Genomic DNA, 70,445 nt, shown 5'->3' on the forward strand with positions numbered 1-70,445 from the left:
TTTCTGTTTTCATAAATTACAGTGATAACATGTAAATTTCTCCATTCTGTGTCTCGAACATAAGCCCTTTTGTGCTTCCTTATCCAGAACTGTGAACCCATTAGAGATACTTTGAAATAAATTGTAAGTAAACTTTAAAGCTGGAGGCAATAAATCCAGTTGCATTTAAGCTAATATAATCATGTGGCCCTGAAAATGAGCATTGCCTAATATTGGCTGCAACAGAAATGTAGCCAAGTTGTGTTTTTTTTTTTTCTTTCCTTAAGAAAAAAAAGGCAACATTAACTGTTTCACAAAAAGTTATTTGTTTCCTGCTGAAGCCCAGGCTGCGGCTTTGGGGGATTAGGGATACATTTCACCTATAGGTTACATGAGCTTTTGTTATTTGTTTTCATACAAAATAAACCGCAGAGCTCTTGCTAATGTACAATGGTGCCGAGTTTTGGTGGGAATATTTCAAAAGTAGTGTGTGTTTTCCCTTGATCATTCCCCGAGCTCCCAGGGACACCATCCAATAGTGGCGGATTCCCTTAGGAAAATATGTTTCATTTATAAACTTCTCCCCCCAACCCCGCCCCGTAATGAAAACAGTTTAGGCTTAGCACAGTGTTCCAGCCCAATGATGGGCCAAACCGCGTGGAAACCGGGCGGGAAGGGTGTCACTGGCAGGCTCCACCCTTAGGGCAATATTGAAGCCTTGGAGTGCTTCCGATTGAGCCCGCAACACATAAAGATACATAAAGTTGCAATGAGCAGAGCCTAATAGCTTTTTTAGACTCCAGAGAGATACAAAAAGACACAAATATAGATAAATGATCAAAAAGGAATAATTGCTCCAACAGCCCTTTCCCTTGCAGTGTTTAACATACATTCCTTTTGCTCCCGGTGCACGTGGTTCTAGAATGTAAAAAGTAATTGCATTTTCCATCCTTCTTCCCTCTTCAATGTGCAAGCACCTCTAGAAGCCTCCTTGTAGAATATTATGTAGGTTTCTCTGCTTCATTTAGCCCCTTTTCTCTTAGGAAAACACATTATGACTTTGTACAAGCCTTGATCGATTTCTTAAGAGGCCTTATCTGATTGCTTTTATATTCTATTGATTTTTCTGAATTAAGTTTTATGGCCCTCAATTATTTTCGTGTATGATTGTTCACATCTACGTATGGTGCGCCATATAATTACACAGTGGCATGATTATGTTCTAGTTGATAATCCCATTTTAATATACGGCACTTTCCCTTTTTATGGAGATTATCTTCCATATGCAGACCGATCTGTTGAATCCCGTGCAACAAAGATAAACCCAAATCACAGAAGCACTTGCTCACTGTAGAGGCCACTATCACGCATTTGTGACATCTTGACAGAAGCGTTTATTGCAAAGTGTTGTGATCATCAGCTTCATTAGGAGAGCGTTTAACAATCATAGGAGATGATTTTTATAAACCTGCTGTTCTGCTGACTGGGGGATACCACTATCACAGCACAATTAAGTTTCAAATGGGTTTTGAACGCTGATGGCTAATATAATTCAGCCCTAGCAGTCGACTGTTGCATTATACAATCATTTATCATTCGAGGGGAAATCCTGACAGAGCTCAAAAGTCGAGCCCGCGACGAAGCTGTCTCCCTCCACGTGGTCTTTGGGAGCCAAGCGAGTCCCCTTCAGGTGGCGTCTGAAGAAGTTAAGACAAAAGCAATCGGCGGAAGAGAAGTTTAATCAATGTATTAAACACGGCGCGTGCTGGAAGATATTTTTCTTATATAGTACATGTCTATCAAAGCTGTCATAAGTGACACTACAAATGTCGGAATGCTTTACGGCCAATAGATGGCTGCTATTGTTCTAGGCATTTGGAACCTTTTATGAATATAAATGGATGGGGAGAGGCATCGCAGGATCTGTTTGCCCTCCTAAAATAATTTATATTCCGCACAGTGCATGGCTGACTGATTTCCTCCCAACATTACAAAGTGCTTGTGTTATTTCATATTGCTGAAATTTGTATTATTATTTTCTACATAAGAGAAGTCTTTTGATCTGCATTTATTAAGGAGAAAGAGAGGCCCAAGCTTAACCCAATCTGACACAAACGCTGCGATATGTTCATTTTCTTCCACTACAAATTCAATACATTCATATTCAGAATCCTTTATCTAATAGTGCTTATTAGATTGTTTTGGCTACAGCTGCGAAGCAATATATCACTGAAAAATAATAGGTATGTCTTTTTCAGACGATGATGTGATTTGCTTTAGCCACGCTAGCATGAAAATCTGTGCCATTTATTAATAAAAGACCATGTTAGATGAACTAACCTGCCTGACAGTGCTGAGAACAAAAGAGCTAATTTCTCTTTTGTTTGTTAGAGCACTCCGGTGCTATCGCAGGGTGACGAAGGGTCAGAGAGCGCCGGAGCTCAGCTCTGCTTCCTGCTTAATGATTTGTTTTACAGCATCTAATAAATTTTCAAACATGCATCAACATATTACTGATAAGGAATCTGGAAATGCAAACACAGACGATTTCCAGTTTAAGACGTGATCAAATTTTTATCATTGAGTCAATAGACCGGTCCTGTTTTAATTTTTAATAAGCAGGGCTCCGAGGTGTGGTGTGCAGAGGCTCTCGCGTGCGGCTCAGGGCCTCTGCAGGTCCTCGCGCCATCAGTCTGCTGCGGAACATTCGCTAGTTAACGGCTGTGCGAGTTCGCCGATCGTTGGCCGGGTACCCAGGGAGCCGTGTGCACGTCGATTGGCGATGCTGGTGCTTCGCAGGAGAGAAGTCAGAGGCCTGATTTCCTTCCTGGTGAGTAGAGAGAAGGCTTATAAAAGAGCCATTTTTCTCGACCTGGGATGTCCCAGGGACGTCCCACAGGCACGTCTGTCCTGGAAGCTCAGGGCACAGGCGGTGGAGCGGAGGCCTCCTGGTGGGGCGAGCCCAGGACCGGGGCCCCAGGTCCCCTCTTTAAGTTATTTTTCCTTCACCGCTACTAATTGAGCGCTTTTCTGATGGGCTGTCTCAGCTGCACGCAAGGCAGGGATTTGGGGAGGGCTGCGCCGGGGAGAGGAGCCCTCCGTTCTCCAGGCCACGCCGTCACGTGGCAGGAAGTGTCGTGCGGTGCTCTGGAAAACTCCACCGTGAAATATGTCATTTCCCAAATCTCAGAAACAGAGACGGGAGGGCTGAGGAAGAAATTCTTTTCTGGATTAGGCTTGGAAACCAGATCCAATGCATCCTTGGCTTTTACGGCCGTGAGTCGCCAAAGCTTTCCAGAGGCCAATGAAAACAAACGGAGACCTCCAGTAAAAGCTGTGTCGAATGGTGTTAATATTAAATACACTCGGGCGCATACCGATAATGAAATACCAAGTCAGGGAAAGAGTTGCTTAAATATATATCCCTTCTATGAGCAACAGCTGTACCGTTTCTTTAAAAAAACAACCTGGATGCAATGCTTGGAGGAGAGACTAAGGTGCCGGATCTCGCTCCCGGGGGATGAGGAGTGGCCAGTGACCTGAGGAGCTCCCACCCCCGCTACGAGCTTGCCTGCGCATGGTACAGGGAACAGGAGCTTCTCTCCTGTCATCAAATATTTGGCTCCCTTCTTCTCACATCCAGGACTGAAGGTGAGTGGATCGAGGCTGTTCCGCCCCCTGCTCCATTCCTGGAGAGGTGATGGCTGAGGACTTTGCCTCGAGGAGGAGTCGGAGCCACAGCTGAAGAGGTCGGCACAGAGCGAGGAGCAGCGAGGTGGGCTCCTCAAGTGTCTTGAGGGCAAGTGAGTTTGTCTTCAACAGTGGATAATTCTTCGACCTGGTCACACGTGGGGTGCCACCTCGACAGGCGGGTCTCATCACCCATTTCCAAGGGTTTGTGGCATTTGGGAGGAGGGCTGGGTTGCAGCCAGGGTGCAGGGCTGCTCAGAACAGCCTGGCAGGGGAGGGCGGTGCTGGGGCCTGGCAGTACTGGTGAGGGCAAGCCCATTGCCTCCCTCCTCTGACGCATTTTACAGCCATTCTGTGCCGAGTCTGCTTGGGCCATGTGGGCCGCAAGATAAGTTAGGGGATTTCTGGCTGTTGGCTGCTTGTTCCGCAAGGCTCCCTGGAGAGTCAAGGAGGCGAACACCCTGGAATCAGCACCTTGAGTCTCCACCATGGTGGAGACACACCTGCCCCGGCCTGCCGCAGCCTGCCTTCTCCTGGAGTCGTTAGCGGGGGAGTAGCCCCTGCGTCCATCCTCTGGGGGCTGGTCTGGGAGCGCAGCAGAGCCCTAGGAGACTCGGGGCCCTGGGGAGGGTTCACATCTCCTGGCTTCCCGCAGAGGCTCGCTGAGGGCCCGTGTGGGAGCCAGGAGCTGTAGTGATCAACAGCTGCAATCAATGGAATGTGTATTTGGCTGTCATTTACGGTGGAGAATGTTCTCTTACTGGGTTGACTCTTTGCAAACACACGTGTTGAGGCTCTGTTGAATTAATCTATGAGTGTGTGTGCGTGGTTTCCTTTTAGAGACATTGTATTGGTAAAACATCAATATTTTTCTATTGTTAAATTACTATAGCTGCCGGCGCCGCGGCTCACTAGGCTAATCCTCCACCTAGCGGCACCGGGCACACCGGGTTCTAATCCCAGTCGGGGCGCCGGATTCTGTCCTGGTTGCCCCTCTTCCAGGCCAGCTCTCTGCTGTGGCCCGGGAAGGCAGTGGAGGATGGCCCAAGTGCTTGGGCCCTGCACCCCCATGGGAGACCAGGAGAGGCGCCTGGCTCCTGCCTTCGGATTGGCATGGTGGGCCGGCCGCAGCATGCCAGCCATGGTGGCCATTGGAGGGTGAACCAACGGCAAAAGGAAGACCTTTCTCTCTGTCTCTCTCTCTCTCACTATCCACTCTACCTGTCAAAAAAAGATTATTATAGCTTATTATAACAATCAGTGTTCATGTCAAGACCACAAATTATTGGGATTTAAAAATACAGCTCTAACATCCTCTTTGAAACTAAGCATTGAATTATAGTCATTTGTCTTGTAAGCCAACCAGCTTCTAAGTGATGGAATTCTTACTTTTTTCATTTAAAAGTGAAAGGATAAATCTTAGGAAGCAAAAATTCACTAGTGTTTTAAACATAGAATAGTGTTTTTTGCAGGGAATGATAAACAGTTAAAACGAAGCATTCCATGTGAACATACTCGAAAGAGGCATAAAACTTAGAGAAATGGGAAAAGGTTGGGGATGATGCCAAATAAATCCTGGCCATCAGCGTTTACAGAGCTGCAAAACTCGTGGTTTTAAATAGAATGGGCTAGTAGGAAACATACCTGGGAGAGTATGACAATCTTTCCTAAGTAGTAAATATGCTTCTTTGCTCATTCCACGTGCTGAGTAGCCGTGCTTCCCTGGGTGGGTGCGCCACACTTCCTGTGTTTATGCGACACCTTGAGACCCCCGTCCACACTTGGTCTGTCATAAATAACGCTGCAGTAGACATCTGGGTGTTATTTCTGCACACGGTTACTTCCTGAAGACAAATTCCAACACGGAAAGTAGTTAGCTAAGATACAAGCATTTGCAGGTCTTGGGTGTATTTTCACACGCCTCTCAGGTCATGGAGATTGACATGCCGCCCAAGATGGGGGGAAGTTGGCGGTCTGTATCCCTGCTCCTCCCCAGCCTTCTTCCGCTTGCTTGGCCTTGGGAGATTCTCAGAACAAGTTACAGTATTGTTACAGTATCGGTGTTTTTATGTCTTCGTGATGGAATCGTTTTGTGAATAGTCCCATCACCTGTATGCTTATCTGGCCTTAGTGTTTATTCCAGCACTTTATATACATTTATTATAGAAAGCTTTGGTGCTATATTTTTATCCACCTTTTCTTATGCTGAAGAACACCTTTCAACACACTTTTCTCTAAGTTTTCTAAGTGAAAAGCTTTCCTTGGCTTGCACATTGAAGAAAGTTTCCCCGTTGATTTTATCCAAATGTTTAAGGCTTGTTTTTAAAAATATCTATATGTGTCCTGGACATAAGTTCTTTATCAAGTACAGAACTTGCAAATATTTTTTCTCAGCCATTGGCTTGGCTTTTAACTTTGCTAATGGCATCTCTAGAGAAGTGCAAGTTTGGGACATTGGTTATACGTCTATTTGCCAGAATTTTGTCTTATTTTCCTTTTGTGTTCCACAAAGTGTGGTAGATTTTGCATTTAGATATATGACCCATTCTGAGCTAATTTTTCATATTGCTTTAAGTCGGAGCCAGCAATTCTCCTCTTTCTCATGTGACTGTTTCCACACCACTGGTTGAAAAGTCTATTCTTTTTTCAATTGAAGTATCTTTTCCCCTTTGTTAAAAGGTGGCCATATATATAAGGGATCTTTAACAACTTCATGGAAAATATATATTATTAAAAACTGTGCATGAATCGCAAATTTCTTGTACCGCTCCATTTCCATGAACTTGTTGAAGTGTGCTTGTGTGTGGGTCTCTGTACTCCTCATTTCTTCCACTGTGCCTGTTCCTGTCCTTGTGTCAACATTTCAATGATATCTTTATTATAGCTTTGTAGACACTGCAGTGCCAGATAGTGTAATTCCTCCTTTTCTTCCTTGTTAAAACTTATTTAGCTATTCTAGCTCTCTTGTATTTTCATATAAAATTCAGAATCAGTTTGTCAATTTGGACAAAAAAAGACATGCTGAGTTTAGATTGATACTGCCTTGATTTATAAATTAAATAGGAGGAAATTAACTTTTAATAACAATGAGACTTCTAATCCATGAACATGGTCTATCTTTCCATTTATCTATGTTTTCTTTATCTCACCAGCAAGGCATAGTTTTCTACAAATAGGTCATGTCCATGTTTGTTTAAAATTTTCCATAAGTATTTATTTCAGATGCTATTATGAATACAATTTTAAGATTTACATTTAAATTTTTTAAAAAAATTTATTTGATAGATAGAGCTAGACAGTGAGAGAGAGAGACAGAGAGAAAGGTCTTCCATCTGCTGGTTCACTCTCCAGATGGCCACAATGGCCGGAGCTGCACCGATCTAGAGCCAGGAGCCTGGAGCTTCCTCTGGGTCTCCCACATGGGTGCAGGGGCCCAGGGACTTGGGCCATCTTCTACTGCTTTCCCAGGCCATAGCAGAGAGCTGGATCGGAAGTGGAGCAGCTGGGTCCCAAACTGGCGCCCATATGGTATGGTATGCCAGCACCGCAGGTGGTGGCTTTACCCGCTACAGCGCAGCTCCCCACCCCCGCATTTTGTAAGTTTTCCTATCTACTTGTTTCTATAACATTTTATACTTTCTCCTTTTCACTATGCTCTCTCTCTCTCTCTCACTCACACTCACACTTTCTTTCTCTTCCCTCCCTCATCAGACTGGCTAGGACTCCAGTGCAAGGCTTACTGTAGGCGGTGAGGACGAACACCTTTGCTGTACTCGCAGTCTTAGAGGGGAAGTAATTACATCTTTCATCATCAGAGGTTACGTGAATAGCAGGGCTTTCATAGGTGTCAGTGCCTTTCTGTTGAACAGATTTTAATTTCATGCTTTTTTTTTCTTGTTCTGGTGTCTGTATAACAGATATTTTCCTACCTTAAAGTCATACAGACGGGGTCAGTGTTGTGGTTCAATAGGTTAAACTACTGCCTGTGCTGTGGAATCCCATATGAACGCTCCAATTCTGATCCAGCTTCCTGCTAACATGCCTGCGAAAGCCGGAGAAGGTGAGCCAAGAGCTTGGGTCCCTGTCCCCTGTGTGGGAGACTAGAAAGAACTCCCAGCTCTGGCTCTGCCCCTGTTCTTGGGACCATTTGCAGGAGTGAACCAGCAGATGGAAGATTTCTATCTGTCTCTCCCCCTTTCATAATTCTGCCTTTCAAATAAGTAAATCCTTAAAAATAAGGGGAAAAATCCACAAAGACAGTCTTCTATGCTGTCTCCTGGAGGTTTTCTTGTTTTACCTTTTGTGTTAAGATCTGGAGATCTGGAAGTGATATTTTCCCCTGTGGTGTGAGGGATGCGATGAGATGCTACTTTTTCCCATATAGATAAACACGTGTAATGTGTTGCATAGCACACTCTTCCTGTTCTGTCTCAGCATTGTCTCTGTCGTAAAGCCAGGGACCACACCTAAGAGTGCCCCTCTACACTCCCAATTCTATTCACTGCCCTGTTTGTCAGTCCACGTGCCAGATCCACTCCACCAGAAGTAAGACTGCTTAAAAAGTCTTGCAGGTGAGAAACCATTGACCGATTTGGTTTTTCTTCTGTAAGATCGCATTGTCTCTCCTTGGCCTTCCGTCATTCCAAACAAATATTAAAATAAGCTTCTTGGTTTCCACACAAGATGAGTTAGGATTTTGATTGAGATAACATCAAATCTCTAGATCAATTCAGGAAAAACTGACAACCTTATAACACCGAACAGCCTAAGTGTGGGGAGCAGCCTGGACTGGACTGAGTTACTGGAATTAAGACTTATTCTATGCATCTGCTCTCCCACAATATGGCGCTGGGAGAGAAGTAAACAGCTTCCGCACAGCTGCCTCCAGTTCAACCAATAAACTGTAGGACTTGCTCCTGATTGGAGGAGAGCAGCGTACTCGGCGTGTGGGCAGCCGAGTTGGGATTGGCGGAGGAGGACTATAAAGGAGGAGAGAGACGGCATGCACCGGGAACATCTATGGGGAACATCTATGGGGAACATCTAGCTGAAGGAACACCCGTGCAGCCCCCGAGCGAGCCGGCCGGCGGTGTGCCGCTCCCCTGCGGAAGTGGGGAATGTGGCCAGGGGGAACTGCCCTTCCACGGAGGTGGAAGGGATAGTAGCCAACCCGGGAAGAACCAGCAGCAAACCCGGGGAGGGCCGAGCAGACGAAAGAACAGCGCAGGGTCCTGTGTCGTTCCTCCATGAAGAGGGGGAGCGACATAATGGTGCCGTGACTCGGATAGGAAACCTAGGACGGATAGCAAACTTAGGAGGGAAGAAACGGGAAGAACTGGGAAAATACCGGAGAGAGAGACTAGCAAAGAGCCTAGGTGCCGGAAGAAGCTATTGAAAGCCTAGGCATAGACTCAGATACGGACTACGGGGGGAAGCTGGGAGAAATCTCTAAGGTCAAAAGAGAAAGTGAAAGCTAGAACAAACAGACTCGGATGCGGACTGTGGGGAGAGGCCAGGAGAAATGAGGGAGGAGTATTGTTGGAGGAAAGTTTGGGGAAACATACCGGGTAGAGAAAAATGTTAGGGAAATTGAAGCCGCGGGGGGCAGGCCAAGGCGGACACGAAAGCCACTTTGGGATTCTCAAGTTAGCCCGGGAATAGGGGGCGAAAAGTTGAAACCAGAAGCTGAAACGTGAGCCTGGTTGGGATCCGTCTGATTAGCCCGGGGAGCAAAGGACGGGAAGCCAAACCGTGGGGCGGAGACGTATGCTGGGTTGAATTCGCCAGGCTAGCCCGGGGAACTTAGATTGAATGCTAGTGGCGGACACGTAAGCTACGCTGTGTGACTCGCGGAGGCTGCCGTGCGCAGAGAGAGCGTGCGGGGCACAAGTAGATAGGGAACGGGGCTGGCGCGAGGCCGTGGTTCAGACGCAAAAGGGTTAAGTGCGAGACTGCGGAGTGTGCGCGCAAAGCGGGCTGAAGCGGCTCAGCCGGAAAGCCGCGGAGAAATAGCCTTGGGGCGGAGCCTGCCGGCAGGGCGAGGCACCAGGAAGCTGCAGGGATAAGAGAAATAGAAGTTTAGAAGCAAAGTGAGAGAAATAGGAATGCTGGAAGATAGAAGTAAAATGGGAGAAATAGGAATGCCCGGAGATAGAGAAATAGAGAAATAGAAAGGCCTCCCCTCAACCTGGCAACGAGAAAGCTTGGATTCGGTCTGCCTGATTAAGTGAGGCGATGAGCACCTGCGGGCAGCTAGCAGCTTATGCGCCGCAGGTCACCGAAGACAGGCACGAATTAACATCAGTAAGGCTTCCCCACAATACAACAATGAGAAAGCTTGGATTCGGTCTGCCTAATTAAGGCGGTAAGCACCAGCAAGCAGCTCGACCAGAGTATGAGCTGCAGGTCACCGAAGATAGGCACGAACCAACACTAATAAGTCTCCCCCACAATACGGCAATGAGAAGGCTTGGATTCGGTTTGCCTGATAGGGCTTGTAAGCCCCTGCAGGCTCGACCAGAGCATGCGCTGCAGGGCACCGAACACAGGCACGCATCAGCGCCTAAAAACCTCCTCACAACATGGCGAAGAGAGGACCCGGATTCGGTTTGCCTGATTGATAGGACTTGTAAGAGCCTGTGGCAACTCTAGCAAGTAGAGCAGAGTGTGTGCCACGGGGCACCGAAGACAGGCGCGTATCAACACCAAAAAATAAAAAGAAAGGGGGATCTGTGGGGAGCAGCCCGGACTGGACTGAGTTACTGGAATTAAGACTTATTCTATGCATCTGCTCTCCCACAATATGGCGCTGGGAGAGAAGTAAACAGCTTCCGCACAGCTGCCTCCAGTTCAACCAATAAACTGTAGGACTTGCTCCTGATTGGAGGAGAGCAGCGTACTCGGCGTGTGGGCAGCCGAGTTGGGATTGGCGGAGGAGGACTATAAAGGAGGAGAGAGACGGCATGCACCGGGAACATCTATGGGGAACATCTATGGGGAACATCTAGCTGAAGGAACACCCGTGCAGCCCCCGAGCGAGCCGGCCGGCGGTGTGCCGCTCCCCTGCGGAAGTGGGGAATGTGGCCAGGGGGAACTGCCCTTCCACGGAGGTGGAAGGGATAGTAGCCAACCCGAGAAGAACCAGCAGCAAACCCGGGGAGGGCCGAGCAGACGAAAGAACAGCGCAGGGTCCTGTGTCGTTCCTCCACGAAGAGGGGGAGCGACACCTAAGTTATAATTCAAACCTTCAAACCTTTTGTTACATTTTTGGTTTAATGTTCTTATTTATATGAATGCCTTTGTAAACTGGAACTCAGTTTTTTTCTAAGAATATTGAAGTGTGTTTGATTTTATTAGTTGAAGCATGTGAAATCGCCAGTTTTCAATTCCACAATGGGGATTTCATGTGATTCGATCTGTGGCATTGGCCTTGCCCAGTCCAGTATTTTTTTTTTTAGAAAGCTTTTATTTAATAAACACAGATTTCATAGGTACAGCTTTAGGAATATAGTGGTTCTTACCCCCATACACGCCCTCCCAGTCCCACTCCTGTCCCACCTCCTACTCCCTCTCCCATTCCATTCTTCATTAAGATTCATTTTAATTATCTTTATATATAGAGGATCAACTCTATACTAAGTAAAGATCTTAACAATTGGTACCCACACAGACACACAAAGTATAAAGTAAAGTTTGAAGACAAGTTTTACTGTTAATTCTCACAGTACAGCACATTAAGGACAGAGATCCTACATGGGGAGCAAGTGCACAGTGACTCCTGTTGCTGATTTAACGATCGACACTCTTATTTATGACGTCAGAGATCACCCAGTCCAATATTAATACTAATATTTTGTCTATATATTCTTTTGTATTAATTAAGTGTAAAAATGTGGCATGTGAAATCATACAAGTTGTATCTTTCTAATTCTTTTTGTTTTTCATGGATCATTGCTCTGATAAAGACTTTAGCAAAACATTGAATAGAAGTTGGCACTGTCTTTGTTTATGGTCACCGAGGAAAAGCTGTGTGACTCGGGTATTTTTAGTTACACTCCGGTACTAGCACTGTGTACTGATGGCGGATGTTCCAAGTTTGGTGTTGTGGGCTTTTACAGGTTGCACCTGTGCCCTCCCCACGTGGCCACCCCTCCCCTGCTCCCTCCGTGCTTCCTGGCTCCCGTCACACATCTGCATCTTGGGTTCCAGATCCCGAGTCTTGCAACTGCTTTGGAGCCCTGGTTTACAGCATGGTTCTTGCCATTCTGCATTCCCAGCCACAGTGCAGGGCAGTGTTAGTCACTCCATATGCGAACGCTTCCTCTTTGAGGCTTTCTAACAGTCATGTGGTCCTGTCTCACTGTGATCTGCGTGTGCGTTTCTCATGACTGACACTCTTGAGCATTTCATTCTATGTTTATTTTACAGCTTACAACGTCTTTGGTGAAGCCTTCTCACTTTAGCTTATTTTTTAAATGTTTTATCCTATTTATTTGAAAGGCAAAGTTATATATCTATATCTATATCTGTCTATCTAGAGAGAGAGAGAGAGAGAGAGAGAGAGAATTCCATCTGCTGGTTCACTCCCCAGATGGCCACAATAGCCAGGGCTGGACCAGACCAAGCCAGGAGCCAGGGGCCAGGAGCTTCTTCTGGGTCTCCCATGTGGGTACAGGGAATCAAGTACTCGGGCATCTTCTGCTGCTTTCCCAGTTGCATCAGCAGGGAGCTGGATTGGAAGTGGAGCAGCTGGGACTTGAACCAGCACTCATTTGAAGTGTCAGCATTGCAGGTGATGGCTTTTACTCACTATGCCATAACACCACCCCCAAGTTTGGCATTATTTTAAACTGACTTTTTATTTTACTTATTGTTTAATTTTGAGAAGTTTTCAACATATTTTAGACACAAATCCTTAGATAAGTGATTTGCAAATATGTCTTCCTTCTCAGTGGCTTCTCTCATTGTCTCATGGCAGGCTTTTGACAATCTAACACTCTTTAATAAATTTTGTTTTTATTTATTTGAAAAGCACAGAGACAAAGATAGAATAGAGATAGAGGGAGGGCAAGAGCAAGAGAGCGAGTGAGCGAGAGCTGTCTCCCATCTGTTGGTTTCCTTCCCAAATGCCCACGATGGCCAGGGCTGGGTCTGGCTGGAGCCAGGAGCCGGGAGCCAGGAGCCATTTCTCCCACGTGGGTGGCAGGAAGCCAGTACTTGATCATCACCTGCTGCCCTGAGAGCGCAGGAAACTGGAATCAGCGTGGAGCTGGAACCTGAACCCAGAGACTCCAATATGAGATGCAGGTGTCCCAAGTGGTATCTTAGCTGCTGCATCAATGCCCACCCCTCATTCTAATTTTTGAATATGGAAAGACAAAGCATCTAGAATGGCCAAGCCATTTTTTAAAAGGAAAAAAACCAAGTGGGAGAACTTGATTTCAAGATGTATTGTAATCAAGACAGCTTAGCTTTGACAGGAGAGTAAACACCCGGAACAATAGAACAGTGAGACAATTTAACACTGACATAATATCTGCCAATAACGCTGCTGGGGTTTTGACTGGCATTGCATTGCTTTATGGGTGAAATCGGGGAGAACTGACAGCTGTGCAGTGGTGAGGCTGTCAGTCTTCGAGCACGCGATATCTTTCCACTGGGTTGTGTCCTCTCTGATGTGTCCGATCAGTATTTTGCAGCATTCAATAGAGAACACGCAGAGATTTTGTTAGATTTAGACCCACGTACTTAATTTTTCTGGTGCTTCTTAAAGTGGCATTTAAGAATTCAATATCCAATTGTCCGTTGCTAGCTACAGAAACGAAGATGATTTTTGTGTGTTGACTCAATGTCCTACAGGCTTGAAACTCGTCCACTATTTCTAACTTTTGTAGATTCTCTGGGATTTTCCATGTGGACAGGCATGTCGCTGCTGACCAGAGGTAATTCATTGCTTTTCACCCAATCTCTGCTCCCTTCTCTGGCCTGCTTGCCCTCCGCCTTCCATGGAGACGTCGAACGGGAGCACGTCCACTTTTTCTCCGCTAAGGGACGGCGTCGTGTTTCTGTGTTGGCTGTGGGTCCTTTTATCCTCGATTTAATCCACTGGTCACTGTTTGTTAGTTTAAGGAAGCTCTCTTCTGCTCCCCGTTTGCTGGAGGCGTCTACCAGGAACGTGTGTTGGATTTTCTCCGTGGGATGATCCCATGGCGCATTGAGCGCATGGGTCGCAGTCTCCACTCTTCTGATGAAGGCCACACCTGAGGTTTGAACCACGTCTCCCGGTCTCAGCAGTGCGACCTTGAATCTCCCGTGCCTCTGCTCTGTCACTGTGGCCCCTGAGGGTCCCTGCCCTCACCCTAGACGTTTAGGGACTCTTCACTAACATCACGAGGGCTTGAGCTCCTTTCCTGTGGATGGAACTTTGGCTCCCAGTGGCAGCAGAGGACAGCCCCCTTGTGCTTCTGCTGTGCCCTCAGCCCAGGTGCCCCCTTGGCTGCTTTTGGGAAGTTTTTGGAGGAAAGAGTGAGCCCATGAGAAGGTGTCCCCCTGCCCAGGGGGTTCACACCAGGCCACCAGGGGCTTCACACCAGGCCACCAGGGGCTTCACACCATGCCACCAGGGGGTTCACACCAGGCCACCAGGAGGTTCACACCAGGCCACCCGTGGCAGGAGGCCACTCTCCAGGCTGTCACCTTGCTCACTCCACCCTTCTGACAGCGAGCGGTCCTGGGGTCTCTTCTCTCCCTGCAGGCACCGTGCCTTCCGCTGAGCCCCAGGGGTTGCTCTGCTATGGCCTCTGCTTGCCCCAGGGACCAACAATTGCTCTGGGTTTGAACTTGGTCCCCTTCCTGTTGAAGGGGACAGCAGGCCTCTCCCAGGTGTCCATGTTTCAAGGTAGAGGCTACGAGTCTCTTCACCAAGTGTCTGCTGTTTCTCAGAAATGATGAATGTGTAAAATCCTGTCAAATGCCTCCTGTGCGTCTCTTGAGATGATTGTGTTCTTTGCTCTATTCGTACGGTGGCTGGTATGTGTGTCTGTACACACATACACAGTGTGCATGTGCACGCATATTTGTCTGTCTAAAAATGTGGACTGCATGTGGAGCAATCACAGGCGTAGAGGGGACTGGGTTTTCAGCCAAGGGGGGTGCGTGGCTCTCCTCCCACCTCCGCCCCGTGCTCTCTGAGTATCTCAGGGTTCCTCTCGGCCGCAGGCGCACTCCTCCCCGCAGCCCCCAGAATCTGGACATCGAGCCTGAGTCCTCGCCGCCTCTCCACCCACGCCGCTGGAGTTTGCAGATGTCAACGGCTTTCAGCGGGAAGGGCCCTGCCAGCATCAGGTGCCGCGTTTCGTTCTCTCCCCCTCCCCCTCCCCCTCCCTATTTTTTTATGGAAAAATTGAGTAAAAAGTATGAGTTCATTTTGGCGCAAAAGAAAATTGGTGCCTTTAATTTTATTTTCATAATACATGTAAAATGTGTATTACGAAAAAAGCTGATGCATGACTTTCAAAATTTTTGTGCACCAACATAAATTCATACTTTTAGTTCCATTTTCTGTGAACTTTTAGAAATGCTTATTTATTGGTCAATTGTGTTCATTCAAAAGGCAGAGAGAGAGAGAGAGAGAGCGAGCTCCATTTGCTGTTTCACTCGTGCAGATGTCCAAGCAGCTGATTCTGGACCAGAGCTGGGCATTCAATCTGGGTTCCCACAGGTGTGGCAGGGACCCAGGCCCCTGAACCAGAACCTGCTGCCCTCCAGAGTGTGATGAACAGGAAGCCGGAATCAGGGTAAGAGGTGGAGCTTGACCCCAGACGTTTCCACGTGGGATGCAGGCACCCCAAGCAGCCCTTACTGCTATGCAGATGCCCACCCTGTCCTGAACCTTTTGAAGTACCCTTGTGAGCAACTCATTTGCATCTAAGTGAATCTGTCCATCTATTGCTTATCTGTCTGTCTTCTAATCAATTGCAGACTGGTAGGTCACACTGACGCACCCACTCGCATCCACATCACCTGTCCTCCACTCTCCATCCACGTTTGAAACTCTCTCCTCCAAGCCTGGAGGCCCCGGCTTTGTTTTGCTTGCTATTGTTCTGTAGTTGTTCAGTTCACAGGACAGACTGATCTCTCATTCCCACGTGGGTGCCCTCCATGTCCTGTCTGTGCCCTCCTCTTTCCCTGACCCCCCAACCCCGCTTGCCCCCTACAGCCCCCTCTGCCCTGCCATCCCTGCCTGTACCTGACAGCTGTCGGGCTGAACTGTCCAGGAAGGGGTGGGAGGCGGACGCCAATGCTCGTCGAGTTTTTGAATATTACGGAAAACCCAAGCATTGTGCCGGGATCGTGCGCGGTGTTCTTGTGTCCATGCCCCCAGGGACACTGGCCAGCGGTCTGCTCTCTTACCGCACCCGCCTCTGTCAGGTTTCATATCACATGTAGTGTGGTCTCCTAAGATGAATGGGGAAATGGCTCATTTCCTCCCCAGCCTCTCGCAAAAGGTTTTGTAAGATTGGCATCATTTTCCAAAGAAAATATTTGGAAGAATTCACTAATGAAACCGTCTGGGCTTTCTGGATTTTTATGGGGCAAGAGTGGAGAAATTTAAATGACAATGAAATTCCCTTAATTAACTTTGAGTATTTACAGTTCTTTTTTAAAAAAAGATTTATTAATTTGAAAGGCATGGGGGTGGGGGAGGGAGAGGAGAGAGGGAGAGAGAGGGTCCATTTGCTTGTTCACTCCCCAAATGGCTGCAACAACTGGAGCTGTGCTGATCTGAAGCCAGGAGCCAGGAGGCTTCTCTGAGTCTCCCATATGGGTGCAGAGTCCCATGTACTTGGGCCATCTTCCACTGCTTTCCCAGGTGAGTTAGCAGGGAGTGGGATCAGAAGTGGAGCAGCCAGGACTTGAACTGGTGCCCATGTGGGCTGCACTGCCCCACTTACATTTTTCTTTTTTCTTTTTCTTTTTTTTTTTTTTTTTGACAGGCAGAGTGGACAGTGAGAGAGAGAGAGACAGAGAGAAAGGTCTTCCTTTTCTGTTAGTTCACCCCCACAATGGCCGCTGCAGCCGGCGCACCGCGCTGATCCAAAGCCAGGAGCCAGGTGCTTCCTCCTGGTCTCCCATGGGGTGCAGGGCCCAAGCATTTGGACCATCCTCCACTGCACTCCCAGGCCACAGCAGAGAGCTGGACTGGAAGAGGAGCAACTGGGACAGAATCTGGTGCCCTGACCGGGACTAGAACCTGGGGTGCTGGTGCCGGAGGTGGAGGATTAGCCTAGTGAGCCGTGGCACCAGCCTTTCTATCTTCTTTTATCAGTTTTCTAGGTGGAACTTTTGAGGGAATTTTTCTATTTTATCATTTCCATGTTAATATGCATTAAATATGTATAATAACCTCCATTGTCTTTTTAATATCTGTAGGATCTGTGCTAGTATTCCATTTTTATTTCCTTAGTTTGGTAATTCTCTAGAGCATTCTTTTTAAGAGGTTGTGTATTTCCTTAAATTTTAAGAGCCATGTTTCACTTTCTCTCTTGTTTTACTTTTCTCATTTGTTGTACATTTGAAAATGCTTTTCTTAGTTTAGTTGGTTTTATTTACTCTTTTGCTGACTTCGGACGCTGGATGAAGGATGAGCTTTGTGTCCGTGGGCAGCATCGAGGCTGTGAATTCTCCTCCTCTCACGTGTTCGTGGTGCCCACGGTTTCCTGTGCTGTGGTTTTGTTCTTGCATACAAAATATTTTCTAATTTAGACTATAATTATGAGCCATGGGCTACTCAGACCTGCGTTGCTGAATTTCCCAGTGTTCTTGTTTGAGGTCTTTGCTGTGTCCCTGGTTAGCGCCCGGCCGCTGCCCCTGTTCTGTTGGTCCCCGTGGCAGTTCCAGTCACTGTGGTTGTCCGTGTTCCTCTGGGCAGCTTCACGCTTGTCCCCTGCAGCTCCTCCCAAGTCTTGTCAGTTCATGTATTGACTCTTATGCATTTCCCATGAAGCTTTTATTTTAGCACCTCTAAAACACACAACAAATTCAGTTTTTAATTTTTTTTCAGATCTAGCTCCTTTCCCAATCTCTCCTTTTCTTAGTCTGTTGTCTTATCCTGTGTTTGTCTCTAAAGAATCCAAGTGGCTTCTGACAGTTCTCTTCACTTTTCTTGTAGTGTGCGAACACTTAATCAGACAACCACCTCATGGTTTTTTTGTTTGTTTGTTTGCTTGTTTATTTGAAAGGCAGAGTTAGAGAGAGAGAGGGAGGGAGAGATACAGAAAGAGAGAGAGATTGTCCATCCACGCGTTCACTCCCCAGTTGGCTTCAACAGCCAGCATCAGGCCAGGAGGCCACGGTCAGGAGTGAAGAGTCTTTTCTCAGTCTCCCACGCAGGTGCAGGGCCCGGGCACCTGGGCCATCCTCTGCTCCTTTCCCAGGCCATAGCAGAGAGCTGGGCTGGAAGTGGAGCAGCCAGGACGTGAGCTGATGCCCCTGGGGTGTGCTGGGGTCGGTCACAGGCAGCAGCCTACCCACTATGCCCCAGTGCCAGCTCCCAACCTTGTGGTGTTTGATAGGCATTTCCAAAGAGACTACTATAGGCGGGAAAGCTCTGTATAACTGCGAGGTGCTATTTTTAGCAATAATGGCATTTTCCAACAAATAATAAGTCTTGAAAATCAGAATCATGGGAAAGCAGCAAAGACACTAACAGCGGTATAGATTTTGAGACCTATTTGGAATTTGGACAGAGAAGCAGAGGGTTGGAGAGCTCAGGTGCAGTGTTGTGGGTCTGTGTGGGCTTTAGCCGGAGGCGGTGCTGGGGCCTCCTGCAGTGGGGGGCTCTGTGTTGTGCTGCAGGAAGCCTCGCTCCTTCCGTCTGTGCTTCCTGGAAAAGCAGCTGATGAGGCGAGTTAGCAGACGGCAGCTGCGCCCCGTGGCCAGTGGGACTTCCTCGTACCTGAACAACGGGTGCCGTCGTGCTCTGAGAGCCGGCTGGCCTCTCGGCTAGGCAGGCCGTGGAGCCGAGCCATTTACGGCAGAAGTGCGTTTGTCTTGGAGTGGTGAAGAGAGTCCGCATTTTCTGTATTACCCCAGTAATGCCACTGGGAGCCTGAGCCTGCCTCCCCTTCCTGCCCCCACCCCCATTCTCACGTCTCTGTCTTTATTTATTTATTTGTAAAGAGCTGTTTATTTGAAAGAGTGAGGGAGGGAGAGGGAGTGACAGAGAGACAGATCTTCCATCTGCTGGTTCACTCCCCAGACGGCCACACCCACTGGGGCTGGGCCAGGCTGAAGCCAGGAGCCAGGAGCTTCTTTGGGTCTCCCATATGGGTGTCAGGGGCCCAAGCACTTGGGCCACTTTGGCTGTTTTCTAGGTGCATTAGCAGGGAGCTGGGTCAGAAGTGGAGCAGCTGGGACTTGAACTGGCGCCCACGTGGAATGGCAGCACTGCAGGCAGTGGCTTTACTTGCTATGCCATGGTGCCAGTGCTTCTCTGTCTTCTTGATGTCAGTGAGTGACCTGTGCGTGTTGGGAAGCTGCTGCAGTTTCCGGAATCCTCAGCTTCCAGGAGGAATCAGCTGGGAGAGGCCTGTTCCAGCAAGGCTCTTGGTCTTCTTATCCCAAAGCAAACCCTGCCCCAGAGCCCTCCTCCCGGCCCCAGCCGCAGACTTGCTGTTGGCGTGCTAGCTGTCCGTCAGTGCGCTGTCCCCTGGTGGTGTGCTGCTGCTTCCACTGCCTGCTGGGTCACGCCCTCGCTCAGGTCTCCTTTACCACGTCACCTAGTAGAGAGCAGACCTGGCTCTTAACACGCCCGCTTTCCTGGGAAGCCGTGTGATGCTACGCAGGTGTCCGGGGGCGGGTTCTCCTCCAGGTGTCTGGGGCTCCCTCAGAATTGAACACCGTGTCCCCAGGACGGCTCCTATGCGGCAGAGCTGGCCAGACCCCAGCCGGAGTGCCCTTAGCTGTCGCTGAGTCCTGAGAAGTGAGAACTGGGCTCTGCTGCCCCCTGCCCCTGAGGGACGGCGCCCGGGGACTTGAGCAGGCATCACTGGACTTTGGGGTCTCTTGATTTTAGCTGGCCAGAAGCTGAGTGAGCCCCTTTTCCCTTTGTCTTTCTCCCGCTTCAGTCTGTTTTACAGAACTCCCATTTCTGTTCCCGCTGCGTTTTTTTCTTTAGGACTGATACGGCAGCCACGGTGCTAGATGGTGGGACTGCGTACAGCCTTCTCGTGACAGGTGCATCTGTCTGTCTGTCCTTTCCGTAGCTCTGCAGTCTGTTTCTTTTGTATTTTGTCAATTACCTGCTATTTAAATTAAATCCCAGCCAGGAGCAGGGTCCTGTGCTGCCTGGGGCACTGGCCTGTCTCTGTCCCCTTCTGAGAGGGGGGGCCGAGATCTGCTTGCTCCCCAGTCTGCTCCCCCAGGGGCTCCGTCAGGACGTCCCGGGCCTCAGGGTCTGAGCAGCCTGGGCACTGTCCCTGCTCCTTCCGCGTGTTCGTTCCCTGGCTCCTCGGGGTGGGGACGCTGGGAAGGACCTGGAGCAGTCGGGCAGCCCTGACCCAGGGACATCATGGAGGCAGAAGCGCAGATGCTTAGGCTGTGCGTTTCGAGGGCGGGGAATGGCCAGAGTTTGGGTACAGGGGTCTGCGCATCTTGCTTCAGAAAGCGTCTATCAGATCTGGAGTATCATCACACAGAAGGTTCTGGAGAACCAGCCGCTGCTGGGGGTGTGGCCTTCCGAGGAGGGGGTAATACTTGGGTTCCCAACTGTCCACTTGGCAGAGCTGCTGAGCAGTGGCCACTGCTGTGACACGGGGCAGGAAGCGGGGTACAGTGCCCAGTGCGGGAGTGCGCTCTGCGGCCCCGGGCTGCCTGGCAGCACTTTGGGTTTTTCCAGCCCAGCCCTAATTACCTGTTTTGATTTCTTTCTTGCTAGTGCCTTTCTCTCAACCAACTGTTCCAATGGAACCTTTAATCAACTAATTGTCTTAAAATACATCTAGCTAAAACAGAGCTTCTTTCCAGTGTGATTTGATTTGTTGGAGGGTTACTTCAGATTATTTATTTCAGTTATTACAGATTTCTTAAATCAAAGGAGTGACTATCTAATGGTGGGATCTCAGATGGGAAAAGCAGAGAAGTGGGGGTCATTGTTCATTCCAGTTAGAGATCTAATTTAGTCAGAAGCTCCTCTTGCCCCAAACCACCACCACCACAAGGCAGCCACACTCTTCTGCTTGACCATGGTGAACTTGTCTTGCAAGGGGTCCACGCCCTCACCATGTTGCCAATGGCAGGGTCTCCGTTTTGAAGGCTCAGTTATATTCCATTGTATTTATGTACATGCTCCCCATCTTACCCCAGGGTTATGTCCCGCTAAGCTCCCCATAAGCTGCAGGTTCCCTGGGTTGAGCTTGCATGGAACACGGCTAAGCTCTACACACCCTCGCTCAGCAAAGCTGCGCACCGCAGAGCACCAGCCGCTTCCCGTGACCGTGGGTCCAGCTTTGGGCGGCTCCCGCTGCTTCCAGTGGTTCTGAGAGGAGATTGTCCAGCACAGTGCTCAGCTGGGGAGATGAGGCTATCCTGCACAGTGCTCGCCCTGGGAGAGATCCCAACCCGCAGTTTCTGCCAAGCCCGGGGTTCCCTTGCACCACTGTCCAGTCCTCCTGGTGCCAGACCTGGGTTTACGTAACATGAAGTAACGTGAAGCTGCAGGGGATTTGGCTCTGCTTGGAGCCCTTCGGTGTGTACCTGTCTCCACGCACGGTCCCTGCAGGGCCCCCATCTCCCCAGGGGAGCAGAGCGGGGCACACCCCTCACCTCGCCCTCTGCCCTCCTAAGGGAGACGCACCTGAGCTTCCCGGTGAGTACAGCTTTCCTCTCACTGTGTTTACTCCCCTGGACTTCACGAGGATTCTGTCTTCTGTCTTGTTGGGTTCTCTTTAGATTTACATCCGTTAGCACTGGGATGAGGCAAAATCTTACCAACAAATAATTCAGTGATTTTATTTTTTTATATTGATTTATTTATTTGAAAGGCAAAGTTAGAGAGAAAGAGAGAAAGAGAGAGAGAGAGAGGAGAGAAGAGAGAGGTGGTTCACTCCCCAAATGGCCGCAATGGCCAGGGTAGGGCCAGGCCAAAGCCAGGAGCCAGGAGCTTCTTCCAGGTCTCCCATGTGGGTACAGGGGCCCGAGCACTCTGGCCATCTTTCCCAGGCACATTAGCAGGGAGCTGGATCGGAAGTGGAGCACCTGGGATTTGAACTGGCTTCACTGGCGCCCATGTGGAATGCCGGCATCACTGGCGCCCATGTGGAATGCCACTGCACCACAGCACGGCCTCTCCCTGTTTTTCTTTTGTCCATCTGGCTCCCAACACCTGGCGCAATGCCCGCTCACTAAGAGATGAAGACAGAGACAGGGCAGCCCTCGGCCCCCCTCGCCTTCGGGTATCAGTGGGATGTTTCTTAGCCGAGCTGCAGAGCCAGCCAAGAAGCCAATGGTCCTGCGCTTGGCGGGGTTGGCCGAGAGCGGAGAACGACGGGGGTCACGCTTTGTCTCCTTTGCCTCCTGTTTGCACCCTTGCAGACGGCTCAGCGATCAGCACACAGCCCTGCCGCTGCGTGCAGACCTCCTGCCGCGCACCTGCGGAAGAGTTCTGCTGTGTCCTTGGTGCTGAACTTCTCCCGCACAATAACTCACTCAGACGCGACAGCATAACCACCCCTGGCCCCACCGTGAATGACAGCTGTGTCACCAGGGCTGGGCGAAGATGCCTGCGTTCCGGGTGATTATGGACTGATGGATGACACACTTGAAAAATAAGGAGCTCCCGATTTGCACGCCCTTCAGCCACCGAGGGGGTGATCACACCCTCGCAGGCCTCCTCCCTGGAGGGGTATTTTGGGATGTCACTCCGGGCACGGGGATTTTCTCATTAGTAAGTGATGGCCACCAGCCCTTCTCAGTGGACACATTTCCGCGTCTGCCCGGCTCTTTTCTTTCTTCGGGGGACTTTGATCACGGCACGTGGCACCTGTCCTGGAGCGCACAGACGGCCTGATGGTTCAGACCACAGCGTGCACTGCTGGGCGAGGGCTGTGTAGACCCCAAGGGCCCGGCCGTGAGTGCAGCGTTCGCTCCTGTGCTGAGCTTTCACGGATGAGTGGTGGATCCAGAAATTGCAGTAATGACTCCTGGTGAAGTCTGCTCTGGCTCCAGCCCTCCTTGCTTTGGTCATGCTATCTGTAGTTTCAGAACGCCCACTAAATGAGCAGAATTATCTAAATTTCCTTTTGACATTTTCCTTTACAATTGTTTTGACATCTCCATTTAGAAATTTCTTTTCTTGTTAAAGCTGGATTGGAAAAGTGAATTTCTAGACAAGCCTTGCTGGGCTTGAAGCCCGAGGGTCAGTGCTCACCTGGCTTAATTGGAGAGCATCTAATCCAGTTACTGTCCATCAGGAGGTCTCTCAGAATCCCAAAAGCCTCTCTCCCGGGCAGCTTCCGTGCTCACGGCTTCTTCTGGTTTCTCTGGGACACAGGGTGAGGTCCACCTGGTCCTAAGTCCCCTCCCAGTCCCCTCCATCCCCTCCATGCCAGCCTGGGGCAAACCGCGTTGGTGTGATGAGAACTGGGAGATGCTCCGGCTTCCGTGGACTTGCTGTGCGCCTGGCCTGGTCACAGACGCGGCGTTCCTGGTTGCTACATGGTTGCCGGCTGCGTTACCCAGCTCTGTTTTTTTTTTTTTTCCAGTGATTTAATTGCATTTAAGACGTGCTGCTGTCACCTGGACAACTGGTTTACCTTTTATTGCATATTTAGGAGCCTGCACTGCTTCATGTTGAATGCATTCTCCCCTGCTAAGATAATCTCATTGTCCTTAAAAAGCTGTTTTTATACAAATCCACATTACTGGATAAGAGAGCAAATATTTCTATGGGAAAAGGGAATTAGGGTCTGGATCTGGGCTCATAGTACAGTTATTTTTCCCAGTGAGGATTTCAGCAATGCACTGGGTTCTTATTGCTAGAAGTGCTTTAGACACAGCAAAGGTAAAAATGTCCTTATTTCCCCAGTGCTGACGGGCCGAGGCCGCCCATTGTCCTCTCTGCTGGGCTGGCAGCCGGCGCCGTCTGCGGCCGTCCCCTAAGGGTTCTTGAAGAATCAAGCCACTCAAGAGAAACAGCTGTGCGCTTGCCGCCTCCGAAAGGTGGTTTTCTTGTCGTGTGCCTGCCGATGCTTCCTTTTCTGGGAAGCTCCTGTACTAAATGACATTTCCCAGGTACGACGTGGCCACACAGCGGTCCACACACGTTGTCCCACTCCGTTTTCTCCCCCGCCGTGCGTGGTAGGCACTGCGCCCTTCGTCTCCTGCAGGCAGACGAGGGAAGGTGGTTAGTATCACTGATTTGCTCACGGCCGGGACCCGAGCCGCACACACCCTCTCCTGACTTCCCGCTCCCACGGGACTTGTGCTGGGAGCCTGGTGGGAGACATTTGGATATCTGTTCTTCCCAGTGTTGGATGAGCACATGTAAACCTCTGTAAACCTTTGTTCAGGCATCCTGTTTGGCCACGTGTATTTGTACATCTGATCGGAATGACTGGGTTGCACGATAGGTGTGCACTTACCTTTGAAAGAAATTCCCAAACTGTTGCCCAGGTTGTGCCGGGGGGCATTTCTGCCGTCGTGGGGGCTTCGGATGCTCTTAGGCTTGGCTGTAGGGGCATCGTGCTAAGTCCCTGTGGTTTAGCCTACCTTTCTCCAATGCCAGATGGAGCTGAGCATCTTTTAACGTGTTTAACTGCCTGGCAGGTATCTTATTAGGTGGAAAGTCTGTTACAAATCGTGTAGCGATGTATAGACTAGAACTTACGCTGCCCCTGCACGCTGAGAAGTTACCAAGATGACGAGGTCTGGCTTCTTTCTGAATTGGTGGATTTTGTGGGCTGTACCCCTCGCCAGTTAGGTCACTTCATGGCTGAATTTCCTCTTTTCCAAACAGGGGCCCTTCGGTTCTTTTTCTTGCTTGATTTTGCTGGTTAGAAAAACTGTACAGGCTGAAGCCTGACCGCTACACAGAATCCACAGAGTGAACGTTCCTGCCGGTAGTAGTCGCAGCGGGGAAACGCTTTTCTGTCCCCTCGGGTCGGGCGGCACAGGTGTGCCTTCTCGGGTAGGGCAGCTCCCCTCTGCCCGCTCTCTGCTGGGAGCTTCTTTGTAAAGTCACGGCGTGTGCTGGGTGTTCTTATGTCTCTTTGAAATAATCATGGATACGGCTTTTTCTCAAATTACATTTGATTGATTTCCCGATGGTAAACCAGTCTTCTCTCTCTAGGATATGTCCCATTGGGTCAAAATGTGTTACTCATTTAGGCAGTATTCTACTCACAAACATTTCCTTAAGAATTTTTGAGTCTTTTTTTAAGAGGGTGTATGGTACTCAGTGTATTCATAATGCTTTTTGTCATTTCTTCTTAGGGAGTTTAGTGAAAATTCAACATATTTGCTTGAAATTCTCTCTAGAATTTTCCTTCCATCTAGGTCAGTTTTAGTATTGGCCAAAAAAATTGTTTATACCATTTACTTATTATTTCCTTAATTCTTGAGAATTTTGTAATGTCATCTATTTTATTCCATATAAGTGAACTATTTTTTCTTTACCCTTCATCAGTTTTGTAATGCGTTTCTTAATTGTATTAATTATTCCAAATAACTTTGTCCGTTGTCTCCCATTTTGTTCATTTTTGCTCCTTTGGAATAGTCTAATTTCAACTTATTAAATAATAATGGACTTTTCTTCATTTTTAACATTAAAACAGGTTTATGATTTTTCTGTTTTTCCCTCTTTCTTTCTTTCTTTCTTTTTTAAGATTTATTTATTTGAAAGGCAGAGCAACCGAGAGGGAGATACGGAGACCAAAAGAGATCCGCCACCTGCCGGTTCATTCTCCAAGTGATCACAACAGGCAGGGCTGGGCCAGGCCACAGCCAGGAGCCCAGAACTCCATCCGTGCCTCCCCCAAAGGAGGCAGAGGCCCAGGTAAGGGGCCACGTTCTGCTGCTTTCCCAGGTGCATTCGCAGGGAGCTGGACAGGCAGCAGAGCAGCCGGGACTTGAACTGGCACTCTGGTACGGGATGCTGGTGACGCAAGTGGTGGCTTAACTCACTGTGCCACAGCGCCGGCCCCTTTCCCTTCTTTCTAAGATCAGCATTTGAAGCTACAGATTTTCATGTAGGACTGCTTTGTATATAAGCCACAAATTTTATGTGGTATTTTCATTACCCTTTAGTTTGAAACATTTTATATTTTCATTTTTGACTTCTTGATTCACAGGTTATGCAGAGTGTATACTGTTTAATTTTCAAATATTTGGGGGGAATTTAGAAGATATCTATTGCGAAAAAAAGAAAGATATCTGCTGCTCTGTATGTCAGATATGATTCTACTGTGATTCCAGCATAATGTGGGGGCTGCGCTGGCGTGGTGAGCTAAGCCTCCACCTGTGGCCCCAGTATCCCATTACGGGAGCTGGCTTACATCCCGGCTGCTCCTCTTCCGATCCAGCTCTCTGCTACGGCCTGGGATGCAGTGGAAGATGGCCCACGTGCTGGGGCCCCTGCATCCGTGTGGGAGATCTGGAAGAGGGTCCTGGCTTTGGATTGGCCCAGCTCTGGCCATTGGGGCCCTTTGGGGAGTGAACCAGCAAATGGAAGACCTTTCTCTCTGTCTCTCCCTCTGTCTGTGTCTCTGCCTCTCAAATAAATAAATAAAGTCTTTTAAATAACATAATGTACAGGAGTTCAGTCTTTTTATTTATTAACTTGGTTGCATTCAGTATGTGTTCCTTCTTGTTGAACATCCTACCTGTGGCTGAAAAGATACTCTTCTCAGGTCAGTCTCTAATCTGTGCACGAGAGATCTCTACTGATGTTGTACGGAGCTTTCTGCAGGTCACCATCAGAGGTTGTTGACATCTCTAACTCTGTATTGGTCTCTTCCTCAGCTTTGTTTCCTGTGTGAGTTACAGTTACCACTGTTACATCTGCATGCTACGGGGACCCTTTCATCCTTATGGAAACTCCTTCTTAATCTCTAGTGATACAACTTTTCCTAAAGGACATTTTGCGCAATGTTACAAAGTAACATATGCTAAGGAATCTCTTCCTTATACAATAAGTTCATCCTTTTTACTGTTTACTCTGAGTATGACTTAAGGTTTTCTGCTTTTCCATTTTTATTTTCAACTATTTGTGCTTTATCTTTATAGCACATCTATTTTAGACAAATATATCCAGGTCTTGGTTCGCTGCAACCCCAGCCCCTGCCTGACAGAATAGATGTCTATTTTTAGTTTACTTTTTAGTCCATTTACACTTAAAGTAAGTATGTATGGTTGGATTTAGGCCTGCCATTTTGCTTTATTTTTTTTTCTTGTTTATTCCATCTGTTTTGAGAAAACTTAGGAGCACATGCTTGTTGGTTTCTGAGTCTGCAAGGGGTGGGGGAGGGGGCAGAGTGGGGTGGGGCCTTAGGTGCTTCCTGACACATGTGATGTCATCAGGAGGGACAGGCAGAGGAAGTGGGTCAGAAGCTGGGGCGGGGGGATGCATGAAGTGTGTTGTGATGAGGGAGAAGGCGTTTTCTCTGAGAAGGTAGCTCGTGCACTAGACCGATCGTCCCTTCAGCATGCGACAACTCAGCAGGCGTGGCCCCCAGTCCCCTGCAGCTGAGGGGCAGCCGCTGTTGACTGACATTGGCTAGATAATCACAGGGACCCAGGTGCGATTGGTGGCTGAGACACAAGTGCTGGAGAGAACCAACCCTCAAAATCGTGTCACCGAGGAGCTTGGCTTCCCGCAGCTGGAAGGAGCGGTGGGTCAGAGCCGCGCTGGTTGGTCACCGGGCAGCGTCCAGGCCAGCGGGCGGTGTGTGGCGTGCTCACTGCAGGGGCCCAGGGTGTGCTGGGGCAGTGCAGCGGGCGTGGCCCAGTGCAGTGAGCAGGACAGGAACCGAGATGTCGCGCGGCGGTGTGATGCTGCTGTCTCTGGCTAACAGTAACGAACTTGACATGAGATCAGTTAGTTTGTTGTGTGGTGACTTTCTCTTTAAATCATCGAACGTTTCTCTGATGTGCATGAAGCAGAATTGACGAAACTGGGCTAAAGCGAATTATCAGGGTGATCCACCAAGTGAGTCACCGCCAAATTACCTTGCAGCTTTATTTCTGTTTGAGGGAGAAACAGGTCAGCAGAGGACATCAGGCGCTGCTTCCAGGTTTCAAAGTGGCTTCTTCCAGGCACGCGAGGCTCTCAGCAGAAAACCACATGTTCAGATACAGACCTAAGTGGACAGATACGAGTGATGTACGTTCCACAAATTGCTATGGAAATCTTCCGTGTGTTAGCGATGACGTCACTGACCATCACAAGACCAGATGCAGGCCTCCATCCTTCCAGAACCCTTGAAGGGGGGCACTCAAGTGTGTTCGGCGGGCATGCATGTGTGGCTCACCTGCCGCGGTAGCCAGTGCACATGGAACACGAGAGTGAGGGCTGAGTCCTTCGGTGGAGACCCGCCGGGCGCCTTCCGGGGGTAACCATTGTGCTTGGGGCCTTGTGGCCGGCAGTGAAGAGTGAGATCTGCACCCGACAGGGAATCGGAGACGCTCAGACTTCAGGAGCGGAAACGGGGGTGCTGGGGAGAAAGCGGAAGAGCCGAAAGGAGGTGGGGGTCAGCTGGGAGCTGGAGGGGGCTGTGGGCTCCCGTGTCCTGCTTTGGCCATGTTTCAGCATTCTTTCTGCAATGCGTTTTTTTTTTTTTTTAAATAAGCAGTTGAAATGGACTTGTTATAATGGGTGAGCACAATGCGGTATCTCTGGCCGTTACTTTTTGTTGAGCGAGTGTTTATTGGGTGTGTGCTCTGTGCTGCATCCTGACGGTGCCGGCTTCCTGTTGATGGGAAGACAGGGGTCGTGGGGACTGGGGGAGAGGCAGCAGTGTGCCCTGGCGGTCGTAGGCTCAGCTTTGAGTCATTTTGGAGACAGATCGAATGCGCTTGGACACTCGGCCCTGTCCTCTGGTCAAAGGGCTGCACGGAGACGCAGATCTTTCCTGGAGCCCGCACTGCTGGACTTTATCTGACGAGAGTTAAAGAGCTGGGGAAGCAGCGCGTGCCTGGGAAACTCTGTAGACAAGTTCTTGGGTTGGAAATGCACACACTGAATTCTTTAATACAAAAAAAGTAATGCTTTAAATTGCATTTTGGACATGATGTCCACTTTTTTGGCTCAACAAACAAACCCGAAATTGTTTTTAGCTTTCTGCTCTGGCATTCACAAAGTTTTGCCTAAAACCCTTGGGGATTTGCTGAAAAAGATTTATTTATGTGCATTCCGAGAGCACGCCAAAATCCTGCTGCTTCATGTTTTCCAGGACTCCTCCAGATTAACAAGCAGCGCACGCGCGAGGCAGGAGCAGTCTCGGCACTGTGCGCAGCGAACGTGCGTTTTCCAGGCCGACAAGAGGAGCCGGGCGGCACGGGGAGCACTCGGACGCCGCCCGGGGTTCTTCCGCTCTTCCAGAGTCACTGCCCGGATTGAAGGCAAAGCCACACGCGTGAGAGGTCTGCCGGCATGGGAGCTGGATTTATTTGATTTCACACTAAGTTCTGCCACTCGAATCTGACAGTCTGAGCCACCTACCGCACCCGCAGAAAACACAGGACAAACTTTGCAATGACAACAGAGCGAAATGACTGACTAACTCAGGGAGCTCCAGGTAACTGAAAACCAGCTGGACTGTGAGGCTCAGAGAGGAAATGTTGTACAGAAACATTAAAGGCACATGGAAAGCAACGATGCTGTCTCCTTCAGAAGAATTTTGCTGGCTGAAAAACATTGTGGGGCTGGCCTCGTGGTGCAGCAGGTTTAGCTACCACCTGTGACGCCGGCATCCCACCGGAGCCCCGGTTCGAGTCCTGGCCGCTCCACTTCCAATCCAGCTCCCTGCTAATGCACCCTGGGAAGACAACAGAAGATGGCCCAAGTGCTGGAGCCCTGGCCACCCACGTGTGAGACCTGGATGGAGTTCTAGGTTCCTGGCTTCTCCCTGGCCCATCCCTGGCCATTGTGGCCATTTGGGGAGTGAACCACCAGATGGAAGATCTTTCTCTCTCTGTGGCTCTCCCTCTCTCTGTAAATCCGCCTTTCAAATAAATAAAAATCTTTAAAAATTTTAATAAAACACGTCATGGAGCATAACCACCTTTGTGTCTTTGGTTTACCGACCAACATACTTGCTGCTGCCATGGGGACCCGCGTGAGGGATCTGAGCTGCACTCGCGTCTCAAAGGGCGTCATCTGCATAGTGCTCAAAAGTGCAGACAACAAGAGGAGAAATCCCAACTTTGGTCCAGGTTCCCTGCACTGCCAGGGACAGGTGTGGGGGGCACAGAGCTGGGTGTGGCCACACGTGCTTGCAGTGAGGGTGATGGGCTCCGTACCGTCCCCAGAGCCCCAGCCTGATGGCCACTATGTGATGAGTGGTCCCTTTGGTGACAAGATGTCCCCTGTGCTTATCGGATGGGACCACTCTCCTGGTCACTGTACTTTATCTGTGCATCTGTGTGTGGCTGTGAAGCGATTGCACGTCGGCATGCAGTGAGTGGAGAGAAAGGAAGCTCTCCAGGCGTGGACAGACCAGGAGCTGCCCGGTGTCCTCTCCATCTTGACTTCATCCTGTGGGTGCCCAGCCTGAGCCCATGGACTATGGACCTGAGCTGGGGCAGAGACAGAAGCCTTGTGTGTTCCCATCTGAGTTTGTCTATAACAGAAGGTAATGAGTGTAAACCTCCTTACAAATGGCAGCGAGCTAACAAGGACACCAGCCAGGCCCAGCTAAAGTTCTGGTGGATATTCGCAGAGTACCCCAGGGTTGGAAGCAGAGGAAAAGACTGTGAGGGACCCTGTCCATCATGGGGTCTCCCCGCTTCTCCAGGAGCCAGGGCAGCAACGCGTGACTTCTGACGTGGGGGGTACTGAGGCGCACAGCTCATAGGCTCAGGGGACCGTGGAGGAGACCCCACACTGTGGCTGGCCTGTCTGCAATGAGCCCACACTCTGTAACTTAGAGATGAGAGAGGCACAGGTGGCACTGGCCGTGGCAGGTTGTGAGGGAGGCAGCTCCAGGGTGGAACTGCTGAAGACGGCACGGTCGCTGACCTCCCAACCTGTGTCCCCTGTTCCCACGGTGGGTGCCCAGCGGGAGGCTTGGACCAGCTCCTCCTGCCTAGGGCCCTGGATGCTGTGCAGGTACCAGGAGCTGACGGTGCCAGAGAGAACTCATGGTCTCTGTGATTGGTTACCCCCCCCCCCCCGCATCCAGCCGACTCTCCCTTCACTGTGCCAGACTTGTCACTTCCTGCTGCCTCGTGGTGCCTCCCCGCACAGCATGTGAGTCCCACGTGGCCACGTTTCCCGGCCACTGGCTTCTCATAGGGCTCGCTGGGCAGCGAATCCGCCCTCCCAGCAGCCGGTGCCTCTCGTACATGGAGTCTGAGATGGCCGTCCACTCACGACCTTCCCTGCTGAGGGTGAACCCCGAGCTGCCCGGCGAGGGTCAGGGCCTCCTGGGCACCCCCTGCCTCCAGTCTCTCCGACATCCCTGCCGTGGGACCGTCTCAAGTCTCTGGGTTTGTCCCTTGTTTAGTCTCCCCTGACCATCACACTCCCTTTTGTTACCCACAGCAGAAATTTCCCCCATCAAAAATGAGGTGGAGCTTCTCACGCCACGGCTGAGATGTCCTCTAGCGTGCTGAGCTCGGGCACGGTTGAGCGATTACTGCACCAAGTTTGCCTTCTGGATGATACAAGAGGGGCGCCCGGCCCGTCTCCTTCATTATTGCATTGCCCATTTTTACAAAACACATTTGTCAGGTGAGCAGTAAACCCACCTGTTAAGCAGATCATGCCTCATGGAAGGTGAGCCATAAGAAAATGTAGGAAGCCGTTTGAAACGAAGAATCAGCAGAGTTAAAACAAACTCACGTCCAGCGCATAAGCCTTTCGCCTAATGAACATCACAAGGCGAGATGTGGCCGTCCACGTAAGTGCCAGGTGCCGTGGCAAATGAGCGCTGATGGACAAGAGGGAGTTTGGGTGGCCAGGACCCTCGCTCGTCCGTATGGTGACCCGGCCTCACTTCTTTGCAGGGGACACTCGCTGGGTGGGCCGTGGGGGCTGCGTGTCAGCCACTGACCACCCGTGTAGGGGTGCAGTGTGGGTCAGGGCTGGGCTGCTGCTGAGATCCCTGGTGAACTTGTCTATTGCACGCTTTGCTCTTGGATGTGTGGGCTTTAAATGGCCACCTGTTTAGGACCCAAAGCAGGGTTTGGAGAGTGATGGGGGAGCTGTGTCTACACTCCTGCTGGAATACTGGGCAAAACGCAAGGCTGCCTGGGGAAGCGGGGTGCAGAGCCGCCGGAGCCAGCGGGAGGAGAGGCCCCAGGCAGAAGTGAGACCAGGAAGGAAGAGGGGCGTGCGGCAGCGATGAGAAGGGAAGACGCATGGAAAAGAGCCCAGGGTGCTTTTCCCAAGCCAGCCACGGCGGCGACCCCGTGTTAATTTAAAGGGTCAGTGTCAGGAAATGGAGGGCCGTTCCCCACAGACCCCATTGTGTCCTTGGAGAGGGTTCGTGTCCAAGAACAACAAATTCCTTCACTGTGAATCGTGCATCACCATGAGGCTCTGGCTTCCCGACTTCCTTGGAAGAGTTTCCGAATTGCTGGACCCTAATTTTCAAATGACACAAGGGGTCATCAAAAATGTATGCACGGATTTCTCTCTCTCTCTCTCTCTCTCTCTCTCTCTCTCTCTCTCTCTCTTTTATCTGCACAAGCGTAAGCTTACCGTTGAGTTCGTTTTCCATGAACGTTTTGCAGTGTTCTTGTCCATCCGGGGCACCCACACACGAGCCAGAGTGACAGCAGTCAGGGTGGGGTCGTTGCAGCCACCAGCGTCTGGCTCTGGGTGGCATGGAGTGGTGGTCCCAGTGACGGCTTTGGATGCCGTGTGCTGAGGAGTCGGAGCTACAGGACCGGGCCTGGAGGGCCACACCATACTGCTTGCCGAGAGGTGCCAGGGGGTGATGACGGGGCAGCTGTGGCTCAGTCAGAAGCAGCCTGGACTTGTGCCCGCCCTGGTATCCATGCTGCAGAGGCTTTGGCTAGGAGCTGAGCCGAGGGCCTGGGGCCGAGGGGGTTCCTGGCGGTGGAGAGCTGCTGGGCTAGGTCCTGGAGGACAGCCTCCAGGGACCCCACCCTGGGGCAGGACGGGAGCACATGATGGGCTGACGTCAGGACAGGAGAGTAGCCTGGGTGGAGTTGGGTGCTCAGGACCCAGACCCCAGAACGGGCCGGCATGGGCTTCCCGTGGGCTGGTGCCACCTTGCACAGCACAAAGAGGACTTGGGCCCACGGGGGTTCCCCCGGGGGTTCCCCTGGCTGCCATGCATTGGTAGGCCCCAGCCTGGGGGGGGGGGCATTGTCCCTGGCTGGCTCTGCTGCCATCCTCTTGATGCAGTTTCAGGTTCTACGGTTCCCGTCACCTTCAGCCACCACAGGGTGAAGACAGCACATGGAGAATTCCAGAAAAGCACATTTGTATGTTTTCAGTAACCTGTTCTGTTTGGATCAGTTATTGATGCCCCTGTCCTGTGACGCCCACTCTGTGACTCTCCCTGGGTCACAGGGCTGCACGTGGAGCAGGGCAGGGTCGGCAGAGGCCACTCCCCTCCGGGGCTTCAGGCTTGGGGGTGGCCGGAACACACCCTGTGCAGTGCGGGGATGTGGGGTGCTCTACCCAGGTGACCTGTCGGGGGGACGATCAGCTGCCTTTAGAGACCCTAAGGCAGAGCCCGTTTGACCAAACGTGTTTCCCGGGTGAGCCGAGGACAGACACTGGGTGCCCTCATGTCTTGTCAGATAGAAGCTGCATGGTGTCAAGTGCAGAGATGATGGCAGTAGCTCCGGCTGGTACAGTTTATTCCACATGTGATGTCGCATCTGCTTTAAAAGGTCACAGGTCAACTAGGGACCAAGGGTCAGAGTTATCACCTGCACGTGCAGAGTTAGCCCTGGAGAACTGGTTCTTCCCGGTAGCCGCTCCAGGACGCTGGGTTCCTGGCCGCTCCCCTCCCTCCTCTGCCCCACGGCTCCGCCTCTCCCAGGGCCTGGGCGGGAAGCTCCTTCACCTGGATCAGGGTTCTCATTTTCTCCTGCGGCTTCATTGTCACTGTCATGCATCAGTCACAGCGCCAAGTGCAGGCTTCCATCAGGCCCTGCTCTGCACGCTGCTCCCCACCCCCCAAAACCAGCAGGCGTCACCTGTGCCTTCACGTCTGGCCCGACCAGCGCCAGCCCCTCGTTGTCCCAGCCAGACGGTCACGGGCTCGCCTGAGGGTGGTCCTCCCAGCGGGCTTTGCTCGTGCCCCTCCTGGTGTCCTGTCCAGCGGCCGCCAGCAGGGCCTGACCGCGTGCACTGTGGGCCCCTCCCTCCTTGCCTGCCGTGGCCCCCATCCCGGCGAGGTCCCTAGGTGGGACCTGGGCGGTGGTCCCCGTGAGTCTCCCCCGACCACAGCCCGGTCTCATCAACTGACCGGTGCTGAGAAAAGTCTGCATTTCGTGTTCACAGCCAGGTCCAGTGTGCACACTTCCTTTATTCTCTGCTGCTCCTCTGCGTGAGGCTGCCGGACACCTGTCGCCCCGTGGCTTCCTCCCCACAACCCGAGGCGGGGGGCACCGTCCCTGTCCGCCTTCTCTGAGCAGCCAGGGCCCCTGCCACGTTCGGGGCAGCCAGCAGGGTCCTTCCAGCTCACCCAGGCCTTTCTCCTCCAGAGGAATGTTCTCCAGCATTCTCCGCACTCCCCACCCACTCCTACTTGTTGTGATTTTGTTTTCATTTCACGAATGTTTTGCTTTCTCTGTTAGATTGTAAATATTTTGAAGACAGACGTGTCCTAACTCTCTAACCACAATCCCTATGCTAATTCTGAAAAAAGCATTTCTCTGGTTTATTCAATTTCTTCAGTTTTATGCTTGGCATAACAAAAAATATCTCGTCGTGTTTTCCATGTAAATAGATTTATTAAATAGAGGGACGTGTAAAATGTGGTGGATTATTAGTGCTTAAACGCAGGGACAGCGTGGTGTCGTTGGAGGAATTTTTTGGAAAACCTATCGGATGAAATTCTTGAATTTCAGCGCTCAAGTCCGTCTGTTTCTGGACGCACATAGGTTGCCCCAGTCTCCTGGGAGAGGCAGACCTCTGGAATGGGCCAGCGGATGTGCAAGTGTGGTGAGAACCTGAGGCGCTATGGGCGGGTGAGAGACTGTTATTAGTGGTAGGATTTCCTAACACGAGCGAGAGCCACGGGGAGGAGAGCAGCACGCACGGGCAGATAACGTGCAGACAGCAAGAGCTCATCTCTGCCGGAGCTGCGGCCAGCACGGCGTCCTCTCTCTTTCTCGTCCGATCCTCCTTCTGGGAGTGACGCGTGTTGCCAAGATCCGTGATTTGTGCGAACGAACAGTGCATTTGTTTCCGTGGTCTCGGTGCTTGTTGACGGGGACTGGAACGCGTTTCCACGGCCTGCTGGCAGCCCGCGCTTTATTGCTCTGTGTTGGGAAGTTAGCCGAGCATCGCATGGAATCGACAGCATAGACTGTTGGGGCGCTCTCTATTTTATTCACTGCTTAAAAAGTTGAAGTTAGTTGTTTGCTTAATACCCCAAGCTGATGAGGCATTTCATTATCTCACCACTAATACACTCTAGAAATCGTACTCATTAGAGGACAGAAGGCATTGAAATGTAAACACGTGAATAATTTACACTTTCAACTGGTGTTAAATAAAAAGGTTTTAATCTAGACACAGATCTGACAATAAATATTCATTTCTAATTTCCAGTGAGTAAACTTTATCTCTTTTTAAAAGCCTTTTCACTTGATTTTTTTCCCCTGGAAGAGAATGGCAAATTTGACATGCGCACATCTGGGAATCGATTTCCCTCTGGTCAACACAGCCATGAAGAGCTATTATGAAAATCAAAATTTGAAATAATTGCAAGCGTGGTAATTGGTCATTTTGGGATTGCGGTGTGCTGCGACCCACGAGGCTCACCTTGCTGGTGCAGGCGTCCCGGGGGACACAGCCAGGAGCACAGGAAAGGGGCCGCCTCTGCACCTGCTGCCCTGGCTGGACGCTTGCCAGGCCTGAGAGAGGCGCCCACCCTGCGGGCAGGAGTCAGCGTCCCCTGCCCGGCCCGCACCCCTTGGGCCTGAATGTGAGGAAGAGTCGGGAGCTATGCCTGTGGAAGGACGTGCTTCGGCCACCCCCACATCTGCTGAGTCGGGGCCTGCCTGCGCCCCCAAGGCCATCACAGCCCACAGCTGGCACTGCTCCTACTGGTGGCCCTGCCACGAGTGACGTGGACCATGGCTACTGTTCCATTTGCCCTTTGTTTGTCCATAGGAAACGTTTGGGGTATTTTAGATTTGTTCATTTATTCCTCCGGGCCATTAGCAGGGGGTTGGATGCAGAGAGGAGCAGCTGGGAGGGGAAGTGGTGCCCAGGGGACCTAGCTTCACCTGCTAGGGCGCAGCGCCAGCCCCTCCACTTGTCCTTCTAATTAAAAAAAAACAAAAACCTTTTTTAAAAAGTGCTTATTTGAGAGGCAGAGTTACAGACAGGGAGGGAGAGAGGAGAGAGAGAGGTCTCCTATCCTGGATCCAAGAAGAAGCCTGAGTGTCCAGCTCTGGACGCGATTTCTTGGCAACTCTTAGTTTCGGTGTTGTCCAGCTGTCTCAGCTGACCTGGTTCCCTCCTGCAGAGGCCGGCGGTGCCTCTGCTGGCCAGGCCACTCCTGCCTGGCTCTGTCTCAGCCTGGCTTCACGCACCAAGGAGGCGCTGGCTCTCAGCCCTCCTGCCCTTTGCCCCTTGCTCTCACCAGCACCTGAATTTGCTGCTTTTGTCCATGCCATGACTTCAGCCCCCTCTGCCTGGGGTCAGGCCCTTCCTGGGCCAGGCTTCGGTGATGAGCTGCAGGGTGCTGACTCCCGGCCCACAGTACCCTAAGGCTGGGCTGTGGTCACAGGGACCCAGGAGAGGACTGCACCTTCCCTGAGGCTTTTCCCCCTAAGCATGTGGGTTGCTCGCGTGGCCAAAGAATGTTTCCATTATTTGAGTCATAGCATTTCTGTTCTCAAAACTGTGCAAAACGAATTTCCCAAAGAACTTCTTCTTCTAACTGACAAACTTGTGTCCATATTCCAACACCAGATTATAAACAGATGCAAAGTCTCAGGACATCTCCAGAGGGGCCATTTACAAGACCTCACTCGAAAAGAAAAGCGATGTGTTGCTACCAAGAATTACACCGTTTTCAAGGCTATTCAAGACTGGCGGGTCAAACCCCCATGTAACTGATCAAATGCTGCTGCCGAGGGCCGTTGTGAGTTGCCTAAAGCTGATGAACATACATCAAAAGATCTTTTAATTCAAAAATTGATTATTAAAACCACATTCTCTAAATTCTCCATTGATACTTGTTTTAATAAGTAAAATTGCTTGATCTTTATTTTTGTGCTAAACTCTATTTTCTCAAGCCGAGGGGATACATAATAGAAGTGTGTTGGTCCTAATAGATAAAAACCAGCCGTAATCTTGTGAATCAGCCACAGTCCGCGCAATTAGCAAAGAAGGAATTCTATCCACAGAAGCCACAATGAATCAAAATGGGGACAATGTAAGTAAAAATAATACAGAACCTATAGTAGAAAACTGAAATTTTTCCCCCCAGAAGTCTTGAACAAATAGCCATACTGCATTCTGGATGGACAGACTGGGCGTGGCTGTGTTTGCGCTTTCTGTCTTGGGTTGTGGGGTTTTCAGGACGTTTCAGAGCGTTGTCTGTCTATTCCATCAGCAACTGACGTCTCCGCTGGCGCTGCTGCAGTCACGCACTGTCTCGTGTGGTTTTTAATTTCTCTGCGCTGTTTCCTGAAACCCAAACAAAGAACACGATATGAAACCCAAACAACAAAACGAACAGCAGAGAGACCCTCATTAAACCCCAAAATGTGGGTAGGGGTGCCCCTTTGGCCTCAGCAAAGGCGAAGTGTGTGGGGTGCAGCGCTGAAGGGGTCGTTGGCCGGCCCTGTGCTCTGTGCAAGGAGCAGGCACCTCCCTCTGCCGGTGCAGCTGTGGACGCGGCCAGCTGGGCTGAGAGAAGCCTTCTGAGGCTCCCAGACACTGAGCCCCAGCAGGTGTGTCCGGGGGCTGGAGCCTCACTCTGGAGGGGAGACGCCAGACTGAGCAGAGCAGGTGCGGGAGGGGCAGTGGGGAAGGGCCCTGCGGTGCAGGGGGAGGCTCGAGGCAGCCCTGTCTGGGGAGAATCACCACAGCTGGACCCCAAGCCCCCGGGACCAAGGCCTGCAGCAGGGCAGGAAGCTCTGACCACGCTTGCCCTGGGGCAGCCGAGTGGCTGCTCAGAGGCCACAACCTGGGCCATTCCTGGTAACCGTGGAGCCTGGAGGCCTCACTGCTGTCCCGTCCCGTCAAACCCCATGCAGAGGAAACCTGCTCCTGATACACTAGAAAAAAATGTTCCATTTAAGCAACATAAACATGGATAACCTTAAAAGGAATGTGATTAAACACCAAGTTTTAATTATTTATCTTAAAGTCAGATGACAGAGAGAGAGATATCTTCTATCTGCTGGTTCATCCCTAAGTGGGTGCAATAGCCCAATCTGGGTCCGCCCAAAGCCGGGATCCAGGAACCACACTGGTGTCCCATTTGGGTGGTAGGGGCCCAGGTACTTGAGCCATCATCTGCTACCTTCCCAGGGGCTTGAATAGGAAGCTGCACTGGGTGCAGAACAGCTGGGACTCGGATTGTCACTCTGATGTGGGCAGCCAATGTGGCAGGTGGTAACTTAACCCACTGTGCTGCAACACCGGCTCCCCATGACATACTTGACAAGAGACACAAATATACACTCAAATATATAACACGTAACAGTGACGCACCAGGAAATTCAATGACAGGGATGAAACAATGTATTATTAAAAATTAGCTGAACTTAATAGAGATACTGATTGGAAATTTGAAAGAATAGCACAAAACAGAATTACGAGATCTGAGAAATGGAACAATGCTAAATGGAGGATATGAGACATCAGAAAGGCAGTGACAAAAATCACAAAAATGTAGATGACATAGACATTTCAGAAGTAGAGATTTAACCAGAAGAAAAGCAATAATGAATGTGAACACAGAAGACTCAGGTAAGAAACAGGATATAAAAGAAAAATGTCAAGAAAACATAATGAAAATTTGAAAAGTTGAAAAGAAATGATATGGAAAGAAGACAAAGAAGATCCAAAATACATTTAATTGGTGTCTCCAAAGGTTAAAAATGGAAGTGAAAGAATAAAATAGAACTATCAGTTTTAATCTAATAAAACTTCCCATGGTGCCTTGGTGAGCAAGTTGACCTGTGATGGGAAGTCCCATGGGAGACCCCTCAGACATGCAAGCATCCCTGGAGAATCCAGGGAAAGTCTGAATGACTTAGGATCGAAAGCCAGACGGTCACCAATGTTGTCGGCAGGCAGCACACCTTTAAAGATTACAAAGAAAAGAAAAATGACTGGAGGATTTCACTCCCGAGCCAGCTGTCCTCAAATACGAAGGTAGGGACGCCGGGGTGACTCAGCTGCTGGGAGCCCGTGCGCCTGCCTCCTCTCGGATTCCACTAGAGAACTGGCTCCCGCCCGTCAGATCGCAGTGAGAAAAGTCCAATGTGAGTGTCAGAGAAGCCGTGGAATAGGTGTGGCTGTAGAACTGAGATGGAGAAAGGGCGTAGGGTGGGACACTCCCGTGTCTCCTGCGCCCTGGTGGTGTGGAAACCGTCCACGAAACAACGCAAGTGCCCAGGGGAGAGTGTGGAGAAGCCAGAGGAACCTCACCAGTGGCTCCACACGCATCAGCTAAGAGAAAATAATTCTGCCTGCAGCCGACAAATCAAGCAGTAGAATCCTTCGTATGGGGGCCGGCGCCGTGGCACAGCGAGTTAATCCTCCGTCTTCATTGCCAGCATCCCATATGGGCGCTGCGCTGGCTTGTGTCCCGGCTGCTCCTCTTCTGATCCAGCTCCATGCTGTGGCCTGGGAAAGCAGTGGAAGTTTGCCCAGGTGCCTGGGCCCCTGCTCCCACATGGGAGACCAGGAGAAGCTCCTGGCCCCTGGGTTCAGATTGGCGTAGCTCCGGCCATTGCAGCCACTGGGGGAGTGAACCAGTGGATGGAAGACCTCTCTCTCTGTCTCTCCCTCTCAACTGTCTGTAGCTCTGCCTCTCAAATAAATAAATAAAATATTTTCTTTTAAAGAATCCTTCGTATGTCAGCAGTACAGAGATGACACCAACACCGGTGTCCAGTAGCAGGAGGTGAGGAAGAGGAGGCGGAGGGCAAGAAAGTTGCTGGCTAACGTCTGTTCCCAACAGAGAGCCGGCATACTGGGTAAAATTTAAACACAGAAAATGGTTGGATTTTCTCACTCCTCACACGTACAATACAAGTTATGCGTTTGTAAGATAAGTCATGTTGCTTTCTTTTTTGAAAACATTTATTTGAAAGATAAAGCTACAGAGAGCAGGAGACAGAGAGAGCTTCCATCCTCTGGTTCACTCCACAGGGGGCCGGGCCCGGCTGAAGCCAGGAGCTGCTTCTGGGTCTCCCACATGGGTTCAGGGGCTGAAGCACGTGGGCCATCTGCTGCTTTTCCCAGGCCATTAACAGGGAGCTGGATTGGAAATGGAGCAGCCGGGACACGAACCGGGGCCCATATGGGATGCTGGCCTTGTAGGTGGCAGCTTAACCCATTAGGCCACAACGCTGGCTCCAGTCATTTTGTTTTCTACCGGGTACCTTAGGGCCTGATTCTCTTGCAAAGTCTGGATTGAGATTGCTGATAAACATAATCAAAGGAGAGACCAAGGCTACTACACAAAGATATTGGTAACAAAAGAAGCAGTATAAGAAACATCTAAGCCTTCCCAAACACAACAATAAATTTCTTCTAAATTTTTCCTGACATCTGTCATCTCATTCCAGACATCCCATAACTTCCGTCTGTTCCTCCATTTCATTATACAGGATCCTGAAGAGAAAGGTCCCATAGTAGAAGGCTTTGTGTGCACGTGGGTGTGTATTACAACATGTACACACACGCGTGTGTCTACAAGCGTGTAAGTAACCACACGTGTCTAGAGCACTATGTGAGGGACACAGCAGTAAACACAGGAACTCTGCCTTTCAAATCAAATCTTTTTTAAAAATTGTAACAGGTGTCTGAGTGGTTAACAAAGGGAAAATCATCTCAGCGCTGTGTCCAAGACATGCACCTGCCGCACGTCCTTGAGCTAGGGAAATAGAGGGCTGGGCAGAGCAGGCACTCACAGAGAGCAGGGGCTGCGTTTGTGTAATAGATAAGGTGGGACTCAGACCAACAGCGTTAACGGGGAAAAAGGAGGACATACGTTACAATGCTGAAAGCCACAATTCACAGTGAAGGTGTGCTAATTATGAGTTACCTACGCACTAGATCACGCAGAAGCAGCCTCACATACGAAACAGAAACCACAGGAGACCAGAGAAGAAAGAAAGACACACTAGCACAGGAGAGAGAGGGACTGATGGGACCCCAGGTCTGGGCCAGAGGCGGCTGCAAGCGGAGGGAGTGGCTGCCACAGTATGCATAGGACTGTATGCAGCAGGCTTCAACAGTGACCTGTGGGGGAGGGCATGGTGGCGTGTGGGATGAGCCGCCCTGGGGACGCCTGCAGCCCGTATCCGGTGCTGGTTCGAGTCCCAGCTGCTCCCAGCCAATCCAGCTCTCTGTGAGTGCCCTTGGGAAGCAGCAGGTGATGGCTCAAGTACTTCAGTCCATGCCGGCTGTGTAGAAAACCCAAATGGAGTTCCTAGCTCCTGGTGTTGGCCTGGTCCAGCCCTGGCTGTGTGGCCATTTGAGGAATGAACCAGCGGATGGAAGATAGATATTTCTCTCTCTCTCTCTCTGCTTTTCAAGTAAATAGATAAATCTTTTTAAAATGTAGTGAATATGGGAGATTTGGTAGCTATAAATCAAATTCTGTACCCCATAATAGGGAACACACCTTCTTCTCCAGTACATATTTACAAAAAATGGACCATATACTTGTATCAGGCTACAATGAAAACCTCGATACATTCCAAAAAATGTAAGTCAAACAAACCACCCTCACAGATTAAATGCAATAAAAATAGGAATTATTCAGAAAATAAAACACAAACGGGCACTGCAACCTGAAGAAACAAACCCATCTATTTAAAAACTCTTAGGTCAAAGGGAAAATCAACAAAATGGCAGAATTTCTAAAATTGTAATAAGGAAAATGTAGTGTATCAGAGGCTGTGGGATACATCTAGACTTAAAGAATCATATTATTATGTAGCTGTATCACCAGAAATGGAAATAAATGAATTATATCTTAGGAAACTTCAAAAAAATCATTGAAAATAGAATTAAAAGATGAGTTCATTTTTGGTGCAAAAGCTTTGGAATATGAACATATGAGTGGTCTTGAATTCCACCAAAAACGTCCATTATAAAAACTCAGTCATGGATTTAAATATCTCTTGCACCAAAATAAACATCTCTTAAACCAGTTTTCCACAAACTGTTTGAAATACTCGCATATAGAACCCAAAAGGTAGACATGACCAGATGGAGCCAACAGCAATTCATAAAGTGCCTGGCGTTCTGGAGTTGGGTAGGGAGACACAGGCGCCCTCTGCATCGCGGGCGTGGTGGGAGCTGAGGGAGCTGGGTCTGCGTGTTCGGAGACTTTTCCCTTTCTCTTGTAGATACTGGTGCTTGCCAGTTTTGTGCATTTTCTCTAGCCAATTGTAGAACTCTCAGAATTTTGCAAAAACAATCCTGTCCATTTAATCAGAAGTTATTTTAAATTTATTGGTCCAAAGTTGCTCGCTGTATTATCTCAGGAATTGGCACCGTGCGTGCAGTTGTGTGGTTTTATGATTACTAAGGTTCTTTGTTTCCTTTCTTGTTCCTTGAGCAGACTTTCAAAGTCTTGGCTAACTTTATTGGTCTTTTCCAAGAATACTTTTGTCTCTGCTGTTCAAATCTACTCTGAGTGTTGACGTGTTTTATACTTTGTTAATTACTTCTTAACTTTCTCCTTTTCGTGTTGTGAAAACAAAACACAGGGAAAGTGAGAAACAAAAGACCAGCCTCACTCTGTGCCTGGCTACGAACTTGGACTTCCCAACACCCAGGACTTCCTACCAGCCTCTTCCCCTCTCCAGAGGAAACGGGTTTTCTGACTTCTGCGATAACTTCTTTGCTTTTGTCCACGCTCCTAGACAGTATAGTTTAATTGCTCCTGATTTTGATTTTGTTTTCCTTTTTTTGAACTTTGGGCTTGGCGTCATCCTGGTGTCTCCTTTTATCCTTCCCAGGTTTGACTCAGCATCGCTGTGTGCTGGTTTGCTTCTGGTCTTCAACTCTAGAAATCACAGTGGATTTGTCTGCTCTGTGGAAGTTTTGCTGTTTGACCACTCTGCGTGGTGTGGCTCTGTGCTCTCTCGTTCCTTGTCCCGGTGGGGATGTGTGCGTGAGCTTCTCCAGGGTCTTTACCTCCAACGAGAGCTAAAGATGGACCACTGGGCCCTGTTTCTGTTTCAGCCTCCTAAGTGACGCCAGTGGGATCTCAACACAGGTGGCCCCTGGCTCCCAAGACACCTGCCAATCCCCCAACTAGGATGGCAGTGATTCTAGTGTTGGGGGCTTGGCTGATCTCTCTGAGAGCCTGCACTGGCATTTGCTACGTTATTGATAATTCTTCCATTCAGTTAAGGAGCTTCAAAGTTCTCCACTGTTTTTGGTTGATTTTAGGGGAAGGGTTGGTCCAGATAACTTCATGTGTGATTCTAGAAATAGGAGTCTGCTTCCATCGGTAAGGATTTCTTTTTCCTATTTACTTGAGAGCTGCTGAGTTATCTTTCTGACTTCTTGAACCGAATGCTTAGTTCCTTTACTTTTAGTCTTTTTTTCTCCAAAAATGTGCTCAAAGCTTCACATATCCTCTGAGGGCTGTTTTGCCTGTGCCCACGGCTTGGGATGTGGAATATTCTCATTTTTAAGCTATTTTCTCTTGCATTCATGAGTTTTTCAGAGCTTCTGCCCCATATTTTTGAGTAGGTTGACGTTTTGGGGCCATCTTTCTGTTATTCATTTCTAGTTCTGTTGCTTTGGGTTTAGAACATGCGTTTTCTGTGATTTCTACTTCTGTGCAATCTATGGAGTTTTCTTTATGCATTAAAACAGTGGAAATATTTTCAAGTAAACCTTCCACAAGTGTGTAAAAAAAAGCATAAATTCACGGACAAAGCTCTCTTTGTGGGTTTTCAGTCAAGCATTTAAGTTTATTTATTTTTTTTTACAAAGATTTATTTATTTATTTGCAAGTCAGAGTTACACAGAGAGGGAGAGAGGAAGGGGGAGGGGGAGGGGGAGGGGGAGGTCTTCCATCTGCTGGTTCACTCCCCAGTTGACCGCAAAGGCTGGACTGGGCTGATCTGAAACCAGGAGCCAGGAGCTTCCTCTGCGTCTCCCACGTGGGTGCAAGGGCCCAAGCACTTGGGCCATCTTCTACTGCTTTCCCAGGCCACAGCAGAGAGCTGGATTGGAAGAGGAGCAGCCGGGACATGAACCAGCGCCCATATGGGATGCTGGCGCTTCAGGCCAGGGCATTAACTCACTGTGCCACAGGCACGGCCCCTAAGTTGATTTTCTAATTTTCTGTCTTACTCCTTTGTCCCTTTGCCATTTTTCAGGTCCCTTAACGTTCTCACCCTGTGGCTGCTTCTTCAGCTTTAATATTCTGTCACATATTTACACTTTGTATTTATTCCATTAGAGTACTTACATGTTTACATACTTTATGCATTTGACAATGGACTATAAGTCTGTCCTGCATGCTTTTTTATGTATTTTAATGTTGCATTGTTCCATGTGTAGAGCTGACAGTGTTAACCAGGAAGGACTGCCCCCCCCCCTTTTTAACTTTTATTTAATAAATTTAAATTTCCAAAGTACAACTTCTGGATTATAGTGGCTTTTTCCCCCTATAACCTCCCTCCCACCCACAACCATCCCATCTCCCACTTCCTCTCCCATCCCATTCACATCAAGATTCATTTTCAATTATCTTTACCCAGAAGAAGATCAATTTAGTATATACTAAGTAAAGATTTCAACAGTTTGCACCCACACAGAAATACAAAGTATAAAGTACTATTTGAGTACTAATTATGCCATTAATTCACATAGTACAACACATTAAGGACAGAGATCCTACATGGGGAGTATGTGCACAGTGACTACTGTTGTTGATTTAACAATTGACACTCTTATTGATGACGTCAGTAATCACCTTAGGTTCTTGTCATGAGCTGCCAAAGCTATGGAAGCCTCTTGAGTTCGCCAACTCTGGTCTTATTTAGACAAGGCCATAGTCAAAGTGGAAGTTCTCTCCTCCCTTTGGAGAAAGGTACCTCCTTTGATGGCCTGTTCTTTCCGCTGGGATCTCACTCACAGGGCTCTTTCATTTAGGAATTTTTTTTTTTTTTTTGCCACAGTGTCCTGGCTTTCCATGCCTGAAATACTCTAATGAGCTTTTTAGCTGGATCCGAATGCCTTAAGGGCTGATTCTGAGGCCAGAGTGCTGTTTAGGACATCTGCCATTCTATGAGTGCTGTGTATCCTACTTCCCATGTTGGATCGTTCTCTCCTTTTTAATTCTATCAGTATTGGCAGACACTAGTCTTGTTTATGTGATCCCTTTGACTCTTAATCCTATCATTATGATCAATTATGAATTTAAACTGATCACCTGAACTAGTGATATGGCATTGGTACATGCCACCTCGATGGGATTGAACTGGAATCCCCTGGCACGTTTCTAGCTCTACCATTAGGGGTAAGTGTGTGTGTGTGTTTTGGATGTGTGCACGGTGTGTGTGCATGTGTTTGGGATGTGTGCACAGTGTGTGTGTTTTGGATGTGTGCACAGTGTGTGTGTGTTTTGGATGTGTGCACAGTGTGTGTGTTTTGGATGTGTGCACAGTGTGTGTGCATGTGTTTGGGATGTGTGCACAGTGTGTGTGTGTTTGGGATGTGTGCACAGTGTGTGTGTGTGTTTTGGATGTGTGCACAGTGTGTGTGTTTTGGATGTGTGCACAGTGTGTGTGTGTTTGGGATCTGTATACAGTGTGTGTGTGTGTTTGGGATGTGCGCCCAGTGTGTGTGCGTGTTTTGGATGTGTGCACAGTGTGTGTGTGTTTGGGATGTGTGCACAGTGTGTGTGCATGTGTTTGGGAGGTGTGCACAGTGTGTGTGTGGGATGTGTGCACAGTTTGTGTGTGTGTGTGTTTTGGACACATGCACAGTGTGTGTGTGTTTTAGATGTGTGCACAGTGTGTGTGTGTGTTTGGGATGTGTGCACAGTGTGTGTGCGTGTGTTTGGGAAGCATCGACAGAAGAGCTTCCCCGGGGTACTGCACTGCAGCCTTGGCACTGTGGCAGATTTCACCACTCTTCTGGGCTCTCACGTGGGTGTACGGTAGCCCGATCACCTCTCATAGGAGAGCAAACCAGTCCACTTCATTTCTGTGAGCCCAGTTGGCACAGAATCCTAATTCTTCTTGCAAAGGTGGTTTTTCCACAGCTCAGCATAGCCCGGAGAGAGTGGGGGCGATCTGGTTCAAGGCGCCTTGGCCCTGTCTCCTTGACCCAGTCTCCCTGGGTGCCCAATGTGCTGGGGTGATGCTCTGTGGGCTGCAGGCGACGGCTCTGAGCCCTGGCAGCTCAGGCGCTGCCCCGGGACATGAGGTGTCCTAGTGTGCGTCTCCCGTCACTGCTGGACGGCTGTCCCCGACCCCAGTCTGAAATAGTTTCCACTCTCTTCAAGTTGCCTGTTTCTTATTGATCAATAGAATCCCTGGTATGGTCTCTGGGCACCTCCTGTGCCGTCTCCTAGGCCCACTGCCCTGTTGCTAAGAGCACATGGAGTCCTGTGCGGCTCACCTTTCCTGGTGATTTTTCCAGTACTTCCCCACCCATCATTCATTCGTCATTCATTCGTTCTACAAATTCACTGGGAGAAAAATTCTCTCATGGAATTTACAGCTGAAAGATGTCGAAAATAAGGTCCTTCTAAAACAAAAATCTGCCTGTTTACTGGATCACTTTTGTGCGTTGGAGTTGCCCTTGCTCCATCGAGTGCTGCTGACCGCCTGGGTGTGACTTAGCCGAAGGGCACAGCTGCTGCTGGGGACGAGAGACCACTCTGCAGAGCCACTCTGCCCTGGGCTCTGTGGGTCTCCCCGCTAGGTGGAGAGGCCGTCAGTCCACACGGCTTTTGGACAGGGAAAGTGTCCCCACTGTTCTTTTCTTCTCCGCCAGTTTCCAGGCTGTCCTTGGATATTTGGTTTGGATATGAATTTTAGGGCTGTCGGCTGGGTGCACAGCACCACGGCTGCGCCGGCTGCGTTTGTGCTGGTCTTGCCGGCGTTCCCCCTGTGCCCAGCCTTCTCTGCCCCGACAAGGTGTACTTCCATACAGGGCTTTTATGTCACCTAGTTTATACTGGTGGTTCTGAACAATTTTTGTTCATTTTATCCTGAATTATGCATTCTTATTTGCTCTTATGAAAGCAATTTTCTCCCATTATGTCGTCTAATTGATTAGAATGACTTTTCCTATGCATTTCACTCAAATTAACTGTACGAGTTGTTATGTATGTGATCACTTGCAGAGAATGATTTTGTTGATTATAAACTTTCTTTTCTACGTTTGCCATCACACTGCACTGGGAAAATCTTGCAGAGCCACTGGAAATCAGTCCCAGCAATAACCCTTGTCTTTGCCTTCAACCTGATTTTAACAGGAGTGAAGCCAGTCTTTTTGCATCACTGCAATGTCGTCGTCTACAATGATGCTGACGTCTGTCTGGTCCACGTGGAGAGGGGGAGGCAGTTCAATAAGTCACAGCGCTTGCACGTCCAGGGTGATCCTTACTTACCATGAAGGTGGCCTGACCGCGTGGTGACCACGTGAGAGCGTGCCGCCCTTTGCTGCCCCCGGAGCCACCACTGTCGCACACTCAGACACGGGAAGCTGGGTGCCGGCTCTGGAGGTGGAGGTCTCCTCCCTGAGACCTCTGCCCATGCAGTGGTGTTTGGCAGCTGCAGAGAGCTGTGCAGGAGCCACAGAGCTGAGGTGTGGTCTTTGGTCTGCCCGCATTCAGCTCCCCTCAGTTGCACGCCCCGGCGTCTTTGGGCTAACAGCACAGGGAGGCCTCTGACATTCAGTTTCCACAGAGTGCGTTTTTGTTTTTCTTTTTTTTTTTTTTCTAGATGTTTTGGTTCATCTGAATTTTAATTAAGGCAGCGAGAATGCTTGGATTATTTTCTTTCTGAAGTTATTTTCCAGATAAATACCGGGCCTACTTTAGGCGTAAAACTTGGGTTTTGAGGCACACGCCTTGTATGCGAGCGTACTCCAATGGTTACTGCCGAGGGACACACCGGCAAGCTCATCATCTCACATGGAATTGGAAAAATACAAAAGTCTTGAATGTCTGGGTTTCAGAATTGCAGAAAGGGATTGTGGGTGTGTTAACGTTTCTGAGACAGGCAAGGCATCCCCGGTTTCTCAGCCATGGAGTCTTCTTAAGCCCTGGGCTGGGCGATGGAAGCAGGGCTGAGCTGGACCCCTGTCTTCCCCGCGCAGTGCTCTGAGAGCCCCTGGAGACCCTACGTGCTGCTGCCGCGTCCTCCATGAGGCACCGTGTGCAGGATCGAGGCCCCCCCCCCCAGGTGGACACCGTGCTGGATGCGGGGGAGGCAGCACCGCCCCTGCCCTTCCATCCACAGGCAGCCGCACGACCTGCCGGGAAGTGCCTGTGACTGCCCACGGTGAGCCTTCTCAGGCACTTGTTAGATTGCTTTGCTCTTCTTAATGCAATTTTTCAGCAACTCAACATATTTGTCCTTGAGCAATTTGGACACCGGTCCATGTTTGTAAAGAAAATATTCCCGGAAGAGTCTCTGGAGAGAGACGGAGTGTGCGGCCATTTCGGGATGGAGCAGGCGGCGGCCATCAAGGCCTCGTGCGTTTCCTGCCCTGTCACCTGTGCAGTGCATTGCATGCCACTTTCCATGTTGGTAAGCAGGTCGCTCCTTGGCTTAAAAATGAGGCCCAAGCTCCCCAGCTTCTTGGTCGAACCAATAAAGCTGGCAACAATAAAAAGAAACAATGCATAATGTTCATTATACTGCCGTGTGGGGAGTTTGTTTAAGACTTGGGCCCTAAATGGTTTTTAATCCCAGGACGACCTGATTGTGATAACGGGAGAGCGGCAGGCCAGCCGTCCGTTATAAAATCATTGCAAATACGAGCAGAATAAAAAATGGTTAAAGGGATCTTGTTACAGATTCTGTTTATTCCGTGAGGATTTGAGGCAAGCAAATAGGCAATGATTCTGTTTGGGACTTGTTCTTGAAAGATTACCTTTTATGTAGGTGAGTCAAAAGGTTAAAGAAGTAAACAGAATTTAAATACAGCCAGTTTTCGTAATTTTTCTATTGTTTGACTTAACTCCTTCCTAACGTAATAAAAAAAAGAAAAAAAAAAAACGCAGCCTGCAGGACCTGGCCAAGGATAAAGAATCCTTAAGATGGAAAAGCTGTGAAATCTTGCTAGGGCTTATCTATAAAATATCATTTTGATTTTGAGTCTAGAAAAGTGCTTTGCTTCTCAAATGACCATAAATCTCCAGAAGTCCAATAGTGACTTCGGCCAGCTCGTGCCTGAGCGAACGGCATTGCCACGTTATGAGGCCCTGATTAAGGCATCGGGGAGAGGGTGAGGGTGGTCCTGGACTTGATTTTGGCACCGTGCAGAGCTCAATGCTGCCGCAATTATTGGTTTTCTGAAATATGTTGCTATGCATTATTCTGATCAGATTACTTCCCTTGCACAATTCTCTGGTGAGGATGAGGACAATAGCACAAAATAAATCTCTCTCGGAAATTTAATCTCCGTGTCTGTACCCTGTTAAGGACAACAGCTCCGGTTCTCTGATAAGGAGCCGGAGATCTTCCCTAACGGAGGGCTTTTGTGTTTTAATTATCTGTACTGGAAATTCACAAACAGGCAAATGATGACATCGCTGATGGTTATGTAAGGGATAGGGTGTCGAAACACAGCTCTTGTTCCCACAAGCCACCGGTGGCGAAATCCTAATTCCTTTTATAAAAAATTCTACGGTTGATTGGGCTGGGGTGGTCGATCCGAAGGGTCACCCTTTTGCCTCCTATAAGTTTCCAGGGTAATTCTTTCTAGAACCTTCAGAGAGAGTGGTGGCTGGGCTCAGGGAACCGCCCTGGGACCCGGAGGCTCCCACGGAAAGGGGCCAAGCAGCTCTCTCTGGGCGTCAACTTTCTCCCAGGCAGGAAAACCCGGAATATTTGTGCCGTGTTTAGCAGAGGGGCCCTGCCTCTTGCTCCTTGAACTGTGGGGCAGGAGTGAACATGAGTGATGGTGGGAAGAGGGCCTGTAAAAATAGGACCAGGCTCCCAGCTGAAGCCAGTGGCCGGGCAGGATTTCCTAAGACCCTCTCAGGAGAGCGGCCAGAAAAAAGTGCCCGCAGGACGTGGGAGCCGCAGAGCAGCGGACGGGCTCCGAGTGCCCTGCTCGGGCGGAAACGGCCCACCTTGAAGCCCCACTTTCCTCTTTCTAGGAACGGCATTGTCCGAGCGTGGCCGGCCCTGCTCGTGTGGGTGTGGACCGCTTGGAGCAGACTCACATCCTGGGGAAGTATCCAGGAAATGTTTATTCTGTATTTCAAAATTAGCTTTAAAAAAAAAAAGATAAAAGAAAGACACGTTCATTCTTAAAGCAGAGTACAAAATAGGTTACATTAAAAGCTGACCCCTCCCCTCTGGCTCCCTCATCCCCGTTACCCACAGCTGTCCCAGGCCTGTCCCAGGGGCTGCCAAGGGGCCACTAGCTGCTGCCCACGCTGCTCTGAGCCTTGCTCGGCTTCACCTGACGGCTCCTGGATCCCAGATGCTCACGTCTCGTCCACCTGGGAGAGGTGGCTGTGGGGTCTGGTTTTCCGCCATTGTACACGAAGGCGAGGCAGGCAGGAGGACGTGGCTGTGGCCGGGACTCAGCTCGCAAACGACCCTCGCCCCTGCCATGCTGCTTGGCCCTCCGAGCCGGGTTCCTTCTGAGTGAGGGCGAGGTACCAAGAAGCTGCACCCGTAGCTATGGAGGTCACTCAGGCACAGGAGCAGAGGCACAGGGCAGGCAGGGAGTGGGCGCTGCAGGCTGACCTGAGCACCTTGGCAAGCTGGGTCCAGATGCGGGCACTGGATGCTTTAAGACATGCTTCCCAGTGTCCCTGCCGGGTGGCGGGACAGCAGCCTAAGTCCTGCTGTCCCCACAAGGCCCGGGTTCCTCTGTCCCGAACGGGGCTTTACCACACAGGTCCTCTGTCCAGAATGAGGCTTTAACACCAGGCAAACCTTTGCCAATCTGCAGGTGGAAGTGGTGCCTTTCAGCTTTGATTTGCATTTACTTACTTCTGGTTTTTTCATATCTTCTAGAGATTATTTATTTATTTATTTGAAAGAGAGGCGGGGGGCGGGAGAAAGAGAGAGAGAGAAGTGTCTCCCATCTGCTAATTCACTCCCAAATGGCCTCAACAGCCTGGTCTGGACCAGGCTGAAGCCAGGAGCCAGGAGCTTCCTTCAGGTCTCCCACGTGGGTGCAGGGGCCAAACACTTGGGCATCCTCCACTGCTTTCCCAGGCCACCAGCAGGGAGCTGGATGGGAAGAGGAGCAGCCGGGACTCGAACCGCCGCCCATCACGGGTGGTGGCTTGCCCAGGAACAGCTCCTCTTTATTGCGTTTCTTCTGCACAGCCCGTTCCTGTCCTGAAACATTTTGTTGGGTTGATGAAACGAAAAAGAACAAACAGCTGGGTGAGAATCAGGGAAAGTCCCTTCTTAGCTGTCGTGGTTGTCAGCGTCTCCCCGAGATCTGCATTTCTTTTTTGATTTAGACTGTGGAGTTTTTGCCTCACAGAATTTTACTTGGTAGAGTTATTGGCTTTATTTCGTCTGGGGTTTTAGACACCATCATAACCATTTCCGGTTTGCTAGCAAATCCATGGCTTTTCAGAACTGCCATGCTTCCATTTAGAAAGGTAAGGTTTGGTCCAGGCGAATTTCTCTTTTGTGTAACAGGTGGAAGCAGCCATCATCCCCCCAGCCACCCCACTCCCGCCTTGGCAGTGTCTTGTCCAAAGACAGTTTATCGTCCATCTTTCTCTCAACCGTTTTAAATGGCTACATTCCATGTTATAATACAAAAATTTCTTCATTTATTCTATTTCTGGATTCTGTTGCATGTATTTACCTAAGCATTCCTATGTCTGTCTCTGGCTGCCTTTTTATTTTTAGTGTCTTTTTAAACATTTATTTATTTTATTAGAAAGGCAGAGAGAGAGAGAGAGCACAAAAGAGAGAGAGCTATCTGTCGTCTGCCACTTCACTCACCCACAGCTGGGGCTGGGTCAGCCCAAAGCCAGGAGCCAGAAGCTCAGCCCAGGTCTCCCGCGTGGGGCAGTGGAGCCGCCACCTGCTGCCTCCCAGGGGCGCTGGACTGGAGCCTGGCGCTCTCACCCCACTTCCTGACTGTGGTGTGGGCGCCCACGCAGTGCCCACGGGTAACCATCGCTCCCATGCCTGCCCCTGGATTACGTTCTCTTTAATGGTTTGAAACATTGAGTTTTCTTTCTTTTAGTGTCTAGTCCTATGAAGTTTAGTATGTTGAGCATAATATTTCAAATTGCTTTAAACGTAGCTTTATAGAGATTAAATAATAGATTGCTCTTTTAAAACTGTTTCTTCACTATCTTTGTTTTTATCTTTATTTCATGATAATTTTGTCAAAATTTCTGGTGTTCCTTATTTTAATTCATTACTTGTTGGATGACTGATGTCTTCTCTCCACCAGTGTGTTTTCTTCTTCTTCTTCTTCTTCTTCTTCTTCTTCTTCTTCTTCTTCTTCTTCGACAGGCAGAGTGGACAGTGAGAGAGAGAGAGACAGAGAGAAAGGTCTTCCTTTTGCCATTGGTTCACCCTCCAATGGCCGCCGCGGCTGGTGCGCTGTGGCCAGCATACCACGCTGATCCTATGGCAGGAGCCAGGTACTTATCCTGCTCTCCCATGGAGTGCAGGGCCCAAGCACTTGGGCCATCCTCCACTGCACTCCCTGGCCACAGCAGAGGGCTGGCCTGGAAGAGGGGCAACCGGGACAGAATCCGGCGCCCCGACCGGGACTAGAACCCGGTGTGCCGGCGCCGCAAGGCGGAGGATTAGCCTAGTGAGCTGCGGCGCCGGCGTGTTTCCTTCTGTTTATTCAAATCTCCGTGCTGCCCTTCGGGTTCAGTGTTTTCTCCACTGTGGCTCTGCCTGGTTCTCAAGTCCACGCCTAAGAACTTGGTCGGTTTCTTGCTGCTGTGTGGGAAATCCTCCTCCAGTATACATCTCATCCACATACTTATGAGAGGAGCTATGGATTCTTGAGAAGCAATTCAGCCAATTACTGCTCATTTCCTCTGTAGTTTGTGGCACTTCAGGTTTGTTTTTCCAGAGGCGCTCCACGATTTGTATTTTGCTAATTTGTATCATGGTCTCTTTTACATCCTTCTTCCTACTTGTCTTTGTCTACTTTTTTAAAAAAAATAATTACCTATTTGAGAGATAGAGACACAGAGTTCCTGCCTGTTCACTCCCCAAATGCCTGCGATGGCCAGCACTGGGCTGGGCTGAGGCTGGTAGCTGACCACTCAATCCAGGTCTCCCGGTCGGGTGACAGGAACGGAGCGACTTGAGTGGTCACCTGATGGCTCCCGGAGCTGCACCAGCAGGAGGCTGGGAGGGCAGCCCGGGAGGGGGCTCGAGGGCTCCACCAAGGCCCGTTAGGCAACTTCCTGAGTTTGGGGATTTTGTACATTTTTTCAGGTCTTGCCGCTCATATGTTATTTTTATTGCTCAATTCTAAATGTTTTTATGTTTCGATAAATTATAGATACATAGTAAGGGTAGTAATAAGGACATAATATGTGATTACATTTTCCCTTGCCTTTTTATTTCTTAAGTCTTGCCTTTGTTTGACTTCTCAAGTTTTCATTTCCCGGTTCTGGTGGTTTCTCAACATTCCCTTGCTGTCCCTTTAATAGTAGCTGCCTAAATGTCCTCTGCCTGCTTCTACCTTCTCTAGAAACCACGAGGGCTTCAGAGGAACAGCCGGGGCGAATCTCTCAGCAAGGGGCCAGTGTGCGTCGGTGTTAGTGATTATCGCTCCAAGCAACACCATCGGAAACAAGGGTCCCTCAAAACACTGGTGGGCAAATGGGATTTAAAACGTGTATTTTGGTGCAAAATGATTCAAATCTATGTATAGTTTTTTCATAATACATATTTTCTATGAACTTTTTGAAATCCTTTTTTCAATTTACCACTTTAACCACTTAAAATGTATATTTGTTTATTTTCATTATTTTTTTTTGAGAGGCAGAGTTAGACAGTGAGAGACAGAGAGTAAGGTCTTCCTTTGTCCGTTGGTTCACCCCCCAGGTGGCAGCTACGGCCCGTGTGTTGCAACCGGCGCACTGCACTGATCTGAAGGCAGGAGCCAGGTGCTTCTCCTGGTCTCCCATGCGGGTGCAGGGCCCAAGCATCTGGGCCATCCTCCACTGCACTCCCCGGCCACAGCAGAGAGCTGGCCTGGAAGAGGGGCAACCGGGACAGAATCCGGCACCCCGACCGGGACTAGAACCCAGTGTGCCAGTGCCGCAAGGTGGAGGATTAGCCTAGTGAGCCATGGTGCCAGCCTATTTTCATTATTTAAAAGGCAGAAGAAACAGAGATTGGGGGGGGGGAGATCTTCCATCTGTTGGTTCACTCCCCAAATGCCCACACTAGGCAGGACTGGGCTGGGCTGAACCTAGGAGCCCAGAACTCCATCCAGGTCACCCATGTGGGTAGCAGAGACCCAAGTTCTTGAGCCATCATCTGCAACTTCTCCGGATGCATTAGCAAGAAACTGGATTGGAAGTAGAGTAGCCCGGACTTGAACCGGCACTGTGATGCGGTTCATGTGCCTCCCACGAGGCAGCTCAACCTGCTGTGCATGACATCCATCCTTTGAAGACCTTTGTGCTGTCTGTTTTCTTGACTTGAGGGGTGTGTGTGTGCGTGCGCGTGTGCCCACGTGCCTGTACACACAATTTTAGGATGAATCTAATCCATTTGTTATTAAGGGTTTTTATTTAATTGGAAAAGAACTTTAAGGTGTATGGAGTTTAATGTTGACACTGGTTTATCCTCTCTCCTGTCTATTGGTATGTGAGTGACATCAGTGGATTTCCTGTGCTGTCATCTGTAGGGCAGTGACTGAAGTCACATCTATTCTTTACTCGTTCTTGCAGGATCCATTTCCCACACAGAACCTCGTGCTGTCCTAGGCGATGGCAGCAAGCAAAGGGAGAGTCTGTCCTGCCGAGCCGCCGCGTGGACAACAGGAGGGCTGGAGGTGGGGAGCACTTGGAGGAAGTGGGGGGGGAACCTGGACGAAACCTCGGAGAGACGCAGGCGGAGCTCTGAGCGGGGCACTGGGCTCCGAGCCCGAGCTCCTGGGCTCCTTGCTGGGCCATCTCTCTTGCTGACAGCTAAGGGTCTTTTGCAAATCAGCACACTCTCTCGCTTTCAACCATTCTCTGTGGCCTTTTGTTTATTTCTGAAATCATATTTACTTATTTAAAAGGCAAAAAGAGAAAGAGGGACAAAAAGAAACCTTCCATGCACTGATTCACTCTCCAAATGCCTGCAACAGCCAGGGCTGGGCCAGGCTGGGGACAGGAGGCAACTCGGTCCAGGTCTCCCACGGGGTGGCCCGGACCCAGCTACTTGAGTAACCACTTCTGCCTCCCGGTGTGTGTTAGCAGGAAGCTGGACTTGGAAGTGAAGCCAGTAGTCCAATCCAGGTCCTCTGGTATGGGAGGTGGGTGTTCCAGTGTCTTAAACACTGCACCAATGTCTGCCTCTTGGTACCTCGATTTTTATAAAGATGAGGAATGGGATGGTTGTGGGTGGGAGGGAGGTTATGGGGGAAAAAGCCACAACAATGCAACAGTTGTACTTTGTAAATTTATATTTATTAAATAAAAAAGATTTATTTTTATTTATTTGAAATGCAGATTTTCAGAGAAAGAGAGAGAGAGATTGAGCTTCCACCTGCTCGTTCACTTCCCATACGGCCGCAAGAGCCAGGGCTGGGCCAGACTGAAGCCAGGAACCAGGAGCTTCTTCCAGGTCTCTCACGCAAGTGGCAGAGGCCCAGGACTCGGGTTTCCTCTGCTGCTTTCCCAGCACAGCAGCAGGGAGCTGAGCCGGAAGTGGAGCAGCTTGAACTGTCACCCATAAGGCATTGCAGGTGGCTGTTTAACCCATTATGCCACAATGCTGGCCCCTGCCTCTTGGTATTTCTTTAAAAGTGTTTCCAATATACAATATCTGGTTCAATTGTAAATTAAAGTATTTTAATAGATGAACTTTACATGTTTATCATTTATACCTGTTGTCTAGTATTTATTATCTAATATTTATATCTAGTGTCTATCAAGTAGTGGCTGAAGTCTGTATTTATTCATATGTATTTGTAGAAACTGTCATGCCTTTTTGGTTATTGTTTCTGTAACAGTTCTGTTTCCACTGCTTCTATCTTTTGTTTGCATAAACTGAAAGAGAGGAAGAGTGAGCCTGAACTTTGAAAGGACTAAAGTATATTTTAGATCTTCTAGTGGTCACTTTTATGGCTTTGAAAATTTGTTTCATTTTCATGTTGTATTTGGATCCAAACATGTTGACTTACCCTCGTGTAGGAACCATGTGGAAACCTGCAGGCTTCTACCCGCCTCCCCCCATCTCTGGATTTTTGCTCGTGCTACCATGTCACATTGTTCATAAAACACACACAGACACACGCACAACATGGATTTCCTACTTCCTCCCCATGACTCTCGCAATCCTTCGGCCTGGTTCTGTCTCAGTCCACCGGCACCACCAGCACTCACTTCCTCTCCGGCCTTGTTCTCTAGGTTGCCGGAGTTGCTGCTTGGTTGGTTTTGCATGAAGATCTGTGTCCCTCATACTTGAGGATGTTTTCCGTTCACTGGAGACACAGACCGATGGGCTGGTGTGAAATCCTTGGTTACACCTGCTGCCCTTCGTGGTCTTTCTCACAGTGTGGTTCCCGGGACCCTGCCCCACAGTCAGTCTGCTTCCCAGGCAGACCGGCGCGAATCCAGCGGTTCAGAGTTCGAGCTGTGGCCTGGAGAACTCCACCCTGTGAAAGCAGGGCCCAGCGGCTCCTCTGCAGCCCAGCTCCAGCCTGGGGCTCCTGGCTCTGAGCCACCTGTGCAATGCCAAGTCTCCACCAGCCAGGATTTTCCCTTTGTTAGTTGATTTCCTCTTTGTGACTTAGTGTCTTTAAGGAATTTTTAAAAAAATGGTTGGAATTCCATCACTTCCTCTGGGCCCCTCTCGGTGCTGCTGGTCTGGTCCGTGACGCCTCCTGGGTCTGGGGAGCAGGCTCCTGGTGTGGGGGGTCGTTCCGACCCTCTGGTCTGTGGGCCCTGCGCGTTCTTTCCTCTTGGCCACCCCTGCTGAGCTGGTCTTTGTCTCTATGGCCTTGTCAGCTCTGGATGTTTTTCTTGAACTTGTCCAGGAAGGGTGTCTGTATTAATGTATTTACATACATTATATAAATGTATAAAACATTATATACAACTTACTGTTGATGGTATGAAAATTAAGATACTTCATTAGCACGTATATTGTGATGAAATTTGAAAAGTGTGTGATCAGCGTGTTCAACTGATGCTGTTTGGGTGGTGGCCGCCCAGGTCGTGGTTGATAGGGTGGGAGGTCACCTTTTGGTGTTGGGTGGCCCGGCCACATTCTGCCTCTGACCTCTCATTCTGCCTCCCCATTCTTTCCCTAAAAGTTTGCTAAGCCTGGGGCTGGCATTGTGGTGCAGAGGTTTAAGCTGTCACCTGTGACACTGGAATCCCATGTGACTACCAGTTCACGTCCCAGCTGTTCCACTCCCCATCCAGCTCCTTGTTAATGCACCTGGGAAGGTAGCAGAAGATGGCCTAAGTGCTTGGGCCCCTGCACCCATGTGGGAAACCTGGATGGAGCTCCAGGCTCCTGGCTTCAGCCTGGCCCAGCCCTGGCCGTTGCAGCCATTAGGGGAGGGAATCAGTGGGTGAAAGATTTCTTTCTCTCTCCATCTCTCCTCTCTCTGTAACTCTGCCTTTCAAATCAATCAATCAATCAAAAAAACTCCTCATCTTGCACTTTAGCTCTAGGTCTGATCATGTTTTTTAAGTTCCTGCTTTCCAGCACAGGGCTGTGCTCAGAGGGAACCCAGGGCGGAGCGCTCAGGGCACGTGGCCTAGGCTCTCCCTAGGAAGGCAGATCCACCCGATAGACCCAGACGCTGGAGCAACCCTGGAACCTGAGGATGCCAGAGTCCTTTCAGGAGAGAGATCCCTGATTACAGAAATCCAGAGTTAAAACTCCGTCCCAGCAGCCGCCGATTCCAAGCCCCTCCAGTCAGGATCGGCCTTGCCAGGCGTGTCCACACCCCTGCTTTCTCCCACCTGAGCCCCAGGGCTGCCCTTCACCCCATCAGAGGGGCAGCGTGAGTCCCATTCTCCCGCTGCCTGCTCACAAGCAGACGTCTCAAAGGACCGCCTCCCGCAGCGCGACTGCGAACGGAGCAGGGACCCAGGGACACTCTGCTGGACACCGGCAGGTCTCAGACCCGGCCTGTGTGCAGGTGCACAGCGGACGCTGCAGCCTGCGGCACGCATGGGAAGCCGCAGACAGGTGCGGGGGCGCACAGGAGGGTGCGTCAGAGCTGACAGCTGTCAGTCATGGTGAGGGAAGGCTGCTGACGGCAAGCGACGGCTCCCGCTGCCCACCCACACTCCTCGCTCTGCTTGACAAAGTCCCCGCTCCTATTTGGGTTTCCGGAGCGTTCAGGTGAAATCTGCAGCCTGGAAGACAGCATGCGTGACTGCAGGCCTGCTTTGCAGATTAGCATATCTCGCAGACATCTCAGCTCGTTAGGATACCCTGCGCTCGTGGTCGTGCCGAGCTGGAGCCCACGTCCGTCCGCACGGCACTCACAGAGGAGGGAAGTTGGAGCGGGGCTCCTGCCGCTGACTGCCAAGTGCAGCTGGCTCTGCCGGCTCCATGCCCTCGCTGGGAACTGGTTTGAGGAACTTGCGTTATGAAGACGCACTTGAGAGACCTGATAAAAGGCTTGGGGAGTGCAGCCCCTCCCAGGGGCGCATGCTGAGTGGGTAAAGAGCTGACCCTCGACGCCTCGTCCGGAGGATCCTTCAGCCCGAAGTCATCGACAGCATCCTGCAGAGTCGGCTCTCAGACCCCTGCATCACCAAGGACAGCGGCTAAGTCTGAGAACTGGCGCTGCCCGCTGCCCGCTGCCAGGGACCGCACTTCACAGCGGCGCTCCTCGAAGCGGGCTGCCCGGGCTGGCAGCATCGGCCGCGCCGGAGGACTCGTTAGAACTGCACATGCTCGCAGCTCGCCCAGGCCTGCAGCAGCAGCAGACGCTGGTGGGCCTTGGTGCAGCCCAGAACCTGTCTGAGAACCAGTGTCCCAAGGGGAAACGCAGGGAGCCCCCAGAGCCCTTCATTCCTGGCGGACGGCAAAGTCATCTTTTTATTGAGAAGTTTATTTTCAAGTGTGTTGAAGCAGGAGGATCACTAGTTATACGTCATCTTCTGGAATTTAACCTCGTGAAACACAGCTGACTGTTCTATATTCATCGTGTGTATCCTGGAGACATGTTCTGTGTGTGTTAAGATATTTAATGTTTCATTAGTGGGGGTGTTAACTTTATTCAGTGGGAATGAGTGTTTAAGAATAAAATGGTGGATTACAGTGGTGCAGCTGCTGTCACTGCATCTCAGTCTTGTTTTAGCCCTTTCTACAGGAAACACAGACTGCATTACGGTTGAGAACATGCCGGGTGGGGTTGCCATGTGGAGGGTGGGGGGGTGCAGGGGGAAGCGGTGCTGCTGCTGTTTGTTTCCGTTTTTGTAATTAGCACGTGGCTGAGTCACCAGTGGCATTTCAGCACGCAGCACGCAGCACGTGGCTCTAGAGTACAGTGACCGCCCCCCCCCCCCAGCTCTTCCTGGAAACCAGAAACTTGAGAGTGTGTGTGTGCGTGTGTGTGTGTGTGTGAGAGAGAGAGAGAGAGACAGACAGACAGACAGAGAGATCTTCCACCCACTGGTTCACTCCCCAAATGGCAGAACTGGCCAAAGCCAGCAGCCAGGTACTGCACCCAGGTCTCCTACGTGGGTGACAGGGACCCTAGCGCTTGGGCCATCTTCCGCTGCTTTCCATGGGGCAGCTGGGACATGAACTGTGCACGCGTGGGCTGCTGGCATCACAGGCAGCAGCTTTACCTGCTACGCTGCAACCCTGGCCCGAGAAATGGTCCTTTTCTCACCTCCAAAGTCACACACAACAGAATCCCGCCTATGAGGAGCTCGTGAGTTTTGACAAATGCTGAGTCACGTACTCACCACCACAATGAACCCACAGAAGGGTCCCCCCCTCAGCTTCCCCTTCCCCTGCATCTTGCCTTTTCCAGGTGGGATGACAAGGGATGATGCCATTAAGTCTGGCATGAAGATGTGTGCGTGGTGTGTGTGCATGGTGTGTGTGTGCCTGTGTGTGAGTGTGTGTGTGCATGGTGTGTGTGTGCCTGTGTGTGAGTGTGTGTGCATGGTGTGTGTGTGCCTGTGTGTGAGTGTGTGTGTGCATGGTGTGTGTGTGCCTGTGTGTGTGCATGGTGTGTGTGTGCCTGTGTGTGTGTGCGTGTGTGCATGGTGTGTGTGTGCCTGTGTGTGCATGGTGTGTGTGTGCCTGTGTGTGAGTGTGTGTGTGCATGGTGTGTGTGTGTGCATGGTGTGTGTGTGCCTGTGTGTGAGTGTGTGTGTGCGTGTGTGTGCATGGTGTGTGTGTGCCTGTGTGTGCATGGTGTGTATGCCTGTGTGTGCGTGGTGTGTGTGTGCCTGTGTGTGTGTGCGTGTGTGCATGGTGTGTGTGTGCCTGTGTGTGCGTGTGTGTGTGTATGGTGTGTGTGTGTGTGCATGGTGTGTGTGTGCCTGTGTGTGAGTGTGTGTGTGCGTGGTGTGTGTGTGTGCCTGTGTGTGCATGGTGTGTGTGTGCCTGTGTGTGAGTGTGTGTGTGCATGGTGTGTGTGTGTGCATGGTGTGTGTGTGCCTGTGTGTGAGTGTGTGTGTGCGTGTGTGTGCATGGTGTGTGTGTGCCTGTGTGTGCATGGTGTGTGTGCCTGTGTGTGCGTGGTGTGTGTGCATGGTGTGTGTGCATGGTGTGTGTGTGCCTGTGTGTGAGTGTGTGTGTGCATGGTGTGTGTGTGCCTGTGTGTGTAGTGTGTGTGCATGGTGTGTGTGTGCCTGTGTGTGAGTGTGTGTGTGTGCCTGTGTGTGTGTGCATGGTGTGTGTGCCTGTGTGTGCGTGCATGTGTGTGCATGGTGTGTGTGTGCCTGTGTGTGAGTGTGTGTGTGTGCCGGTGTGTGTGTGCGTGTGTGTGCATGGTGTGTGTGCCTGTGTGTGCGTGCGTGTGTGTGCATGGTGTGTGTGTGCCTGTGTGTGAGTGTGTGTGTGCATGGTGTGTGTGTGCATGATGTGTGTGTGCGTGTGTGTGCATGGTGTGTGTGTGTGCATGGTGTGTGTGTGCGTGGTGTGTGTGTGTAAGTGGTGTGTGTGTGCATGTGTGTGTGCATGGTGTGTGTGCGTGCCTCTGTGTGTGTGTGTGCGTGCATGCGTGTGTGTGTGCCTGTGTGTGTGCGTGTGTGTGGATGGTGTGTGTGCGTGCGTGTGTGTCTTTTCTTGCGATTGCTGAGTTGTGTTTCACTTGTTCTTTTCAGTTGAGACACTCCAGTCTGGGCCGTTATACATAAAGCTTCTGTAAACTTTCAGGTGCAGACTTTGGTGTGTGAACCGTTTCCATTTCTCTCGGGGCAGGACGCAGGATGAGGTTTGCTGCCTCGCACACCAAGTCGGAAGTGACCGGGCCTTTTTGCACTCCCACCGGCAGGCAGTGTGTGAGTTCCACCTGCCTGCCAGTCCTGCCCCCGTTGGGATTGGCAGTGGCTTTATTTGGCCCTCGGTTGATTGCAGGTTTAATTGCGTTTCCCTCCTGGCTCTCGGATATCCCTGAATCTGTTTATTTGTGGCTTGTATAGCCCCTTTGCTGAAAGTGTTCAAGTTTTTGTCTATTTTTTATTGCTTGTTTATTTTACTGCAGTTGAGTGTTGAAAGTTCCTTATAGATCTAGATAGGCGCACTCATGCTTTGTCAGATATGAGACTTGCAAGTCTTTTCTCTGGGTTTAGGCTTTGTTTTCTCAATGAATTATTCGAGGCCTTGATTGTCCTTGGAGACACTCAGCAGTGGCCACCCGGCAAGAGCAAAGGCCGGCCTTCTGGAACTCGCTATAGTGGAGAGTCGGCCATTGGCGCTGGCATCTGGCAGGGCCTTGGCGGCGGGTGGAGCAGTCCGGAGGCTTCCCGGTGGGAAGCGGAGGCTTCGCTGTGCCCTCGTTGAAAGCCGAGAGGGAACGCGTCCAGCGTGAGGGTCTGGACAGAGCGTTTGGCTTCCTCCCGGTGCTGAGCTGGAGGCTGGCAGCGGCAGGCAGAGGCAGGCGCGGGGAGCGCTGGCAGTCAGCGCGCGTTCTGGCAGCGCTGGGCCGTTGCTCCCGAGGCTGCGGGTCGCGCTCCCGCGTCATGGAAGGTCGGTTCCTGTAGTCAGCCTCTCGTCTTAGGGGAGCCAGTGCATACTCTGCTGCCAGTCCTGGGATGAGCGCGCACCAGAAAAGAGCTAGGGGACAGTTAGGGGAACATTTCTGGCAGGTGTTCCAGGGCGCGTTTGGGCCTGGGCATGGTGCTTTCCGGCTGGAGCATGTGCTGCTGGCCCTGGGAGGGGGCTGGTGAGAGCTGTGGCTTGTCCCCAGGCCCCAGTGTGATGGCATCCCTGGGCTGGCATTCCCTCAAAGGAGCCCTTGGGCTTGGCAGACATGGGCAGTTTTATCTACCCTGAAGCCCAAGCCAGGTGGGGGTGAAGGTTTCTGTCTCCTGACCTTGTTTCCTGTGCACCTGCTACAGCTCTGCTCAGCCTCCCAGGGTGGCACTGCCTGGGAGCAGCCCGTGGGTGAGCCTGCAGCGAGCCCTGCTCCGTGTGCGCAGGAGCGAAATGACACCACTGTGCTGGCTCCACCGCGCCTTGTATGTGCCGGGTGCTTGCTGCTGTCTGGGCCAACAACCCGCGGCAGCCAGATGACCTGTCACCTTGGCCCACTGGGCTGTGACTGCCTGTGACTGCAGTCACTCCAGGTTTGGCTGATGGGAGCGAACTCTGGCAGCTGGCAATCAGTGTTGTGGCCGTGACCGGCTCCGGCATTGGAACTGGCACCCTCTGCGGCAGGCGCCCGTGGTGTCGGCACAGATCTGCACCGATGGAGGTGGCCTGGCCGCCAGCACCACGGGCCTCCCCCCTGGCCACCAGGGCTCCCCTGGGCTCCTGGGCTGGCCAATGCCTTTTCCTCTTCCACCGCGGCGACCCTTGTCTTTCTTCCTTATTGCTTCCTTAGGGAGGGTCTGGGGGCATTTGGGCTAATTCTATCTATGGGCAAATAAGTAAAAAATTCTGTCCGTTTATATGATTTTAGGGAAATAATTCTTATATTTTTTAAAGATGTACTTATTTATTTGAAATGCAGAGTTCTAGAGAGAGGGAGGAATGGGGAAAAAGAGAGAAAAGAGAGACAGTCACATCGTTCATCCACTTTTTCACTCCCCAAATGTCAGATCTGCTGGGACTGGCTCAGGCGGAAGCCAGGAGCCAGGAGCTTCTCCCAGGTCTCCCACGTGGGTGCAGGACTACAAGGACTTGGGCCATCTCTGCTGCTTTCCTAGGCCATAGCAGAGAGCTGGATCAGAGGTGGAGTGGTCGGGATGGAGCCTGTACGGGACGCTGGCACTGTCGGCAGCGGCGGGGGGGGGGGGGGGGGCAGGGCCACAACACTGGCCCTGGGGAAATCTTTCGTCCACTTAAACTTCGCCGTCCTGCAGAGCATAAATTCCCTTGGAGCCCCACACTGAGCCGTTCACACTGTGGTGTGAGTGGGCACCGAGGTTCCCACCAGCCGTTCCTAACACAGCAGGCTCGGAGGAGAGAGGTGAGCACTGGGGGTGGGGCGAGCCTGGTGAGATCTCAGTGCAGGGCTTCTCCCGGCCTCCCGATGGCTCAGCTCCTCGTGGGGCAGTCGGCAGCAGGAGGGGCCCCCGGAGGGGAGCCCAACATGCTTGGGCTCTGCGTGACCTCGGGCAGTGGGAGGTGTCTCTGTCCCTTCAGCCTTGGGAGAAACAGTCAGGAGCCCGAGGACCTGTTGCCTCCACAATGGTTTCCAGGGCACGTGTGCAGGTCTCAGCTCTGTATACACAGGCCCCAGCTCTGTACGCACAAGCCCCTCCTGCTGCCTGCACTTGAGCTGGGAAAAGCAGGCGGCATCAGATTCCGGCTATGCTGGCATTTCTGTCCCTGAAGTCTAGGATCTCTTGGGGCCAGCAGTTCACTGTCATCCAGTTGGCTTCTTTTTATTTACTTATTTACTTACTTATTTATTTATTTATTTATTTTTCACAGGCAGAGTTAGACAGAGAGAGAGAGAGAGAGAGAGAGAGAGAAAGGTCTTCCTATTTCCATTGGTTCACCCTCCAAGTGGCCGCTATGGCTGGTGCTGTGCTGATCCGATGGCAGGAGCCAGGTGCTTCTCCTGGTCTCCCATGGGGTGCAGGGCCCAAGCACTTGGGCCATCCTCCACTGCACTCCCGGGCCACAGCAGAGAGCTGGCCTGGAAGAGGGGCAACTGGGACAGAATCCGGCGCCCCGACCGGGACTAGAACCCGGTGTGTCGGCGCCGCAGGCAGAGGATTAGCCTAGTGAGCCGCGGCACCAGCCCTAGTTGGCTTCTTGATCTGTGTCACTCTGAGTGCTGCATCCTGAAGTCCCTTTTTTATTGTTCCTGAAAGTCTTAGCGTCAGGTCCCTGCTCCAGAGAGGCGGTCACTGAAGGCGCGGTTGCTGTGACTCTCGTGCATTTGCACCCGGAGCTGATTGGCTGCTCAGATTGTTGCAATATCTCGTGCAGAATTCTCTGTCTCTGTCTTCCTCTTGCTGTGATCACGTGAGGAGCAGGCAGCCTAGGAACTGGAGTGTCCTTGAGGCCTGTGTGAGGGTCAGGGCTGCTGGGCGGGCTTGACCTTGGGCACCAATGGGTGTACGTCAATGCACTCCAGAAAACCCCATTTCCAACCCCCCAAAATGCACGAAAAATAAACCTTGTGCTCTGTAAGCTTGGAACTAAGAGTGTGTATTTGAGACTTGAGGCTATAGCCTGCAAGAGTCTGTTCCTTTATTTAAAAAATAAAAAAGACGTTGTTCTCAGGCGGCTCTTGGGCGTGTTTAGGTGTCCTGTGTGACAAGATGTTAGCAGCCCGTGAACCTAGCTGGCGGGCTCGCGGGTATTCATGGACACTGTTCTTTTTGCTTTCCTTGCTTTATTTGAAAAAGCTTTATTTATTTACTTATTGGAAGACAGAAAGGCAGGGAGAGGGAGAAAGAAAGAATGAGCACACGCCCATGCCCTGTTTCCCTCTCCATGTGGCCTCCATGATACTGGTGCTTGTCCAGGCCGAAACCAGAAGCCTGGAACTCCATCCGGGTCTCTCTAGTGGGCGGCAGAGGCCCATGCACTTGGGCAGATGACGACCCAGTGGTGCGCCGGGAAATGAGTCCAGCCCCAGCCAGGAGTGTCCCGTGTGGTCACCCACAGGCCCCGGCGTGGTAGCTCTTCCGTGGGCGGTGCCCCGTGGCCCTGTGGGGCTGCCTCCCGGCTTTTGCAGGAAGGGTGAGGACCCTGCAGGCGCTGAGCGCCTGTGCCCAGCCGGTCCCCTCGTGGTGTGGCAGAGCCGTGAGTCTTCCCCTGCGTGCAGAGGGCGCACAGTGACTGCGTCCTCTTAGAGGGGGCCCTTGATGGAGCTTATTTGGTGGGCGGGGCAGAGAGAGAGAGAGAGAGAGAGAGAGACCGCATCCCTGAGGGCCAAACGCCTGCAGCCACCTGTGTTTCCTGAGGGGCGGGGGGCTTTACCCACCCCTCCGTGCCGCCAGCTGGGGGGCCATGGCCGCCATTGTCACCTGCAGCCACCAGAATGACTTCCTAAGAGGACACCTCCCTGGTGCCCTGGCCCCCCTGGTCTGGACAGACAGCCTGACTCCACGTGGAAGCTCGCTGGATGAAATGCCACTTGGAAACGCCACGCAGGCCACGCTCCTCGCGGGGCTGCCCCTTCCTCGCCTGCTGGCCCACGTGGGGCACTCGCCCAGCCCTGGGGTCCCTGCGAAGAAGCAGCTCTCAAGGTCCCGCCCCTTCCTGCTCCACCTGGCGACCGGGCGCTGCTGGGCGTGCTCTCAGCCTGGCCCCGGGCTGGCCCTGGCCCTGGCTGGGCCTGACCGTAGAGTCCCTCACACACTGCCAGCTCCTCCTGTGACCTCAGCTGCTCCGCTCTCCCTCTCCAGCCGGCCTGGCTGCTGCTCCAGACACAAGACCAGTGGCCCGGGGTTCTCTCTGGGCGACTCTGCTGTCTCCTGCAGCTCTGGCTTCCCCTTGGCGCGTGCTGGGTGCGGGTCAGAGCTGTGCTCTCTGTGCTGCCTGCCCCGTGGTCTGTATGTGCTCCCCTCCCCTGGGACCTGGCAGGACGCTGGCGGCTACAGAGCAGTGCGGGGAGAAGTGCCTGGTCGCAGGGAGGAAGGGATTTCTTACAGGGTCAGGTGGGGATGGAGGACACCTGCCCACCCCGCTCCAGGACCCCTGTCCATTCCATAAAAATGAAAGAACCTCTGCAGGAGCTGAGCACCGGGGCATCCGTTTCTGAGCCCTTCGCTGCCCACACCTGTGCCCCGGCAGGAGGGAAAGTCCCGAGGTCTCCATTTGCACCAGAGCCAGGGATGATCCAGGCGCAAGGCCACAGCTGCCGCGTTTCCCATCGCCTGCCCTTCTGCCCAGGCTGCGGCTTGCTGCCGCTGTTTGCTTTATGGTTGTGGGGGTTTAATTTTCCACACAGACTGCAGGCTGGCTCTTCCCACTGCTAACCCAGGAGCAGGCCTCCGAAGGCCATTTGCCTGCTGACTCGAGGGGGCGCAGCGGTGGGAGAGCCCCAGCGGCGGGCTATGGACAACAGCTCCACAGGGCAACACGCACACTCACACACTCAGATGCAACAGCTCCACAGTGTGTCCATGCACACTCACACACTCAGATGCAACAGCTCCACAGTGTGTCCACGCACACTCACACACTCAGATGCAACAGCTCCACAGTGTGTCCACGTACACTTGCACACTTGGATGCCATGGCTCCACAGTGCGTCCATGCACACTTGCACACTCAGATGCAACAGCTCCACAGTGTGTCCACGCACACTCACACACTCAGATGCAACAGCTCCACAGTGTGTCCACGTACACTTGCACACTTGGATGCCATGGCTCCACAGTGCGTCCATGCATACTTGCACACTCAGATGCAACAGCTCCACAGCGTGTCCATGCACACTTGCACACTAGGATGCAACAGCTCCTCAGTGCATCCACGCACACTCGCACACTCAGATGCAACAGCTCCTCAGTGTGTCCATGCACACTCACACACTAGGATGCAACAGCTCCACAGTGCGTCCATGCACACTCGCACACTCAGATGCCATGGCTCCACAGTGTATCCATGCACACTTGCACACTCAGATGCCATGGCTCCGCAGTGTGTGCATGCACACTTGCACATGGGGAAGTTCTGCTCTGACTGTGCCAGGCACCTGCCCTCCTCCCCGTACGGTTTCTGTTAGGCTGCATGGCTACTTTGCCAGATTCAAGGCCCATCAGGCTGACAAACACACAGGCACACGGGCCATCTGGCCGTCTTTATGGTTTAAGACTCAGAAATGCCCAGGTTTTCTGAGCCTAGAGTTGCCCAGATCAGAAGTGTGCTGCGAAGGCACTGGGAATTTGTTTAACAGACATTATGTGTCCTGATCTAATTTTTAACAACTATTGTCCTTTCTTTTTTTTTTTTTTTTTTTTTTTTTTGACAGGCAGAGTGGACAGTGAGAGAGAGAGACAGAGAGAAAGGTCTTCCTTTGCCGTTGGTTCACCCTCCAATGGCCGCCGCGGCCGGCACGCTGCGGCCGGCGCACCGCGCTGATCCGATGGCAGGAGCCAGGAGCCAGGTGCTTTTCCTGGTCTCCCATGGGGTGCAGGGCCCAAGCACCTGGGCCATCCTCCACTGCACTCCCTGGCCACAGCAGAGAGCTGGCCTGGAAGAAGGGCAACCGGGACAGAATCCGGTGCCCCAACCGGGACTAGAACCCGGTATGCCGGCGCCGCTAGGCGGAGGATTAGCCTAGTGAGCCACGGCGCCGGCCAACAACTATTGTCCTTTCTAATAGGAACACTTAACCAGGTGCACATCGGTGAGGGCAGGAACATGGACATGCTTCCAGCGACGCCCAGCACCCTGGCGGGGAAGGTGCACGACTTGCTTCCCCGGCTCAGGGGCATCACAGTTCTCCTGTGTTCAGACAGCTCAGACAAGGCCTGGTGGAACGGCTCCCACTCCTCTCAGCCATGCCCCTCCTGGCTGTGTGGCTGCTGGGGGTGCCCACAGTGCTCCTGTGCTGCTGGGCAGAGTGAGTGCTTACCGGTGGCTTCATAGTCGAACACGCAGAGTGGTCCCGTGGCACCACACCCGATGCACAGACACTGACACTGTGTCCCCCAAAGCCACATGGTAGCCACGCCCTCGAGGGACGAGACGAGGGGATTTGCCGACTGCCTGCCCTTCTTGTTCCCTGGCCGTGGTGCTTGTCCACCTGAGGGCTGGTGGATGGGCTTCTCAGGGCCGGTGCCGGGCTCTTGAATGTGTGGGTGGGGTTTGGTTTTGCTCTTTCTTGCCTCCAGACAGCTGATGGACACAGTTTCATTATGGTCTCTGGATGCTGGACACGGGGGCTGTCCATCCTCAGATCATTCTCATCTCACTCCCTAATAACTTATGACTTTAAAAAAGTTTTGAAAGGCAGTGAGACAGACAGAGCTCTCCCATCTTCTGGGTTACTCCTCAAAGGCTCACAACACCCTAGACTGGACCAGGTGGAAGCCAGCAGCTTGGACTGCATGGGCTGCAGCCAGGAGCCAGGGGCTCAATCTGAGTCTCATGTGGGTGGCAGGGACCTGAGTAGTTGAGCCATCACTGCCGCCTCCAGGGTGTGCCTTATGGGAAGTTGAACAGGGATGGGTCCCAGGATTCCCATGGCGATGCGATATCCCAGGCAGCACTACAACTGCTGGGGCAACAACCTGCCCTACTCAGATGATTTTCGGATGCTTGTTAGAATCAGCACCTGACGGGTTCACATTCCTACTGTATCTTTTTATAGGAGTCCTGTTCATTCTTAGCATTCATTGTGTTGGGGTATGTATGTTCTTTTCTTTTTTTTTTTTAAAAGATTTATTTATTTATTTGAAAGTCAGAGTTATACAGATAGAGAAAGACACACACACACAGAGAAAGAGAGAGGGGGGGGAGAGAGAGATCTTCTACCTGCTGGTTCACCCACAAATGGCTGCAATGGCTGGGGCAGGGCCACGCCAAACCAGGAATCAGGAGCTTCTTCTGGGTCTCTCATGTGGGTGCAGAGGCCTAAGCATTTGGGCCATCATCTGCTGCTTTCCCAGGTCATAGCAGAGAGCTGGATCAGAATTGGAGCAGCTGGGACTCAAACCAGCATCCATATGGGATGCCAGCATTACAGTCAGTGGAGTTACCTGCTATGGAAAACACCAATCCCTGTGTATTTGCTTAATAAAAATTTAAAATTATTGTTTGTTAAAACTTATTTTTAAACATAAAATAAAATTACTATTCAGCACACAATAAGATAATTAATAATTGTTGAAAACCTTTTACTTTTTGAGCTAACGCAGCACAAGTATAATAATAAATGTAAATGGCACATAAATATCATGAAAATATTCTAGGAAAGGTGTGCGTGCTCTTTTTATTTTTAAAGATTTATTTATTAATTTGAAAGGCAGAGTTACAGAGAGGCAGAGGCAGAGGCAGAGAGAGAGAGAGAGAGAGAGGTCTTCCATCCACTGTTCACTGCCCAAATGTCTGCAATGGCCAGAGGTGAGCTGATCTGAACTGGGGATCCAGGAGCTTCTTCCAGGTCTCCCACATGGGTGCAGGGGCCCAAGGACTTGGGCCATCTTGTACTGCTTTCCCAGGCCATAGCAGAGAGCTGGATCGGAAGTGGA

At 50.8% G+C, this 70,445-nt stretch overlaps 2 long non-coding RNA genes across 16 annotated transcripts; both read left to right on the forward strand.

The window, feature by feature from the left end:
- Positions 1-2,487: 2,487 nt before the first annotated feature.
- LOC127488260 (uncharacterized) lies at positions 2,488-37,196 on the forward strand. Of its 15 annotated transcripts, XR_016221416.1 has the most exons (7): positions 2,984-3,630; positions 13,563-13,610; positions 13,792-13,933; positions 14,887-15,012; positions 15,333-15,464; positions 25,551-25,720; positions 26,247-26,440. It is a non-coding gene; the product is annotated as an uncharacterized LOC127488260 (long non-coding RNA). The 15 variants fall into 15 exon arrangements; XR_016221428.1 differs by lacking the exons at positions 2,984-3,630; positions 25,551-25,720; positions 26,247-26,440 and adding exons at positions 2,488-2,809; positions 29,115-29,924; XR_016221420.1 differs by lacking the exons at positions 25,551-25,720; positions 26,247-26,440 and adding an exon at positions 22,261-25,228 and having other exon boundaries at positions 3,001-3,630; positions 15,281-15,464.
- A 16,962-nt stretch (positions 37,197-54,158) lies between these two features.
- LOC138845459 (uncharacterized) lies at positions 54,159-56,455 on the forward strand. Its single transcript, XR_011382737.2, has 3 exons — positions 54,159-54,283; positions 55,371-55,474; positions 56,139-56,455. It is a non-coding gene; the product is annotated as an uncharacterized LOC138845459 (long non-coding RNA).
- The last annotated feature ends 13,990 nt before the right edge of the window (positions 56,456-70,445 follow it).

The sequence above is a fragment of the Oryctolagus cuniculus genome, chromosome 15, assembly GCF_051225735.1.
Source record: "Oryctolagus cuniculus isolate XC-2025 breed Fujian yellow rabbit chromosome 15, ASM5122573v1, whole genome shotgun sequence".
NCBI lineage: Eukaryota > Metazoa > Chordata > Mammalia > Lagomorpha > Leporidae > Oryctolagus > Oryctolagus cuniculus.